The sequence below is a fragment of the Sardina pilchardus genome, chromosome 17, assembly GCF_963854185.1.
Source record: "Sardina pilchardus chromosome 17, fSarPil1.1, whole genome shotgun sequence".
Lineage (NCBI taxonomy): Eukaryota > Metazoa > Chordata > Actinopteri > Clupeiformes > Clupeidae > Sardina > Sardina pilchardus.
This window is the reverse complement of record NC_085010.1, coordinates 5,741,260-5,813,348: the sequence shown is the minus strand read 5'-3', so window position 1 is coordinate 5,813,348 and position 72,089 is coordinate 5,741,260. Positions and strand designations below refer to the sequence as shown.

The following is a 72,089-nucleotide window of genomic DNA, read 5'->3' as shown; positions in this document are numbered from 1 at the left end:
AATATAATGTGTTTTTATTTGCCTGTTCTCCGTGTAAGGAAAGTTGATGTAGTTTGGCGATTACAACACCTAACACGTCTGGCAAAATTCGGTTGAAGGTTGGCTATCCCAGTCCGGTCAGCCAGTTCTCGATTCAGCCAGTGGCAAGAAAGCCGATGCAAGTCAGCACTTGCAGCGAGATGGGATGGCATGATTCTGGCGGGTACCTCTCGGCAAATCCCTCTTACTGTATACCATTTGCAAGCTAACAACATGTTTGAGCCTTGATGTATTATTGGCAAATAACACAACATGTAGGCTATGAAAGCCATAGGTGGATAATTAACAAAACACAATGTGTAGGCTATAGCCTACATGTGTTTCTTGCCTCAAATATGGATTTTTTGACGGGCGCACGAAACAACAATCAACCACGTTTTAGATTTTAAACAGGATTAGGTTAAGTCAGTTATGTCTTTGATGCGCGTCATTGCGCGATGTTATGTTTGTGTTAAACTTAGATTATTTAATCAATTTCGGGTCGTTGTACCTGTTTCCTCCTGAGATCGCACTTTCTGCTATTCCCTTTTTTTGTGCGTACGCATGGGTCAGAGCTTGCGTGGAGGTGCGCACACACTTTTTATACCAAAGCTTGCGTAGAACGAGGCGTAGGCCTACGAATTATTTTGTGCGGACGCATCGTTTATGAATGAGGCCCCTGGTCCTTTGTTTGTCGTGTACCAAGGTTTGCAGGAAGGGGGAGCCATCACCATAAGGGAGCAATGCTGATCTGACTTTGGTCACATAAGCATGCAGTGACATTGATAGTTATCATAGGAACAAACAGTGTCATTTGAAGTAATCTTCCTAACTGATGCAAACAGTATTGTGATCAAAGCAGCAGAAGGTGTGTTTTCAACCTGCTCTGTGATCATGACCTCACATTGATTATGTTCAGGAGCTGCTTGCAAAGATGGTCCCATGAGGGAAATTTGGTCTCTTTGGCCATGTATCCCAATCTGTTAATCTATGAAACACACACACACAGGACACAGTGAGGTGAAGCAAACTAACCTGGAGCAGTGAGCTGCCTGCACAAGTAGCACTGGGAGCAGCAAGGAGCCTTGCTCAAGGGAACTTTGGCCCCGCCCACATTTTCCCTACTGGTCGAGGATTGAACCCATGGAGGTATTATAAGAACTGGAGAAAGTGAACAAGTCCCGTCCCCATTCATTTCAATGGGAATGCTAGGCCAGTGAAAATTGGCAAAATTGAACGATTTTTTCAGGCTTCAACATGGCGTTTCAAGGGGCTTGTTTCTGGTGCCGTTTTACGTAGCCAATTAAGTGGCAGGTTACTGATTGACGTAAGGTACAGAAGGAGCGCACGTGCCCACACTAAGCTCTTGCATGAGCTGAGAGTGGAACAGCCACCAATCAGCATGATATATTTCTGGAAAATGGCGACGAGGAAGTGCCTGGCTAATCGGCAAAGCTAATCAGTCAAATCCTGACCCCCTGATTGAACCAGCCACCCTTCAGTTACTAGCCTGAAGTCCTAACCAGTAGGACACAGCAGCCATGTTTTCATGTAGCAGACACTTTTATCCAAACTGACTTATATGTCAGTTATATTACAAGGGCCAGTCTCCTGAGCATCCCTGGGTAAACCACCTTGCTCAAGGGCACAATGGCAGAAGCCGGGAATTTAATCGACAATTTTCCAAGCTAGCCCAGCTACTTAGCCACTACACAACCGCCTGTATCGGTCTCTGAAGACAAAAGCAGATTTGTTTTTATGGTAAAAGAAATAGGCCAACATAATAAAATGTAGAATAATAATAATAAAAAATAAATAAATATAGAAACCAGGTAGGCAAGCACATTTTGTCCGCATGTTTCAGAGAGATGGGTTTGAGTTCTTTCTGCACTTTGAGCACAGCCTCCTACTCTTTAGGCCATCACTATTTTAACTTTGCAGTATATGTTCTTTTTTTTTAAATATTTATTGGATTTTTCAAAATTGGCATACCATAACACCACAAACATAGTCTACACAAAGCTCTTATCAGTATATCAGGATCTAAATATACAGTATGCACATGTACAGTACACACATACACCTATGCATATACACATACATCCAAGTTAAGAGAAAGAAAGACAAGCAACAAAACAACACAAAAGCAGAACAGAAAAGAAAAGAAAACCCTGTTTTAACTTGAAACATTACTGTAGCATGAAGCCGTTACTCAGTACTCGGTAGATTTCTAGGAAGATGATTTTCAAGGTATTCAGTAAATTGTCCCCATAGTTTGTAAAAGCTCTGAATTTTCCCCTTATTGGCGTATGTTAGCTTTTCCATAGCCATGCAGTTGGGAAGGTTCTACCATAATCCCACTGAAGGTGTCTCAGTGCTCTTCCATGTAGTAGCAATACAGTGTTTAGCCTGTAGTGAACATACATTGATTATCTTTTTATGAGCACCTGATAGTCTAATCTCAAGTGGAAAAAGGCCAAGGATTGAAAATCTACAGGTAGCGTCACAGAGGAATGTCAGACAAAGTCTGTACAACCTTTTCCCAAAATGCTCTAATTTTTGGACATTTCCTCAGACAATGAAATAATGTACCCTCTTCTAGGCCACATTTAATGTATACATCTGGATTATTCTTATTAAAACGATGCAGGAGGGAAGGAGTTAGTAAGTGTGCATAATCCATTTAAATTGTATCAGTTTAAATCTGGTGTTGATAGTCTGTGTCTGAGCTGTTTGGCAGATTGTCTTCCAGTCTACCTCTGATATTTCCCTGCCCAGGTCACTTGACCACTCCAGCCTTTTGCTATTTGAGGATTTTTCAGAAGAATCCACAAACAATTTATATAAGAGGGACACCTGGCCATTGACCATTGTCATTGTAGGCCTATATCCATAGTTTTACTAATCCCCAGATCCGCCCAAGATCTAAAATCTGTCTAAAACCTGTAGTCTACCAGGCTTTAGGATGTTGGTAATAAGTGCTCCAGAAAGAGGTGGTAAAGCGTTAGTCCTGAAAGCCTCTTTGATCATATCAAAAAAGGGAGGTATCAGCTGATCTCTAAACGTCTTGTATATCTCGATAGGGAGGCCATATGGGCCTGCTGCTTTCCCTGACTGCATACAAGCTGGCATTGTACTGTACATCTCATCCAGTTCCAGTTCTGCAGAGAGAGTAGGGAATTCCAGACCATCAAGAAAATGGTTCGATATTTTTTTGTCTGCTGTAATGTCTGAGCTGTACAATGATTGATAAAATGTTTGAAATGTTTCATTTATTTCCTTGGGGTCTGTTGTAATAATTCCATTTGAATCTTCTATCTCGTGAATTGTTTTCTCATTCTGTTCAGTTTTAAGAAGCCAGGCGAGCAATCTTCCAGCCTTTTCCCCCTGATCGTAGAATTGTTGTTTCAACAAGATGTACCGCAAAACGATACACAATATGACCGCCGCTCAGTCCTGCACATTCTCTCCGCAAATATCAATCACGCTTTTGTTTCCATCGCCTACTCCATCCCCTATTGCAACTTTTATGTATGTAAATGAGTGTGCATGTGTGCACTTGCTTTTGTGTATGAGTGCTTCTCTGTCTATGAGTGTGTGTGTGTGTGTGTGTGTGTGTGTGTGTGTGTTTTATGTGTCTCTATGTGTATATGTTCACTGTGTTCTCTGCCGTCACTGTCACTCCAATATCAGATCACACACACACACGCAGGCACACACTCACACACACACACACACATGCGCGTGAGTGCACACACACACACATACGCAGGCACACACACACACAGGCACACACAGGCACACACACAGATACACCCACAGAGAGAGAGAGAGAGAAAGAGAGAACACACACAGAATACACACAGATAACACAGAACACACACAGACACAGAGAGAGAGAGAGAAAGAAAGAGAACACACCCAGAATATACACAGAACATGCACATACACACATACACACATGCAAACACACACACGGGCACACAGAAACGCACCCATACACACACACACACACACACACACACACACACATACAGGCTATAGTACATCACACACACACTCACTTCTCAGCTCCGGTGGTCTCACAAAACGTGTGTGTGTGTGTGTGTGTGTGTGTGCGTGTGTGTGTGTGTGCACTGTGCATCTGTGTGTGTGTGTGTGAGGTGTGTCTGTGTGTACTGTGCATTTGTGTGTGTGTGTGTGTGTGTGTGTGTGTGTGCATGCGTGTGGGCATGTTTGTGCATGTGTTTGTGTAATTTGTTATGTACATGTGTGTGCTGGTGTGTGTGTGTGTGTGCAGATGTGTCTGTGTGTGTGTATTTATGTGTGTGTGTGTGTGTGTGTGTGTGCATGCGTGTGGGCGTGTTTGTGCATGTGTTTGTGTAATTTGTTATGTACATGTGTGTGCTGGTGTGTGTGTGTGTGTGTAGGTATGTGTCTGTGTGTGTGTATTTATGTGTGTGTGTGTGTGTGTGTGTGTGTGCCTGTGCTTGTCTGTGTTTGTGTGTGTGTGTGTGTGTGTATGACCGTAGCATCCAGCACCCAGAGCAACCATTCTCTTTTAAAACATACATATTTGGTAACTAGTTCATTAAAGTTTTCTAATGGTGTCAGTTATATGTTACTAGGACAAAAACTAGCAGAGATTGAGACCTGTGTTTTGAACAGTTTTTCAAATCCCCAACGGGGGATTTAGACTCCACACCACCATCTTCAGGCCGATGGGTATACAGTCCTGAATGCACACATAAATCCATTTATTTTATAGCCCCCCATGGATGAAATTCCACAAAACTTGGCATATTCCCAGGGGGTGTCAGGTTTATCATACACATGAAATTTGGTGCAGTTCATAACATCTCATCTGAAGATAGGGGCAATTTAAGCAATATTACATTGCATTTTCAATTTTTACCATGGGGGTGCAAATCACAAATGACTGGTTATAAGCTAAGTTTATGCAAGCTCTTGAGATCAACATACCATAAACATTTTGTCATCCTTGGCGCCACGGTTCAGGTAGTTATGTAGGAAAAACTGTAATTTTTGGGCTTCGGGCGGGGGCAGCACGGGGGTGGAGTGACCCCTGGGGACGAAACGAAATTTTTCCGCAGAAGTCTAATGGTCATAAAAATTGGAGATATTAAAATGGACAGGTTGGATCTACCACATTCACATGATCTACAAAGTGCCACACTATTGCAGAAACAAAAGAAATGTTGGATTTGCATTTCATCTTGTCCTTGGAAAAAGGCATTTTTAGGAAAAAACAGCCTTGAAATACGAAAACTAACATTCTCAATTTTTTGTCAACATGTTCTCTTACTCATGGACTATATATATGTAGAGTTTTAAAACTGTGAGTGCTAGCCATTCATGACCATAACAGAACAAAAACATTTTTTTTTTTCATTGCTTTCAAAACAAATATGGGTTTGTTTCGATGAATAAGTCTCCAATGGTGGGAAGGACTGTAATTCCTTTATGATTTTGGACAACAACACAGGGTACTGCCCCAGTGTTCAATTTTTTAGAGAATAATATGGTAGCCTTAAGAGAGGAGAGGGGTTTAAAAAAAAGTGGTGCTCATTAAATGCAGGAATTTTCAACCTTTTTTTAGGACGCGTCTAACCACATTTGAAGAGCCATATCTCAGAAACTAAACAAGATACCCAGCTAAAATTTTGGTTTTCTTCTAATGAGACATGGAGGAACATTTGGACCAAAAATCAGGAAAAACTGAGGACCATGGTGTCGGACCTGTTCCAACTGATATGGAATTGCCCTTATCTGAATGGGAATAGATTTGTGGATTAAAATAGCCACACCCCTTGCATGAGATGAAAAGTTAGCTGTATAGACCTGTCCCTGCCATCTTCTTCTCAGTCTAATAACCTCAGCTGACACCTAGTGTGTTTCCTGGAGGAACACAATTTTAGAACCCAAATATTTAAGTCTAGTCATGACTTGTTTTAGTTTAACCAATCCACCCAGGCCACGTACATTCCCTGATGATATTTTACATATCTGATTAATCATCATGAAATAATTTAGAGGACCTTCTATCAGGGGGGACCGAGTTGGACATGAGTTCCTGTGACATGTTTGTAATTTCAAAATAGCAAAAAAAGAGAGCAGGTAAAACAATAAAGAAATGCCGCGCATCTACTTCCGGCCCATTGGACCTAAATCGTGAGAATTTTCAATGCAGAGATAATAATTATTTTTTGGTCCCGTTCAAATTGTACTGTGCATTTCACATATGATGTGTGTGAATTTAAAAGATAATTTTTCACGTAAATAAAGTACTGTTATTCAATAGACTTTAAAAGTTATGTTAGTTTTGTGCGAATCCGCCCAGTGGACTACATGTCTCGTCTCAAACGAGAGTACTGTAGTTTATGTACAGTCTATAGACGAATACAACTTATTTGGAGTGTTTAATGCTCTGACTCATGGTATTTTCACCGGCAAGGGGGGAAGCTCAAATAAGACCTGCTGTTGCTGGTGCCAGTGGCTGTGCCTGTGAGGTGGGCTATGTCACTAACACGACTGATGTGTTTGTAGTCGATGGAATTATGATATTTCACAATGTTGTAATTCTCTAGTTACGAAATGAACTGCAAATGTATTTACATGAAAATTTGTCTTTAAAATTGACAAACATCATATGTGTAATTCATGGCACAAGACGATCGGGACCAGAAAATAATTTATATTTCTCCATAGACTATCATTCATTGTTTTTTTTTCCGATCTTAGGTCCAGTGGACCGACCGGAAGGGGCGGTCACTTAGGTTCCCTATAGTATAGTAAAACATTTTGCCAGAACATGCAAAACTTCTAAAATTTAACATCCAACCTACTGACTGCCTTCTATACAGTGCAAACTAGACAATTCCACCCTCTAGCTCCTATATAAGGAGCCAAATTAACAGTGCTAACTCACTTAATACCCTTCATCTCTGACTACTAGTTTCAAATGTTTAATAACCCTTAAATCTTCCTGTAAAAGTACATTGTTGTATGTTTGAACCAAAATCATTGAGCTCTGTTTCCACCCTCTCGAGTATGTCGGTAGGCCTATCACTGGTTAGCAAACTGTAGCTGTTTGCCTATTACTGTAGATTAAGTTTCAGGTTTTGTTCTTTGCTTCTGGGCTTTCTCCGTTCCCGGATTTTGTTTTAACGTCGAGCCTTTCCTAGCCTAATTTTTATTTTAAAGAAGAATCTGCACACTTCAAGTCTTTGTGCAAAAATAGCTTTACTGATACTGACTTGCTAGCTTTCGGTCGTTAGACCTTCATCAGGCAGAGTCTAGCCTAATTTTTTAACAATATTGTGGACTTTCTAAGGGTATATGGTTTCTGCTGTGTGTGTGTGTGTGTGTGTGTGTGTGTGTGTGTGTGTGTGTGTTTTGTAGATGAGAATGTGTCTGTGGTGTACTCCTTTGAGGTTTCCCATCTCTGAGCATACACACACTAAACAGGAAGCATTTGTGTGACCAATATGTGTGTGTGTTTGTGTGTTTGACCAGAGAATGTCTAATAGGGGGAGAACGACCACTCTCTAAATACTTCCGCATGGTACTGCCACAAGAGGGCGATCGCGAGCAAGTGGAGAATGGAGGTGAACGGAGTTTCTCCTAAAATCCACTTTTCTTTGAATATATTTTTTTTGTGTAGAAATCGGAATATTGCATGCGAAAGGGGGGTCAAAGAAAATACACACGGCTGAGTATTAGACAATTGATTGTTCTAAAAAGCCTTTCAAACGTGTCAATGATGTCATTCATTAGCAGGATGCTAGTGTGTTATGGGCAACAACGACCAAGCCTGTGAGAAACCAAAAGGCCATCAGTAATTGTTCATTCAACTTTCGACCTATAATCCATATTGAGCTTGCAGAAACTAAAATCCATCTTTGATTTTTCAAGGACAATCAGGTGAAACAGACCAATTTAGCCGTCTAGCCCCATAGACCCCCATTGTTTTTGCACTTGCTTGTGATCGCCCCTAGCGGAACTGCAGTAGGAACTGCAGGTACAATGGAGTTAATAGCGAGTGGACCGGCTCTCCCTTAATGGGCTCTAGTTTGACCATATGATATGTACTGTATGTGCATGCATGTTTTTGTTCTCACACACTCTTACACTTGCACTTTCCGTATGAACTACTATCTGTGCATTGTGCCTGTGTATTGATAATAATAATAGTAATAATAATAATAATAGTTAGTCTTGAACAGTAAAAGCCCTGCACTATGGAATGGTTTCTGTGGCCTTAAAACAAAGCTCTTAACGAGGAGAAGAACAGCTTTGTAACAGAGAGGAAGCAGGGTCAGGAAGCAGTAGTCTAGCAGGAGGTCACATCCATCAATGCCATATAATAAATATGACGTCAACAAACACACTCTCACTGTGCCTTTGGTTCTGCTCGGAATGTGGAACGTCAGAGACTCCACAAAGTTGGAGTTACCTGAACGGGACAACACCGGGGACATGTGACAAAACAGGGAAGTAGAGCATGATGAATAAAAAAAATTGTGATAAAACCAGTGGAAGTAGGCTACATACATGCAAAGACATGTACATACAGGATGTGTGAGTGTGTGCATGTGTGTATCTATGTATCCATATATGGGACACTGGTGTCCAAAGGTGCAAAAACGAACACAGCCTGCAAGAGGATGTTAAATCTAAGGATAATCAAAATCATGTTTTTTGTTTAAATCAGATCTACTACTTGATTGTTGTCAGGAAATGTTAGAAGTACAGACCATTGTGTGGTAGACTATTGGGCCCCATCTGAAACCAACACTAGTGGAGGATAGTGTGAGAGTGATTAGTTGTGCAGTGGACTCTCCCTGACCATCTGTGTAGCCGCACTAGCCACATTGGTTGTTCTAGCAAGAGCTTTCTGCATCACTTCAGCTGCATAGGATATACTATTTTAAGCTCTTCAACCCCACTGTTCAATTTGGCTCAACACTACCTCCAAAATGCAGTGTTTGTTTAAATTTTAAATTTTAACTTTCTGTGCCTTGACAGCATTTCTTGCTCCATCCACAGATCCGCCTGTCTGCCTGCATTATTTAGTTTGAGTGTCTGTTAATTTTGTTTTTATTCGTCATACAGCTGCAGCAATTACCACTAGGCTGGTGCAGCTGCTTCCAACACCAACAGCAGCATCTTAATAAGGTCTAGTCCCCCCTGGAAAGGTCATGCTGAAATGAACGTTTTGAGAGGAACAGAAGTCTTATAAGGCATGAGAATGTGCCTAACAGCAGAAATGTTATCACTAGCTGTTAGATAGAGGCTATATGTAAGGTTTAGAGGAGAAAAAAGAGTTTGCCTAAACGTAGATCTATAAATAGCATTAGAGCTGATGAAGTGTGCATGTTTTGCGTGCATACAAGCTAAGAGGAAATGTGGCTGAGGCCCCTCAAGACACGAGCTAACCACCACTGACTGAGGCCCAGTCATGACAAGAGCTAACCAACACTGGCTGTGACATACTACCGACTAGATCAGGGGCGGCGAGTCACATGCGTGCACGGTATTATTCTAGTTGTTAAGTTATAATTAGGGCTGTCAATCGAATAAAAAAAATAATCGAATTAATTACATACATGATTAATTAATCTAAATTAATTGCATATATAATTTTGGCTTTTAAGTATTTTAAATATTTCAATTCAAAGGAATCATTGAATAATCAACATTAGTGACACTTAAGTTCAAAAACTCCTTTATTATTATTTTCACTGTTCAAATAATGGCCATAACAATCTATAATATGCAGTGTTGGGGAGTAACACATTACATGTAATTGAGTTACGTAATTTAATTACAAAATAAATATAACAGTAATATATTACAGTTCCAGTACAGTAATATATTACAGTTACTGGAGAAAAATGTGTAATTCAATTGCAGGTACTTTTGAATTTTTAAAAAATTACAGTGCCTATAGAAAGTCATCATACCCTTTTGAAATAGTTACTTTTTTTGTCTTACAGCCTGAAATCAAAACCCATTTTAAAAAAAATCTTTTCCAGTTTCATTAACAAATTTAGCTGTACAACATCAAAATAATGGAAAAAAAAGTCAGCAGTTCTGAAAATTAATAAAAAATTAAAAAGTACATTGTAGAATAACAGGGTTGGAAAAGTCATCATACCCCTGACTTAATACTTTGTAAAGCTTCCTTTTGCTTTCATTACAGCCATCAATCTGTTTGGATATGTCTCTATTATAGCTTTGCACACCTAGATAGGCGAATATTTGCCCAATTTTCCGTGCAGAAATGTTCAAATTTAGTCAAATTCTGTAGGGAATGGCGATGGACTGCTCTCTTCAAGTCAATCCACAGATTTTCTATAGGATTTAAGTCAGGGCTCTGACTTTGCCACTCAAGGATATTCACCATCCTATCCTTAAGCCACTACTTTGTTCTTTTGGCAGTATGTTTAGGACCATTGCCGTGTTGGAAGGCGAATGACCTGCCCATAATCAGCTGTCTAGCATGGGGGCTGCAGGTTTTCCTCAATCATTTGGGTGTACTTGGCAGCATCCATTTTCCCTCCTATTCTGACCAATTGCCCAGTCCCCACTGAAGAGAAACATCCCCAAAACATAATGTTGCCCCCACCATGCTTCGCAGTAGGTATGGTGTGTTTTGGGTGTGTTTGGGTGTGTATACTGTGTTTGGTTAGCGCCTGGAGCTCAGTCCAAAAACTTCAATCTTAGTCTCCAAAAAGTTCGATCTTAGTCTCATCTGACCATAAAAGCTTTTTCCACATGGTAGCAGAATATTCCAGATGTGTTTTTGCACTGAACTCCAAGCGCAATGTTTGGCGAAAACCAACACAGTACACCACCCAAAACACACCATATCTAGTGTGAAGCATGGTGGGGGCAACATTATGTTGTGGGGATGTTTCTTTTCAGCGGGAACTGGGCAATTGGTCAGGATAGAAGGGAAAGTGGATGCTGCCAAGTACACCCAAATTCTTAAGGAAAACCTGCGTCCCTCTCCTAGACAGCTGAGGATGGGGAGGTCATTCGCCTTCCAACACGACAATAATCCTAAACATATACTTCCAAAAGAACAAAGCAGTGGCCTAAGGATAGGATGGTGAATATCCTTGAGTGGCAAAGTCAGAGCCCTGACTTAAATCCTATAGAAAATCTGTGGATTGACTTGAAGAGAGCAGTCCATCGCCATTCCCTACAGAATTTGACTAAATTTGAACATTTCTGCACGGAAAATTATAATAGAGACATATCCAAACAGATTTATGGCTGTAATGAAAGCAAAAGGAAGCTTTACAAAGTATTAAGTCAGGGTTATGATGACTTTTCCAACCCTGTTCTTCTAGTTTTTATTTTTTTATTAATTTTCAGAACTGTTTACTTTTTTTTCATTATTTTGATGTTGTACAGCTAAATTTGTTAATAAAACTGGAAAAGATTTTTTTTAAATGGGTTTTGATTTCAGGCTGTAAGACAAAAAAAGTAACTATTTCAAAAGGGTATGATGACTTTCTATAGGCACTGTACAATGAATTATGTCTCAATATTGTCAGCAAAACCTTGCAAAGAATATTGTATGTAAAAATAACTGTTTCCCTCCACAGCCATAGTTTGATACAGGACCTTCTGATAGGCTCTATCACGTCTACAGCGCCATCAGCATAGGCCTACATGCCTGCCTGTAAACATGTCACGATAAAGGGGGAAAAGGCTGTATGACCTATGTGTATGTCAACTCAGATTGATTTTACAGTAAAATGTGGCTTGAAGTCTGACCTTGTGATGATTGTCATGATATTATCCTCATAAAAAAAATTGATGCTAATTTATGTATTAAAAGGGGCTCAATATAGCCTGGGAATGCCCATGTTGCCTTGTGCGCTTGTACAGAACTGCTCGGCAGCCTGGAGACCAAGGCCGAATCCTTCGCATGGATTTGGGGACTATATATATCATTAAAGAATCAGAAAAGTAATCAAAAAGTAATTAGTTACGTTACTCAGATAAAGTAATTAAAATAGTTACACTACTATTACATTTTAAACAGGGTAACTTGTAACTGTAACACATTACATTTCTAAAGTAACCTTCCCAACACTGATAATATGACATAGCCTAATATGCTGAGGAAATCCATGTATGCACAAGCGAACAGGTAAAGTGCCTCTGGGTTGCTTGGTTTACATTTTAACTATTTACATTAACATGATGTAAGAAATTTGTATTTGAACTACAAGTCTCAACATACCTCTCAACATGCTAAGTAGCCATTTAGTGCTAAAGACCAGGCGCGTAGGAACCACGGGGGTCGGGGGGGTCGGGACACCCCCAATGTTGGACCCCCTCCCGAAAGAAAAACGCTGCAAAGTACAGATGTTGTTGATTACTTAGCTCAATTATATCCTCCTGAGTTACGGCCCCATAACTATAGCTATCGGTGCGCATCGGAGGTCTTTCACATTGTGTTTTAAGAATGTTTCCCGAAACGAAGCCCGTCTCAATAATGCAGCATGGGGCACTTCCTCACCTTGAGTGTCTGAAAGCTAATGTAGGCTACTCTCTCAGTCCAAATATTTAGTTTACGGCCTTCTTTCATTCTTTTCGAAATAGTTAAGAGGATAGCCTATTGTGGGCGAATACAGTAGTCTACGATAGCCTAAATAAGTTGCTTTTAAATGTAGGCTTATCACTTGACGTGGCACATAGCCTAATTATCTGGTTACCTGGATTTAGCAAGTCCATACACTTTGTTCATCCTATTATAGGCTATGCTTTTAATTAATTAAATGTTAACATTTAATTAAATGTGTAACAATTTGCCTCTTATTATAATCTACACACTGTCACGACGTATACTACATAGGTTACGGGCGGATATGAGCAACCGAAGGCCTCGGTTGACTTAAGATAAACGGGCAGAATGCCTGTTTACAAACTACGTCAAACATGCAATAATATAACAAATGAAAAAACACAAATGAAAGATGAATAGGCTACTCACTGTATTTTGTCACAAATTAAGCAATGAGTTCGTTCGTGGCCACCTAGCGCGCAACTTACGCGCTGAGGTGAAGGCCCGACACATACTAATTAACACAAAGCTTCATAATGCACAAACAAACACCCACTCAAAGTTCAGTGTCCATACGTCCAAACAATAAACATAAGAAGCCGACAGTCAAAAACGACAACGAGATCTCCCAGACACGAAAAACAAAGTTTATCTCACAGTTTGTTGAGTATCGTTCCAACACTGATGCGCAAGGCAATCTCAGCTTTCGCGTTCGTTGAACTAAGGGCAAACCCATTCATTGTGCCCAAAACGCGCATCCATCTATCAGCTGACATAGGCTACAATTTACTTAGATGGCATATGAAAAGTCAAGAAGAAGAAACATATTTTCATTTAAGCAACGTTTATGCAACCATGTAAAGGGAAGCATTGGGGGAGTCAGTTTAAGTTGTCAGACTAGCTGTGTGCGTTTTCAGGGAAGAAATGTGTTCTGAATAGCCTATGTGCAGATGTTCTTCCCAGTTCCAAAAATAGGTTAAGAAAAAGACTGAAATACAAGCGGCATCTTACAGAGGGCCATTAAAACTTCAGCAATAGGGGTTTTTTTTATCTCTTATGTTACTTATAATTCGCCCCCTTTATTTATTAATATAAAAACATTTCGGCGCGCGCATTGCGCGCGCAACGGACCTCATTCTTGTCCCCCCCAATGCTTACTACGTTCCTACGCGCCTGCTAAAGACTAACAAATAGGGTTAGGCTAGACATTTTAGGCTCTATGAAAGTTTGCATTGGCAAGGATAGACTTCCCCTGTTTAATTTGGTCCTTGGTTAAAATATAATGTTTGTTGTTTTGGATAAAAGTGTTATAAACATAATCATAAACAAACTTGACTGCGCAATCACTGACTGTACTAAAATACATCACATACATCAAACACATACATACTGTACACACATACATTATGGCGCTCCTGCTCAGAATATCAAAGTTACATAGTGTAATGCCAGACGTTGTGGTGACCTTAGCGATGACAAAGACTTTTATCTGTGGTAAAACACACAGGTTCATGAAGCTTACCAGTCAGCATAATAAAATGTAGAAGGAATGCAACTGGAGTCTGAGGTGTTATTTTCAATGAAGAATTTTGCAGTTTTAATTTTAATAGAATTGCAAAAAAGACTAAATACATTTTATAATGACACTACCAAACAATGAAATGAAGCAAAAGCAAGCTCCTAAACTAATATACAATAGATTGTATCAGAAAATCATCTTTCAGAGCAATTTGGCAATGTACAGTACAGGCGTAGGCTAAAGCTTGAATTCAAATGTGCTTTTCATTGCTTTTGAGAAATGTGACATTTACATTGTTTTTTACCAGGGAGTGCAGATGAAAATGAACTTCTATAATTACAGTACATGTGCATGGCTTATGGGAATTAGCATGTTAATTAATGTACACTGTCCATTTTAAACATGAGTAATGTTCCAGTGGGTTTGTCATCATTAATTAACATTAATTTGTCATTTAATTTCAAATACGTCCCATGGGTCCACACTGCGTTTTCAATTGCCAAATCGTATCTGAGACACAAACAACCCCTGACAAGTGGATCACATAGCCATTAATGCATTGTGAAACAGCAAGCAGCAAGGTTGGTAAAGTTTGTGTTTCAGTCTCCAAAGGTCAGTCAAAGTGAGTAAGAAACATCAGACTGACAAGGGCCAACGTTTCCCAGATTTGTTAAGAAGCTCTTAAGTGCTAAGAACTTCTTAGGTGCGTTCTTAGAGCACTCCAAAGAAGTTCTTAGCACTTAAGAACTTCTAAACAAATCTGGGAAACGCAGCCAAGGTCAAATCAGGAGGGGAACATGGGTCCGTGTAACGCTTATCAGTTAAACCTTCTAAACACAAATGGACATTTGGAAAAACAGAAAAGTAGATCCCAGCACCACCTTGATAAATGAAAAAAAATGGATCTTTTAATTGTTTTTTCCAATTTTCTTTTTTATTCAGAGGATCATAAATTAAGAAAATTACAAAAAAAAAAAAATACTGCATAATGTCCATTTGTGTTTAGAAAATTGAACTGATAAGCATTACATGGTCCAACATAGACTTCTACATCACCATTTTCAGATGTTTTCAGATTCCCCTGTCCACATGAAAACAAAAAGCCAACATATTCAAATGAATATGCGGCTCACAGTTCAGTTCCACAAGCTCAAGAGCGTGGAAGAGGCGAAAACAAAACAAAGTTTGTTTTCGGATTCAAACAACAAGAGAGGAGTGTGGATGTAACCTGAGAACTGCTAATGAGAACAGAAGGGTGAGTGAATGGGGATGATCTTCAATGTTGGCCTCTCAGGCAAAGCTCTGATGTCAGTAAGGTTACACAGAGCATTGCTAAAGTCTGGATCTTCATACTGCAAGCTGAACGCATATTCAAGTCGTAAGCTCTTCTCCAACTGATGTATCAGTTCCTGAACACTGACTGGTTTGTTAGAAAGTGTGACTTTTCGTATATCACCACTGTCGACCACCACACGAAGAATCATCTCCATGGTAACTACAGCAAGTAAAGACAACACAAAGCAAAAATGGTTAGGCTGTTGAGAAATAGTCATTCCACATGGCACTCGGGTATTTGCTGGGTATTTATAAAAATGTTTTTCCTCCTTCATAACTGTTGAAGGCTCTGAAGAACCCATGACTCAAACGGATGGCGATATTTTGTTCAATAGAGCTTTATTGGCCAAATGAAAAAAAGAGGATAAGCCGAAGTTTTAAAGGAAAATAGACTTCCCCCCAAGCCACACTTCCAGACTTCAGGAACGTGCAATGCTTGTTCACAAGCGGGAGGGAGGAGCAGATTGCAGTTTGATAGATGCATCAGAATCCAATCATCGTTAACAGTCCGTTCAGTATGATTGGATAGTGTTTTTCCTGGATTGTTTGTTCTAGGGGCCACTAAAACTTTTCATTTTTGTGTCAAAACTGACAATTAATTGATTGCAATGGGGGTGTGAAGAGTATTTCAAGCATTATGTTAAAAAATTCTCCAGAGAGCATGCTCCAAAGATCTCCTTCCCCACCTTTAACAGAGTTAAAAAGTACTAGTTTTATTTACACAGACATCTACAATGATAGTCTCACGTTATAATTTATTTGCCTCTAGGTGTACTGTGGAGTCGGTTAGTATTTTTAGTGGCAGGCTATACTGTTTACTTGCGTTAACCTAGCACTGGCAAACTCTAACTAGAACTAACTCGAAGGACTGGATAAATGTATTGAAAACAGTCTCCACAGAGCACCGTGGTTAAGTTGGAAATTAGGTCCTATGTCTCAAATTCAAAACTAGCCTACCCCATTAAGCTAAGGTAAATTAAGCTAAAACTGCATTGTTCTCCTTTAAGGCATTTAACAAATACATTTGTCTAAAAACATAAGATTTTTGACAAATTGAGTGACACAACAAACAGCTAATGCAGTTGAGATGCAGTGGCGGCTGGTCATCAACATTTTTGGTGAAGCAAACCCTGTCAAGCAAACCCCCGATCTTATAATGGTTTCACTGTCATATAAAAACCTGTTTTTTTATATGCCAGTGAAGCCATTATAAGATCCTTGCTAAATCTGTGTAGCCTGAAACATATAAAACATTGGAACCTGTAAGGACTACAGTATAAATGACGTTGTATGAGGAAAACGAGAAAGGGCCACTGCGCATACAAGTATGTACGTATGGATGTGTGTGTGTGTGTGTGTGTGTGTGTGTGTGTGTGTGTGTGTGTGTGTGTGTGTGTGTGTGTGTGTGTGTGTGTGCCAGTGGGCGCATGTGTTTGGGTTTGCTCCATTTCTCTGTTAAGTAAAACAAAAAGTAATATCCAGCTCGACGCTTTGGTCCTCCAGTGGAATAAATCATACAAGTTTTGTATATAAAAGACATTGCTGGCATATAAGTTTTTTCTATATCTTTGCCATATGGGCATGTACGATCTACAACTTATTTCAGCACATGGATTTGTTATGTTGTTGTTCATATCTAGTTATACCAACAAAGATTGCATGGTGTCGGGACCTTATTACCACTTCAAATGTTCATTATTTTCCTAAACGCACGGCGCATGATTATCCCTTACATAACGGTATCGATATCGTTCAGCCTTACTTCACGGTTCTTCCTCACATTCTACAATTGAAATGTCTCCTTACAGTAGCATCAACGAGCTGTGTAATTTCCACAGCCACAGGAGGTTTTGGTCTGCCCTCTGCTTTCACTTGTTATTTGTCCTCATATGAATATGACTGGAAACGAAGCTAGCTACCCTCCTAGCAAGCTACCCTCCCAGCTTGTAAGGGCTCTTGCTAAACAAATTATATTAAGAAACAAAAAAGATATTCACTAACCCTAAATAACAAAATCCTCATCTACACAGAAAAATAAAGACATGTCTTAAATGACTGTTCAACAAATGATGTGTTGTTATGCTGATTATGAAGCTCTCGTAAGTTGTCGCTGTCAAAGTCAATTAACGATAGCTGCCTTGTGAAGGCGTTGACTGGCCAGAGTGTTGTGTCAATCATATTCAAGTGACAGAAGTGCAAAATTCTACCCTATCGGTCACTGCTTCACGGGTGGGACTTATCTGCCATAAGGATCCATTGAAACGGAAAAAATCCAAGAGCCGCGGGGGGTTTCACTCGATTTACATTGAAGTCAATGGGAAAAGATATCGATGGTAGTGAAGCAAGAAAATTCACTGCAATTGTCTGTAAAGGAACCGTATGTAGGAAATGTATTTCAATTAATCATAAAATGGCCCTGATATGTCACTAGACATTTAGAAATCATGCTAATTTCAAATACTTATATCACTGACAACAGTAGTCCGGCCAAGATATTGTCAGTTAAAAGTGAAGTTGCAGCCCTCAACTGATGTTGATGTTGTTATGTTGTGTTTTGGTTTGATGCGCCGCCCTACACTTATCTACGAATCACAAAGTCAGTAGTATTTCGCCATCCGGGTTGCCAGCTATGCTAGTTACCAGATAGACAGCTGCAGCTACAAACGTGTTGGATAAAAAATGTCTAACGTGGAACCTAAAAGACCTTGTTATGAAACCGAAATACAAATAAAACAAGGATTTAGTTAATTGAGACGGCTGAAAACGGAGAAGAATTTGAAGACAGACATCAGTGTTGTTAATTTGCTCCTGGACAGGTGAAGATTCATCAGTTTGGCTAACTTACTTGTAGGCTACTGTAAATGGACATTTTAAATAGCCTATTCATGACAGTTGAACAAATTATGCATGTTCGTGCAAAGTAACGTTATGTTGGCCATATGGAGGAGGTGGGTCATTGAATTGAAAAGGTAGGCTAAGGAATTGTTTGGGAAATAAAAGCAGCTAGTAGTCATTGCTAACGTTAGCAATGCATTGTCAGAGTTCGTTTCTCTGTCATTATGCTGAGGAAAACAGCACTTGCCATTGAAAGCTAGCAGCCTACGTTCCTGCTGCAGCTAGCTGGCAACCGCGACTCAGAGGGGAGGGGGAGGCGATTCACCGCTCTACAGTATTTTGAAAGTAATTGCAGGACTCGTTTTGGCCATAATCCTACATACGGTTCCTTTAATGACTGTCTTTCTGTTTCAAAACAGTGAAAATGGGATTATTGTAAGATTTTTTTTAAAATTAGCACTGCTTCACCTGTAGTCTTATAGAAGCCTCCTCTGGTATTAAGCCACAAAAAACCAACAACAACAAAAATACATTTAACTGGACAATTAACCTGTGTGGCCTGTGGGGTTGCTAGGCGATGCCGTGGCGCTGCTCTTGTGGCGACCGGCTGTGCTGGCATAGTTTTTTAGTGTTTTTTTGTTATATTGTTTGTGTTATCAGTGTTATCGTTTTTATGTTCCTGCATCATCTTCCTCTAGTATAGTAACTGAACGTGAAAGGACGCCACTTTGTTTCCGTTGGATTCCATCAAGCTACCACAACTTAATGGTTACTTTTGATTCCATCCGCCATGGGATTTTCTGAATGGACAAGTGGAGGCAGTCTTCCAGATGACAACCGACCTGTCAGATACACAGGAGAATTTCTACAAAATCGGAGAAACCTGCACGATTGTTTGCGGGCATGTTCATGGATAGGCCTGTGTAGTAGCCTATTCCGGCGGAGCTATCTCGGGCTGACGGTTGCGGAGGACGAGGGAGGCTTCAGCTTCAGCGCTCCGTTGGGGCTGGATGGAGACGGATGCAGCGCTGGAAAGGCACACGGAGGACGAGTCTGTCTTTATGTCAACAACCGCTGGTGCTCTACAGCCGTCATTCGAGAGATGGACCCCCTCCTCCTCTCTCTCCTGGGACTAGGGGACTGGACCCACACACACACACACCCTTGTCTGTCCTGTTCTCCCCTTGTCTTGTCTTGTTTGTGTTATATGTTGTGCGTCTTATGTGTCGCTATGCCTGCATGGAGAAATTGCCCCTCGGGGATAAATAAAGTTTTTTGAATTGAATTGAATAACTACTACGTTACGGGGACGCTGGCGAGACTGACGCCGCTCCAGCTGGCATGTTTTTGTTTGACTTTTTAATAAGTTTTGTAATTTCATGTGAATATTTTTCCAATCGACATATAGTAATAGTTAGCGTATATATTTTGCATTCATTTTTGTTATTTTTTATTGAATTCTTCCGCCGTGGTAAACGCTATTTTCAGAAGTTTCCCAGAGACGGTCATCAGCAAGACCAGACTAGGCCTTACTGCTGTGCCACTTGCCTGCCTACCTGGTCTCTGTGTGGTGGATCCTGCACGCCCTGTCCTTAAAGGAATAACACCTGGCCTGGACTGACCGGCTACTCAGTTGCGCTGCATTTGAACTTGTGGCTGTTTTGAAACTTTGGCTAAGGCTACACGGTGTCTCTCTCCCTCTCCATCCTGTCGGCGGACCGCTGAGATTGCCGTGTTAGTCGGTTGACTAGCTTGTCCTGGGAGATCGAGGCTTTGTGCTGTGTCTGCCTGCGCTGCTGCGCGTCCATCTATACTCCACATCAGCTCCACAGTCTGTGTAGACTACATGGGTGGATTTCTTTACACCGCCGAGGAACTTCTACAGCACGCCTCCTCCATCGATGAAGATGTGCTCCACCTTTGCAAGGCTTTAGGGATCCTTAGGAGGAAGCGCTACAAGCAGAGAGTGTCACGCCGCTCCTTTAGGCTACGGACGGACTCAATGTTGCGTTCATGTTAGGCAAAGCGCTAACATTGCCTTTTGGACTTATTGAGAGTTTTGTTGTCTATGTTTCGTTTGTTCATCTGTATGTCAAATGTTTGTATACACTGGCTATGCCTACAGGAACGCTGTGCGATTACGCCGCTCTGTTTGGCACCTGGTTATTTTGCGTTTGAAGGCTAATTGCCTGTATTTTGAATTTTGTTTTGTGAGGCGACCTTGGGTGTCTTGAAAGGCGCTTTAAAAAATAAAATGTATTATTATTATTATTATTACTCACCAGTGATGACATCATCATACTCTTGAGCTTGGTCTGCTGTCATCATCCCTGCAATAGCTGATGTCATTTGAAGGTCATCTTCATTTGTGATGTCATCATAATACTCCTGTTCTTTTTCATTGGCATGCTTTGTCTCCTCCACTGCTTCATATGGATAAACATCCAAGTCAATTTACAAAGGCTGGGACAAACACAGTTCATTTTTCATGTGTGTATTTAATCGGTGAGTATGGTATGCCATGATACAGTAACTCAAAGCATGCTGATACATACACTCACCCTTGGTAACATTAGGGGCATTCTCATCAGTGGTGATGTCATCATAGTCCTCCTGCCTCTCCTCTCTCAAAGACTCTGTTGATAGAAATTCTCTCACTAAATCATCCAACTCAACTAGCCACTCTATAGCATCTCTTATTTGAACTGCATCTGTCACAAACAAACACCTTGACCCACAAGGGTAAGAGACATAAGGAGTCTGAGACTGTCGGCAACGATCAAACAAGTGTTAATTTATTTACAAATATACAGAAGTCAGTAAATGAAGAGCAAGGAAAGATAAAGTAAAGTGTCATGCACGTCAGTAATGTGTATGTCTAGTGCATAAAGATAAGGCAATAGCCATAGCCGCCAGCTCCCAGCAACGTCAGCAACGACAAGCCAGACCAAGACAGAGAGGAGGATCCAAAGATGCCATCTTTGCCCATATAAGGAGATCCGGGAGTTAGTTGAAGTAAAGCTAACTGTCAATGGCAAGTTGCATTGTAAGTTAGCTCTGGGGTAGCAAAGATCAAAGTGTGTCAAAAAGATCAAAGTGTCTTCACCTACCAGAGATCCCAGTATCCACTAGACGGCAGTGGACAAAACTGTGTAGTGAAAAACGTTTGCATTTCCAATGTCATCATCCCCGGGTGATTTTAACAGGTGCGATAATTGAAAATCCCCATGTTATTTTCCCATAGAAAAAATCTCAAGATACCGGATCTCCTTATTTGAGCAAAGATGGTAGCTTTTTTGTAGGCGAACTTCAGAGGTCTATTCTGGAGCCCGTCTACCCAGAGCCACGCCCCTCATTAGGGACAGAGCGCCAGAACTGCAGCTCCTCCTACAGGTCAAAAACAATACATAACACAACCATCTGGCTAGTGCTCAAGAGCACCATACAAGCAGTGGGAGGAAAAGGCGTAACACCAAAGCCGGGGCGTCAGACATCTTATACATGGCATAACACATGTCATTTTGTCCCGTATCTCAAGAACCAGTGATTTAATAAGCCCATCCGAGCAGCCACAAACCTGTCAACATATCATCGAGGCTGGTTTCATTGTCATCAGCAATGACATCTTCATAGTCCTCCACTATCGACTCTCTCAGTGACGCAACTGAAAAAGTAAAGAGAGATCAATATTAGCCATCCACAGGTGCCTGTCAAAAAGCCAGCAGCCCCCCTCTCTCCCCTACCTGAGATGGGTCTCTTTTCATCCTCGTGCACATACGAGGAATTCTGAGCATCAGATAGGACGCAAGCTGTGAGATGGAAAATGCTGTACTACATTCATCAATATTACATTATAAAACACAGATCAACATATTAAGTAATGCAGTCGGGTCAGTTTTCTCGTATAATTGCAAACGCCACACACATACTGTAGTTTGCCAGTTATGATTCTCCTCCCCTTTCCCATATACTCCTAGACTGTGATTTGATGCAGCTAAGAAAGCGGTGTGGTTTTTCTGCTAACACCAATGAGTTTCAATCTCATTTACCTAATTCAGGCATTCTGTCAATAGTGTGTTTGTTGAGTCACATAAGTTCAAATGCAAGTCAAGGCAGGTGACAGGTAAGGCCAACAATAATAATCCATTTGGATTATAATTCTCCCCATAACAGAGGTATGACAAGCTATACCAATGAAATTAACACAGGGCATTGCTGCAAGAGCTTGATGCTCAGTCAATCTCTCCCTGGATAAAAAAAAACAGTTGATGATGATGAACACATGTGACATGTCCAGAAAGAGTATGTAATGAGATTTCAGACTGTGAAATTTGAAGATGGTACTATGACAGTAACCCAGTAAAAGTTTGGGCATATGTGATGGTAAAAAATCGTTGGCACCCAGGCTAGTCTTTAAGAATGAATTGAGGTGGAATGACCCAATACTGTAGTGTAGTTCCAGAGCCATTAAGGGGGATTTGCCGGATAAGGGGCAGAGATCAAAAGTTATCTGGAACTGATCCGTTTAGTTAGCCTAGAAATCTAGACGCACCCTAGCGGCCAAAAATATTTTTGCCTGGCGGGATGGTCTAGGGTAGCCTGGTCCTAACCATCCCATAATACTACCATTTCATTTCGTATTATGGTCTGGAATTTCTTTGCTCTGAAGCGCTTGCAGGAAGCGGGAAGTAACGCCCAGTTCTGGTTTGAATTGATTGGACAGCTCTCACCCAATCGGCGATAGTTACTCATAACAACATAGCGCAGGCGTTTAACGTCATCGTCACGAGCGCCCTCCCCCTTTCGCCCCCACCAACCCGTCTCTTCGTTTATTGGCTGCTTTCTGGAGGGGGGGCGTTCTGTTACAATTCTACCGAGCAGAATGCTCCACAGAGGAGCACGGCCAGACTCGTAGTGGAGGCAATCCTTGGCCGGAAGTACGTGGATGGCTCGCGAGGCTAGGTCTAGGGTCGCACCGTTGAGGACAAGCCTGCGCCAGGCTCGAGTTCAGCCTTGCCAATCAGAACGCTCTATCTGTGTACGGAGTCCTTGAGCCCGCCTTAGCTCACCTTCGGCTTCCGATAAGACGCCAGGGGGCTGGACCATGCGTCCTCGTTCAACGAGTTGGGTTTGAGACCGTATCGCACAACCAGGGCTGCCAAGTCATTTATCACGCAAATATTTCCCCATTCAGTGCACTATATATTTTTTTTCATGATGATAAACTTTGGTCATTGCCTTGCCGTAGTTCGAGCTCTGATTGACTGACAGCAAAAACCAATCCATCAGTCCTTTGTGCCTGAATCTCACCAACCATAGAAGGCATCACGCAATATAAACAAATCAGAAGCAACGTAAGGCGGGTCTTGGCGCCTCTAACTTGTCTTTCAAACACAACAGCGCCGACTCCGATAATTAGATTTTAAAAGTTCTACCTGCTAGTTTTTTCACTGTTGATTCGCTGTTTCTCCTTGATTTTCCAAGTTAACGTTAAGGCTGCTAAGTCTATCATTGTCCTATACCTGTTGCAGAGCTGTGTAACATTTATTTGCCTCTTTTTTGATAAGTTCACACTTTGAGTGTGACAGTCAAAAAAATGTCGCCAAAAACAAAAGATGGATGAGGCTAACGAAGTGCGCTCGTTTGAATCGGCTTTGGAAGAGTTAGACTTGGGCTTTTCTCTGAAGTTTGAGCAGAAAGAAGCACTCAAGTCATTCGTTTTAAAGAAGGATGTACTGTATTTGCCGTTTTGCCGACCGGCTACGATTGGTCACAAATGCTGGCCTATTACGTGCAGAGGCAGCTTGAAAGACAACTGTTCATCCCACCCACAGGCTTCAACACTGTGAATGGTCCGACCCCAGACTATACATTTCTGTGTAGTTTGGCTTGCCAGGCTACCGTTTAGTGTATTTAGATCGGATTTCAACTGCACCTGGTACTAGTCCAGTTTGGACCTAATTGCTGTCAGGAATGTGGACATGGTCTCAGTATCACAAGCAAACACAAATACACTACGTCCACATTGTCTGTAGGCCTACATGACATTTCATGTTCAGAAACTGCAGTCGTGTGGTTAATGTAGTGGTGTGAGCGTGCTAATCATGTTGTGGTTTAAAAACTGAAAAATATGCATATGCCCTGTAAGACTGACCTGACTTGGTGGTTTCTCTGCTGTGAGGAGCAGCAGTCTCTGCAGCCTCATCTCCTCTCTTCTGTTTCATGAAGTAGTACATGAGAGCTAACAACAAACACGCAATTATACTCATGAAAACACACACACACACACACACACACACACACATACACAAATATCAAATCATTTTAAGGAGGTAGTTATAGGCTACTGTCTTGAAATGCCTACAGATGAAAATATCACACTGCACATAAAACATTTTTTTTTAATAAGGAACTCCTTCTGTGACATACATTTTGTCATAGAATATACAATGCTGGTCCTATTTCTTCATTATGTTCTGTATGTGTTAGAAATAAATATACTGCTAGTGTTCTGTATCTGTGGGGTATTTGGAGCATTGCATTCCACTGACACATCAGCTCTGTCCTTGTGCACCCCCATAGGACACACATTTGTAATTTGTTATCCATGTTGTACTATTGGTAGTTATGGGTATGTATGTGTTCTTCCAGGAAATGCTCATAAAACAAAAGTGCCATTATATGAGCATGATGAATCGGGGAATTATACATGACTTGGAAGATCCTAACAGCAAGAGAATGAGGGTATTACTGTTTTCATTTTTTTTCCCCCTGCACTATAATGTCACCGCTGAGTTTTCAAACTAAAATGGGGCCAACAGTGTGGGGTGAACAGTGGTTCAAAAACTCTGCAGCCGTGTGGTTAAGTGGCAGGAGTGTACTAAACGTATTGCGGTTTAAAAACGAGAGAAAAAAAAAAAAAATGGTGCACATGCCCAGTGAGACTGACCTGGTTTGGTGGTTTCTTGGTTGGATGTCTCTGCAGCCTCATCTTCTCTCTCCTTTTTCATGTGAAAGTAGCACATGAGAGCTGATAACAAACACAATTACAGGGCTCAACATTAACTTTCAAAAGTGGTAAAAAATGGTTGCCACCTCGGCAACCAAGCAAGAGGTTTTGGTTGCCACTTAACTATTTGGTAGCTAAGGGCAACTATTAATGTAGAACCCTGCACAATCATACACATGAAACACACACACACACACACACACACACACACACACACACACACACACACACACACACACACACACACACAAAGAAAAAATAATTCTAAGGAGGTACAGTACTGTAGCTATAGGCTGCTGTCTGAAATACCTCCAGATGAATATCTCATACTGCAAAACAAATTTCCTAAAAGGTACTCATTTAATGTAATGAGTTCCTTTTCAAGAAATGAATATGTACATTAATGTATGAATCACACGACAGCAACACTTTTTAACCAAAACAACAGTCCTCACCCAAAACACCAAGAATGGAATAGAGGGACATCGCAACATAAGGCAGGATTTTTGTTGAAGCTGCGTTACTGACGGCTAGTTTGGTGTTGTCGTAACTGTGGGCATCTGGTGGAAGCACACACACTCTCACTGGTCTGACGTCCGGCCTGTGTGTGTGAAAAGATGGAATAAAACACTCACACACCCACATACCCATTAAGAGCTGTGTAGTACTGTACTACACTGTGTTCACTTTAACAGACTGCAGCCCATTCCTCAAGCAGGCAGACAAACAGGTGTGAAAGGTGTGTGTGTGTGTGTGTGTGTGGGGGGGGGGGGGGGTATTAATATATAATACTACAAATAGGTATTACTTTTTAAAGAAACTAAGGAGGACACCCATACAAACATTTCTTGGTAACTTAGGTTGACCCCTCCTCTTCCACCACGTGAGTAGAAAAGAAGCCCTGGGAGTTGCAGTTCCAAGTAGCTCTGGTCAGTAGCTCTAAACTCTAAGCTCTAATTATCTTTATTTAATTAATCACAGTTCATATTTAAAGACCAATTTGTTACAACCTGAACAGGTTTCTGCCTCCCCTCACCACCATCATCCTTTATAAAATGTCTCTTTTGATTTGCATGAATCACAAAAGTGACCCATTTTGGCATTAAAAGTGAGTCTCACTTAAAAGTGAGCAGTTTGCATCTCTCCTCAAGGCTCATTCCAGTGGAGCCATAGAGTGAGGGGTTCTCTGCTTCCTGATGAAGTCAGACACAAACAAACACACACACAAGAGCATGTTTTATATAGTATTTACAGAATCCATTTTTTTTAGAAACAAAAATCTTTTCACAGGAAAACATGCTTCTGGCACAACTTACTCTCTGGTTCAGGTTCCAGCTCTTTTCAAGATTGAATGAAAACTTTCCAACAGTGATCTACAACAAAAAGGTACCATTCTAAATTCAACATTACAGTATCAAATTGTGTGCTTAATATGCTGATACTGCTTCATGTTTTTCCCGATTACTGTATCACACGGTAACCGGACTCTCGCCAGATCCTTGTAGTTCCGCCATGCTCCACCAGAGGCGTTTCGCTGAGCTCCACACACGGGTTTGGGCTCGAGCGTCATGCAAACTCCTTCAAGGGAGCAAAAAATAATGAACCAATTGGGATCGCCGGAGGGGATTTCACAGAGACGTAGCGCCGAAGCGACTGTTTGATTCAAACAACAATGGCGAATCTATCGAGTATTCATTCTTTAAAAGATGGACAGAGAATGATTTTGAAGGAATTTGTTGGTGGCAAGGATGTTATCACTCTTCTTCCGACCTGGTTTGGCAAGAGCTTGAAGTAGCCTAGCACGTCATTCAAGATAACGGACAAGTGGTTTATCCAATCACATACAAGGATTTTTTTACAAGGCCCTGCCTTATGAAATACATCTTCTATTGAGAAGTCCCAGATCCTTATGTGGAGCTCAGCGAACTACAAGGATCTGGCGAGAGTCAGTTTAGTCACACGGTGGTATATTTCCCAATATTACCTTATCCATGAAGCTTCATTGTTAAATAGTGAAAACCCCGTTATAATCACCCACTTTGGATATTGGATCTTAACGACTGTACATCTTCAGTTTTAACTTGATGTGAAGTCATAATCCCATAGCCTTCTTTGTTCAAATCTGTTTATTCTTCCCAATTTGACCGAAGTCATCCATACATTTGCAGAGACGTCTACACTATTGTCAAACAGCATTTTTTCTGTCTCTTGATTCGTTTGTATTGGAGGCTGGTGTTATGCCAGTCTCTCTACAACTGCAGGAGTCAGTCTACAGCTTTATTACCATAGATATATTGATATATGATGAGAAGCAGCTGCCATTGAAACATTCTTTGTCAACAGTGAGTTTTAAATGATGAATCTACACACCTCAACAGGTCTTCACCCTTTACAAACAAACCTCAATGCAAAAGTGGAATTCCGGTAAGTCAATTGTTTGTTATGCTATGTGATGACACCATTTTACTGTAGGCAATTTGTTATTCAGTTAACCATGCTTACATTGGTTTGTCTTATTTCTGGATTTAAATGGCAGTAGGTCAATGAGAAAGTCCACGTTCCACGCTTTTATTCAACTTAAATTAACGAGGTGGTGGATAAGCGTGGTTCTATTCTAAATAAATCACGCCTCTTTCATAGGCTGCCTTGATTTTGAATTTGTGCGCTGTGGGTTAGACGGAAACGTGAATGGGAGAATGCATGTAACTGAAAAGTGTGCAACTGAAACGGGCTTACGCGAAATTTACACACAATGGGAAGAATTCGCCCCAAAGCTCTTACAGATACTTTGAAATAAAAAGTAAAAAGTTTCTCACCTTCAGTGAGTCTATGCTGATGTTTGGCTGATTTTCGATATCACAGACAACAGAGGTGATGTCATTGCCTTCTTTGATTCGGTGTATTACACAATGATAGGGCACCTCTCCCTGCATGGCCTGGACCTGGATCTCCGAGTCTTTCAGCTCCAGGCAGTCTGCATTTTTCTGGAGGGAATAACCCAGGATAAAGAGACAGTTGGGAGAGGACTAGGGATCACATGAATAGCCCGTGGACCATTGAGCATGAAAATCTGTCACGTGACGTTGTGTTCAAGGCAGCAAGCAAGTTGTTGGCTGTGTGTTAGATATTGCCACACTTAGTGTAAAGGTACACATATTTGTACCAAACCGTTTATGTACAGAATGTTAGATTCAATAAAGATGTGTACCGACTATATGACTATGTGGCAGACTATCTCAGACCAAATATTAACCAAACTATGACTTCAACAATGTGATTTTTTGGGGTACCAAAGTGTTCTTTGAAGTGCTATACGATTTGTTTAGGTAGTAATAAGTTGAGAATAATTCACAAAGTTGCTAGCTAGTTCTCCAACGTCCGAGTTAAGTTAATGGCAACAGCCTTCCTTGGATCACCGCTCTTTAGCACCCCTTGTTATGCGGAGTATGTAATATAATGCACTAGTACATTGCAATGTACTATTTCATATGGATTAATTTGATATGTTTACGTAAATGGTAATGAGATTCATTTCATATGGTTGTTGCCTGCTAATGTTGTCATGAATGTGTTGCTAGCTAGCTAGCTTGCTAAAGTGCATTTGTCAAGGCATTATTTTTGTATCAGGCTAAACTGCCTTTGTTATTCTCCTTTTAAGTTTTCACGTGTTGGTGCTATGCACAATCGTCTGAAATAAAGTACACCCTTATGGAAACACTCCCAATCCTGTTTATTCTGAGTTGAGGGGCTGCTACAGTCAGCCTTTATGACAATGTTATGCAGAACCATTTACCGTATTATGTGGGCATAGGCTACGTTTTAGTTTCAGCACTAATGTGGGAGGTTACTTCTCCTATGATAGACGGCGATACATCTCTCCCGGGAAATTAACGTAAGCTATTACGTTTGTATAGTAAACATTCCAAGTTCACGTAAAACCCCAGTGTTTAACCCGGTAGTGGAAATACAGCACTGGGGCTAAGCACCGGTGTTTAAGACCGGTGTAAAGCCTGGGGCCGGCCCGGGGCCGCAGTGGAAATGCGCCATTGGTGTGTGTCATGTGAAGTACAGCAGGGCGCTACCTACCTCTATGATGACGAACATGCCATCGCCCATGCGTGTGGCGGTGAAGCTGGTGAATTGTGGGTCTGGGAGGTAGGTGAGCTCCTCTCTGCAGGTCACTGAGCTGTTCCCCACCAGCAGCTCCACAGACACCTGTCTGGACCCAGTAGAGTCCAACACACCAGCAGGGGTGAAGTAGACCAACATCTGGAGGAAACAGATGACCATGATAAATACACATACACACACACACACACACACACACACACACACACACACACACACACACACACACACACACACACACACACACACACACACACACATACACACACATCTATACACCAGTTGGGGTGGAGTAGACCAGTGTCTGGAGGGGGCAGATGGCCATTATAAATACACATACACACCAGATACACAGATACACACACACGCACGCACGCACGCAGACACGCACACACACACAGTCCTTAATTTGAGCCGGAACAAGCCGGAACAAGATCCGGAACCTCCGACGTTGGATCCGGCAGCTATTCGAAGCTTAATTTGAGATCTGGAACCTCCGAAATTGGATCAGCTATTAAATTAGATCCACCACCTCCATGACCATATCACAATGAAATAAAGCAAACAATAATTCATTCATTCATTAAAGAAAAGTTCGTTCGGACCTTTTGGCCGCGGTCAACACTGTCCCCATCTCAAGTGCAGAGTGAGCGGGGTTTTTCGCAGATTAACTTGATTTGCGCAGCAAATAGAGCATCTCTTTTCCCCTCTACCATCTCCTCACAACTCTTTATTGGCCTTGTCGGCCCACTGCTTAAAGGGATATTCCGCCATTTTTGGAAATACGCTCATTTTCCACCTTCCCTCGAGCAAAACAATCGATATTTACCTTGTTCCCGTTCATCCAGCCATTCTGTGAGTCTGGCGATACAACTTTTAGCTTCAGCCTAGCATAGATCATTGAATCGGATTAGACCATTAGCTTCTCGCCTGCTAACTTCATGTTTAAAAGTGACTAAGATTTCTGGTAATTTTCCCATTTAAAACGTGTCTCCTCTCAAGTTAGAAAGTGCAATAAGACCAACTGAAAATGAAACCTGGCGTTTTCCTAGGCTGATTTGACATGGAACTACACTCTCATCTGGCGTAATAATCAAGGCAACTTGCAGCTACTGGCACTACTACTGCTTGTTGTCTATGGGGACTATTTTCAGATGCTGCGTACGATATCACTGCGCCTATGGTACGTTTGCAAGTTGCCTTGATTATTACGCCAGATGAGAGTGTAGTTCCATGTCAAATCAGCCTAGAAAAACGCCAGGTTTCATTTTCAGTTGGTCTTATTGCACTTTCTAACTTGAGAGGAGACACGTTTTAAATGGGAAAATTACCAGAAATCTTAGTCACTTTTAAACATGAAGCTAGCAGGTGAGAAGCTAATGGTCTAATCCGATTCAATGATCTATGCTAGGCTGAAGCTAAAAGTTGTATCGCCAGACTCACAGAATGGCTGGATGAACGGGAACAAGGTAAATATCGATTGTTTTGCTCGAGGGGAGGTGGAAAATGAGTGTATTTCCAAAAATGGCGGAATATCCCTTTAAGCTACCCGGTTCAATCCCATTCCCTACGTGAAATCATGAATTGCCAAAGGACATGCACGGGATCTGAGGAGTAGGGAAATACAGGCAGGTGTCTATCTATGGATAGCCTACTGTATGGGTTGTTTTGGACAAATAAGATGTGTAAGTAAAATGAAGTCTTAATTATTCTCTGCTGGTACTCTCAATATATTGTAGTTTTATTTGTTAGCCTAATTATTGATTCATTGTGTTGCGTTAACGTGTGTTTGGAGAGTTAACGGGCGAACTTTGAGTGAGTAGCCTATTGTGTGCTTGTTTGGAGTTCATCCTTTTACTCTGAGCGTTGTCTGTTGTGGTTAAAATAACCTTGGCTAGCTTACTGTCTTGCAGTGTTGGCGAAATAAAGCCTTAAACATGCGAATCTGCACTCTGTCTCCGCACTCGGTAACTGGTTTAATTGTAGGCTAGTGCATACAGAATCGTTGTGCGTCGTCGTCCCGCCGACCATTTATTTATTTATTTATTTATTTATTAATGTATTAATTTATTTATTTTTGAGTCGCCGGATCCACCCATCCTCTGCGTTCCGGCACCTCCCACTTTACAAATTAAGCACTGCACACACACACACACACACACACACACACACACACACACACACACGTACATAGAGTATGTACTGTATGTCTCTAAACACCAGGAGGGATGGAATAGACAAATGTCTGGGAACACAAATTTCAAAGTATTGAGATTGGACTAAGTGCAGTTCTCACAGCTAAGCTACACTAAGCTGGTGGGCAGAGAGTTGTGGAAGGGCTGGGCTGGGCTGGGGTCCACATGACCACTGGGAACCACAGAAAACTTCTGCTATAAAACTGCTGCAATACTTCTGCAATACAAAGGTCATATTCTTACCTCTTTCTTTCTCTTGAGGGTGAACTCCTCAGGTTGATCTTTGTGCTTCATCTTTTCCACAAACTTCAGGTTAGAACCGTTAAACATGATCTCTCTGCCTCCACTGCAGAACACAGAACATAGAACCCAACGTCAGGTCACATCATTTGTCGGAACACATAAGGAAGCTTGTGTGATCTTCCTCTTGCCCCAACAGTAGTCAATATTAATCAGATGGTACAGAATAACAAAGACTTTTAAATAAACTAATAAATAAATAACATTAATGTCGACATAAAATAGTTCCTCTAGCTCACCAAACACAAGGCTCCTGAGCAGGACAAAAAAATGATAATAATAAAATAATAATAACCATCATCATACATGTTGTTATTACTATTAAATTATAGTATTATTTTAGACTAAGGTTCTTATAAATAGAACAATACATAGTACATGTGATGTAAATATACAGTATACTGTACTGTAAGATCCATCCATGCGAATACATGTGAAAGTTCAGAGAGGTTCAATAAGCAAATGAGGGAAATGTCATGATGCTGATGCTCACAGTAAACTAACTGTGCTGACAGCTGTGGTGAGATAGCAGTTTTTAACAGAGCCTGGTGAAAAACAATGAAATGAAAATGAGAATCCCCCTCATCAGTGACCAGCACTCAACACAGCCAGATAAAAATGACCAAACGAGAAGCAAAGTCTGTGACATAGACAGCCTCACCCAAATCAGAGCTACACAGACATCATGACATGCGCAATCCCAAACCCAGAGTTACACAGACACCATGCACAATCCCAAAACCAGAAGCAAAGTCTATGACAGAGACAGCCTAACCCAAACCCAGAACAACACAGGCAGAACGACAGACAGAGAAATGAAACGGTTGTGCTGCTAGCAAAGTTGTGAAATGTGAAACATGGGGTGCAATGTCTGCCACTTTAGTTTTACTCGAGGGAGAGAAGATGGTGGCACTGAGGTGTGAAACAGAACACAGACAGAGACTGGGAGGCAGACAGAAAGACAGATATGTAGACAGACTGACAGACAGAGAAACAGACAGAGAGCTGCAGGAATACAGGAAGACACAAACCATGATTTCAGAGTAAGAAGTAGATTTGCACATACAGTATGTCATGTCTGTTCGTGCGGTGCTCTGGAGATGCTTTTCGGGATAGATGTATGAGACTGTACCTGCCCTTTGTGATCTTTTGTTTTCAGGATAGACTCTACCTGGCCCATGTGGTCTTTGGTTCCAGATGGTTGCAGATTGGAGGGGAGTCGTAGGTCAGTTTGACGTTGCCATGACACTGGCCATCCGCCTTCAGCAAGCAGACTCCTACAGTGTCTTTCACGGCTCTGCTCGGAATGTGGAACGTCAGAGACTCATGGAAACTGGAGTTTCTAGAATGGGACAACACTGGGGACCTGGTCATGTGACAAAACAGGAAATTAGCTGATGATTTCACATACAGTAGTTCAAACATTTTCCATGGCATGGAAAGGCACCTACTCTTTCGGATTGCAGTCCATGTTTCCTTGGAAACGGACCTTTGTGACTGATTCCAGGTTTCTTCCTTTAATAACTGCACGGTTTCGGCCATGGATGGACACTTCATCAGGTGACATGGATAGAATCTCTGGTTTCTGAGATTACAAGCAAAACATAAGAAAAACAGAGAGAGAGAGAGAGAGAAGTGTGAAGAGAGTGAAGAAGAGATACAAAAAGATACACAGAGTAAAAGATACACAGAGTGTGTAAACATTATGAATATGTCTGTGGCCAAAAGAGGTTGATGCCATCAACAACAAAACCAAACATATTTGTTTACAGGTCACATGTCTAAGAAACAATGAGCGTCTTGAGGGAGACCAGGGACTCCTTAACTCAGCATAACAAAATACCTCTAGACTTAGCAATGACAGAATCCACACAATATAAATGAACACAGAACACATCATACTTTCAACTCCTTTTATTTTCTATACTGTATCTCTCTTTTTCCTTTTATCTTAGGCATGTAGCGTGACTACAGTATAAGGGAAATGCCTCTCACACGCAGTAAAGGATCAGTAAATAACGGTGTGGTTGTTCTTGTCTGTATTGTTGTCTGTGCTTTTTCTCTATTTAGAAGCACATACAGACAGAGCTACAGTACAGTATGGAGACTGTGCACGTCTGGGTGAAATACAGGTCTGGCAAAAAAAAACCTGCACTCTTTAGAGGGTTTCACTATCACAGCTGGGCTACACCACAAGCTTAATTGAAACCTTTTTAAAAATAGTTTTAGAAGACCGGTCTAATTTTTCAATTGTACACGCCACAATACCCTCTGTGTAGCAGTTCCATTGTTTATCGACAAAGCTAACTGTGGCAGCATACGCTATGTGAATGGAACACTTCAGTAAACGTGCCTGCTAGCCTGTCTGTTATGCGTGTAAAAACAGATTATCGTTAATATTCATATCACAGTACAACATCATTATGACGGACTGAATGATTCAAAGACAAACACAGTGAAAAAACTGGTATGGTACTGTTTATATTTATTGCTTTTCATAGCTATTGCCTAATATGTTTTATTTCAATATTAATTTATTCATGAAATAATCTCAAATGATCTGAAACAATCATAACATATACCGGTAGTTTAATTTTATTTTATCTTAATTTGATGCTACACAAATGACGACGTCTCTGCCAACATGTGCCTGGAGGCCTGATAATTGCATTACATAATGTCGTTGTTTTAGCTGATAGGACCATGATCAATTTTGTCACTTTTAGACTAAATGGGTACCCACTTAGTGCTAAATGGGTATACCCAGTACATCAAAATTGTACTAAAAAGGGAATTATTAACTTTACAGGACGTGAAAATGTACACAGAGCTAAGAGCTAAAATAGGCAAGGGATATTTCTCAGTGGTGAGCACTTTTCAGGCAGGTTATTAATACAACACCCTTAAGTAACCACATCCCTCAACACAGAGTTGAGCCACTTCTCTTCTTCTACCTCCTCCTTCCTTTTCCTGCTTTACTGGTCTGATTTTTTTTTAAAGGAAGCTGCAAACAGTTTGTATAACTTACTGTATAGTTTTGCCCCAGTGTGATGTTTTTACATATATCCTAGAGAGAGAAAGAGAGAGAGAGAAGATGAAGCAATTAAAAAGAGTCAGATATCCCTTCTAAACTATCCTAAAAACAAAAGGTTATAAGGCTTTTTCTGTTGCTGCCCCTCGACTCTAGAATAATCTCCTTATAGAAATGAAGTCCTGTGCCACTATCAGTAAATCAAATTTAAAGACCCACCTATTTTCTTTGGCCTTTAATGTCCATTGATTCTCCCCTTGTTTGTTTATTTATCGTATTTCTACTTCTTTTCAGCAGTATATTAACTGCCACAGTACATTTTGCTCTAGGCCTATAGTAACAGTTTTAGTAACCATATCTTTGTCTCACTCATATTTTTGTTTTTATTGCTGTATTTATTTTATTTCTGTGAGCACCTTTGGTCAATTGCATAGAGTTTAAGGTTCAGACCACAGATCGCGATGGGATGAGTTACAACATTCAAACACCTTGCAACTGTGACTAAATATGTTGAATGCTTCATGATGGCTTGCGACGACTTGCAACAACGTGCAACATTTACTTCACATCACTGCAACTCCTGAAACGGTTTCGTATCATCGTGGATCTTTGGTGTGAACTGCAATTTTTTCTGCAGTGGTTTTATCTCGTTGCAGGTCTTTGGTGTGAATTAGCCTTAGGGTGCTATATAAATGTGATATGACTTGACTAGTTCTATTGAAAAACATTAGGAAGGCCCCAGCTGTGACACAACTGGCTGGGGCACCTGCACCATATGCCGGCGACCCGTTCGATTCCCGCCCTGTGGTGCCGAATCCCAACCCTACTCTCTCTCCCATTCACTTCTTGTCACTCTTGACTGTCTCTATCAACCTTATTCCTTAACCCGGAAATATGTATCGATGTGCGATGGTTACGATACTGTTCACCTTCCGTTCATTCTGTTAACATGTGCGTTTTCCGTAGCAAACTAGATTATGCCTCAACTTAAATTTCTTTCGAAATGTTGACAATTCTGCCCTCAGCATGTACTACATCATATAAAACCGATATCAGTGTTTCCCACAGATGAGAAGGCAATGTGTGGTGGTCGCCCCATGTGTGACGGGGGGGGGGGGGGGGCAATTTTTTCATTGCATCGCCTTTTTATCGCTCTCCTTTCATATAATGTTTTTGTTTTTTTTTACCAAGATGTGAAGCTTGTCTTTATTTGAAACACACACACATTATGTAATTATTTACATTATATAGGCCTATACTGACTTTTCTGATATTCATAACAGCAAACTTCATGCAGATTATAGCCTACTATTCATATTACAACTCCACTTCTTAAATTCAGCTGTCTGGTTGAAGCCTCAAAATATTGTAAACATAGCAGGCTAAGCTTATCATACTCTACTGGTTGGACTGTTCAGTTTCCCCACATGTGTTTAAGTTTCAAGGTAAGCTAATACTTTTTCTCCTTGGGACAGGCCCTCCAAGTCTTGGAGTAGAAAAACATGAATGCAACTTGGTCAGTCAACTTGAATGCAAGAGTTTTCAAATGTCTGCAGCATAGCCTACTAATGATGCTAACCGAATATAACAGTAATTTAGCTAGTCGTCTTCTGTGCGTCAATGCGTCCACGATTGTGAATGTTTCATTTTGATTAAATGTGCATGTGGAGGGCGGCTGTCCATTGAGCGCGCACGAGAGCGGGCCAAGGAGAATGAGTTTACTTCTACTGTTTGGTAACTAAGTTGCACGCATAAACTGCAAAAGTTGAGGGAGAACTTTATGTTTCTACCCGAGCAGCGTCAGGTGCATCAGTGCGACCACCGATGATCTCGTTGGTTTTCATGGAGACACAGCCGCGGTGTGCACGGAGGGTAGGGGCTGTGTGCGTGTTTGTGTGTATGAGAGACAGACGCGCGAGTGACAGAGAGGGAGCGCAGGGAAAGGACATTTTTCAATAGCGTTTCAAAATAGGAATAAATAAATAAATAAAAGAATAACGAAATGCAATGTGTGGCGGCCGGTGCTGAATCTGTGGCGCACCGCCACAAATTTGTCTATGTGTGGGAAACACTGGATATAAAGAAGAAAAGTGTACTTTTATATGCGTTATGATATGTTAAGCACCGTCAACTGTCACGTTAAAATAAATACAATGCAGCTTCGCCGGAAATAGAAAACCGTTTTCGGTGTCATGGCGACCCCCATTGTTGGCTGCGGAATATCGTGGCAGCTGTATAATTCTCTAGAACGTTCTAGTGTTTTTTGGGGGGGCTTTATGTAAGGGATAACGGCCGACGAGGTGACCGGTTCGATGGAAATAATGGCTAGGTGGAGGTCTAGTTACCTCCGCCGTGCCATTATTTCCATCGAACCGGTCTACCTCGAAGGCCGTTATCCCGCTTATCTCCCGTTTGTATTCATAACCTGTATATTTAGAACATAGTTTTATTCCACCGTTGCGTCCGTTAACATCGCTAAAACTGTCTTGACTGTGGGACTACTTTCCGCCACATATCAACTTTCTACTTGCAGGACAAAACTGCCGTTACTAGTTCTAAATGGATGGTTGCTATGGCCAAAAGCCAGTCGTTAGTTCTAAATGGCTGGTTGCTACGGCCAAAAGCCAGTCGTTAGTTCTATCTCTGCCGTTGTCAAGCGGGCATTTCCCAGGATTCTGATTAACTTTAACTTTCAAAGATCGCTACTTTTATAGCCTACATGGCATCCAACTAGCTACAATCCACCTCCGTCATATGCTACAATGTTACTATAGTTCTGCACGTCTGTATTTCAGCTTGGATGCAACGTGACAGTTCATTTAAACTTCGCAACGAGTTTGGCGAATTAATATTCAAGTGTGATACGGGAACTACTTCGAAGGTAGCAGGTTATACGAAGTTAATGGCCACCCCATTAGCCAATCAGAGAAGAGAATTCCATTGTTGAGGGAGATAATAGGCTATATTCTGCTTGACAACGGGAGAGATAGAACTAACGACTGGCTTTTGGCCATAGCAACCATCCATTTAGAACTAGTAACGGCAGTTTGTCCTGCAAGTAATAGAACTTTGTGGCGGAGAGAAGTTAGGGGGGGATGGTGGATTTTAAAAATGTACATCTAGTCTTGCGGGGGGTATAGGGGTCCTCCCCCAGAAAATGTTTAATTTCTAAGATGCAATTTCCTGTATTCTAGTCCATTTAGCGTGACCTGCTGGACATCGGCAAATCCTAAATTTCTTCCAATTCATGTACATTTTATGTGTCATTAACATTTTAGATCATGTCTGAGTCGAGTTGCTAAAATTGATCCCAGTTCAGAGTAGCCTAACATTATCACTTAAATATACTAAATAACTTGGAAGTTTATAATTTATCAGATCTGAAATAGTGAACCAGACATCAATTAAATAATGCATTCAACAATGGCTTGTTATAATTACCAATCTAGCCAAGTTAAATGTAACCAACAAAAAAGTTGAGACTTTTTGCTTTCACTCTGGAATTCTACCACCATAGAGTAGAATAGAAACTTTAATTGCCACACAATGTTGGTAGGATTTTTTGTAGCTCAGTCTCAGTCTTACGTTCTCCCTTAACAATACAAAAAAAAGCATATTATTTTTGTCTATAGGCTACCTTTAAAGAAAGATAAACGCACTCTCGAATATATTCTCGTTCTTTTATTTATCTTGAATGCACAAGACGGACGCGTTTCGGCAAACACCCTTCCTCGGCGTCTTGCCTAGGCTACCTGCACAGCGGAATAATAATTCTAAAGATGAACAGATGTTCAGACGTTTGTCTCTTCAGCCACCTCGTGACATTGTCTATTTGCAGAACCGCACATTACAAAATATTCTTTCGTGTGAGTGAGGACTACAGCATGACATTCGCCTTTTTAGTAGTGAGTCATACGTGACCCATGCATTTAGCTACCTCTTGAACAAACATATACTGTATAGCCTACATGCATTCAATACAACACTCTCAACAGATGACCTAAAGTTGGACAACATTGCGTTAGCTCGCCATGAGCCGCTACGGTAGCCTATCCTTTCCAATGTCATAATGGCAAGTTGAAACAGCTGGAGTGAACACCTAGCTCTCGCTAGCGGGCTATAAGTACCTTCACTTAGCAAACAAGGGAGACAGGGCGTTTCAGGTTTGAGTATAAATGTACTCTTTCTAATTCATCTACTTTTTGTCCTCTTAATAAAGCCGACATCCCTAGATTCAACTTTGCTTGTCGCTTGGCCATGATGCTGCTGAATGAAATCACCTGCTGTGCGCATACAGTAAAAGAAGGCTGCATGCATATGTCGCTGATTGCCGTGGCAATAGGAGGAACATGTCCCTCGTCCATAGTAGGCTATTTTAGCCTCGATGTGCGCAAAAGCGAAATGTTGAAAATTAAATAGTGGTGATATTTCCACATTCATTGAAAAAAATTACAGGGGATGGGGAGGGGGATGGCCGTTTCAGAGGTGGGATGATTTTGACCATATCAATTCCAAAGGGGGATGCCATCCCCCCTCATCCCCCCTCAACTCGACTACTGGCGATACTGTTATACTTATCCTTCTAGACCTCACAGCAGCATTTGACACAGTTGATCATTCCATCCTTCTCTCTCGCCTTGAGCAATGTGTTGGTATTAAAGGTACGGCCTTAGAGTGGTTCAGATCATACCTCTGATAGAAGCTTCTCTGTCAGCTTAGGCAAATTTGTTTCCTCCTCAGCACCCCTATCCTGTGGCGTCCCCCAAGGATCTATTCTTGCGCCCATCCTCTTTGCCCTCTATATGCTCCCTTTAGGTACCATTTTCAGAAAATATGGAATTTCTTTTCACTGCTATGCAGATGACACCCAAATTTACATTCCCCTAAAAAGTCAAGACTCCTTAAAAAATCTTCTAGGCTGTCTTGATGATATCAAAGCCTGGATGGCCTTAAAGGGATATTCCGCCATTTTTGGAAATACGCTCATTTTCCACCTCCCCTCGAGCAAAACAATCGATATTTACCTTGTTCCCGTACATCCAGCCATTCTGTGAGTCTGGCGATACAACTTTTAGCTTCAGCCTAGCATAGATCATTGAATCGGATTAGACCATTAGCTTCTCGCCTGCTAGCTTCATGTTTAAAAGTGACTAAGATTTCTGGTAATTTTCCCATTTAAAACGTGTCTCCTCTCAAGTTAGAAAGTGCAATAAGACCAACTGAAAATGAAACCTGGCGTTTTTCTAGGCTGATTTGACATGGAACTACACTCTCATCTGGCGTAATAATCAAGGCAACTTGCAGGCGCAGTGATATCGTACGCAGCATCTGAAAATAGTCCCCATAGAGAACAAGCAGTAGTAGTGCCAGTAGCTGCAAGTTGCCTTGATTATTACGCCAGATGAGAGTGTAGTTCCATGTCAAATCAGCCCAGAAAAACGCCAGGTTTCATTTTCAGTTGGTCTTATTACACTTTCTAACTTGAGAGGAGACACGTTTTAAATGGGAAAATTACCAGAAATCTTAGTCACTTTTAAACATGAAGCTAGCAGGCGAGAAGCTAATGGTCTAATCCGATTCAATGATCTATGCTAGGCTGAAGCTAAAAGTTGTATCGCCAGACTCACAGAATGGCTGGATGAACGGGAACAAGGTAAATATCGATTGTTTTGCTCGAGGGGAGGTGGAAAATGAGCGTATTTCCAAAAATGGCGGAATATCCCTTTAAACTTTTTGAACCTAAACAACAGAATCCTCCTACAAGGACCCAATGGGAACTCCAACCAAAATATGTGTAACGGGCATCCAGTAGAGGGTTATTTTTGTGTGGTTGATGTGATTTGGATACTGTCTGTTTGTTATTTGACATAGTGCCTTTCGTTTTGGGTGTGTGTTGTGTCCTGCGTGTGTGATTGGATCTCATCCTGTGCTGCGCTCTGGTTGAGTCAATGAACTTGCGTCATGACGTCACAGAGGTGTGAGGGAGGTGTGTGGATGAACGTATGTTTTTAAAATGTTTGAGACTCAGGTGAGAGGCGGCCGCTTTGTCTGGGAAATGCGGGAGTCGGGAGAGCACGCCACGAAAATCGCCATTAACGTTGAGTTGGTGAGATATGGAAGTTTGAATTACTTTGTTGTAGAGTGCAAATCAGTTCATGTTTAGTGCTGCTGTAATCGTAGCGGCAGACAACGCATTCTCCCGACCGTCGCACTTCCCGCCTGGGTAAATGTAAATGTTTGTTATTTATTCTTTATATGCGTGTCTATTTTAACTATGTTGTATGCCCTATCGTGAGGTTGCATTGCCCCCAGCTTGCCTTGTTTCACGGTTGCAGTGCTGTGTGTATATATTGTTTGCAGTAAGATTTATACCCGTGTGAGAGACTGGTGTGATTTTGATATTGCCTTATAGCGTGATCCTTGCAGTGTTACTTTTACACGTTTGTTTGCAGGGTTGGGGGTACTTGAACCTTTGTGTCTGTGGTAGTACAAGCCATTATCTTATCTATGAATTAACAAAATAAATAAGTTTTGCTACAACCTTTGGTCTGCCTCTTGGAGCCACTGATATCCCAGTTCCAGGTATAGGCCTAATTGCCTTATAGTTTACCTGTGTTACAACTGGCGCTGCTAAGCAGGGCCAGGGGCCTCATGTACAAAGACTTGCGTGGAATTCCTACTAAAACATTGCGTACGCGAAAATCTGGAAAGAAGCGTACGCACAAAAAAAATCAGATGTATGAAACCATGCGTACGCAGCAATCCACGCAGCTTTCCTTTGTACATCCCAATTTACGTGAAATTAAACGCACATGCACGAGCACTATACTCCACCCTCTCTCCTCCCTCAATCACACTCATTTTAATATGCAAACTAGAAGGCCACTCGAAAACTCAGACCTCCGCGAAGGCAAAATGGCTTATCCCACAATATTAATAAGAGTTAAAACGCATTTGTAGATCCATCCGTTCTCGAACCTGCTACAAAATGTAATACAATTTAAATAATCAAATCAAATGAAGAAGTGCTCTTATCAGACAAAATGGTAAAGATACAGTAGCCTACAGTACGTCTTTATCATCTGTAATTAATATCGAAAAACAAAAAAACGGTAGTGGCAGAGCGTGGCAGTGGCTACAAGGGTCAGAGACCGTGGCAGATTCAGTGGTCAGTCTGCAAGTGACAAGGTTCACATAACGCGGTTTGGTGGGCATTTCAAGCATTACAAAATAACTGCATTAATCACTCGTGTCCGAGTAAGAGACCACGCATCGCGCACCCATCGCGCACCCATAGTAGAAGTTTATCCAGGCTTTGCCATGACGATTTCTGAATCATATTCCTATATTTTGCACAAATGTGGCGACAATAATGTGAATGCTTACTCGAGGAAAGTAGCCTATGCATTCAGTCAGGGAAATTGCTTCAATTCACGCGTATCATCTTGTCCCATTTGTATTTTGTTTTACTGAAAACTATCGGAAATATGTGAAAACACCCGGGAAATGTTTAAGGCATGGACATATTCGTGAAGCCGACCCCATTTATCGCAGATTTCGAGGAAGGAAAGCTCTTCGAAATCTGAAATGTTTGATAAGCCAGTGAACAATCATGGAACTAAATATAGGCACTATATTTATACGTTTCACATTAGGCTACCTAATTCTTGATATCCTCTGATAAGACTACAGTTTTAATTGCAGATAGGCTGTTGCATAGTTTGGTAGTATTAACGCACATTGCATGCCCATTTATCTAGAAACATATGCCGACTTCGAAGTGCTATTTTTAATAGCCCACATTTCACAATATGCTGTGCAAATAAAGGCCTTGATTCGTGATCAACTAATGTTGTTGCGCTGCATTGCCTCTACGTGTCGCCAACTGACGATACACACTGGAAATGTGCGTACGCCAGGCATGAAGCTTGCGTGGAGGACCGCACATTCTCACGTTCAAGTCAGTCTTTGTACATCCGGACGTGAGCGTGAGAGTTAGCGTACGCAGCATTTTTGTGCGTACGCAAGCTTTGTACATGAGGCCCCTGGACTGGTTTTCAGTGGCCTCAATTAAGACCATTGTGCTAAAATGTCTCTTTCAGGGGAGGGTACATCATCTGCTGAGTCAAATTTTACACCAATGCTAATGTCACCTTTTTTTTCAGGCAATATGTGGGGGCAAAGATTTAAGGGGAGGGACTCAGAAATAAGCCTGACTGAATGGGTTGAAAATTTAAACGCAATGTTTCGAATGTATAAAATCCCAGACAGTGTACAAGTTGATTTTATTTTAAATCAATTAGAGGGGGATGCCAAACGGCAAATATTGGTCAGTGCTGTAGAGAACAGAAACACTGCTAAGAAAGTCTTTGATAGGCTTCAAGATCTTTATGGGGATAAAATGTCTGCCTCAGTCCTCCGCTCTCTATGTTTCAGCTGCCGACAGCAACCATCTGAGACAGTGTCTGACTTCTCTCTCAGACTACAGGAGCTCTTTAAAAAGCTGCAGCAAAAAGATTCAGTCAGTATGCGTAACTGCGATTCCCTAATGCGTGATCAGTTTGTGGATGGAATGCAAGATAAACTGTTGAAACGAGAATTGCGTACTCTCATTCGGTCTACTCCAGATCTGTCTTTTGCAGCTACTTATCGAGAGGCCTCCATACGCCTGGAAGCGAACGGAGAGGTTGGCCTAGCTGCATGTGATGCTGTGGGACAGGTAACAAGACTTCCTTCCACCCAGGTTGACCTCCAACAGTTGAAGAAAGAACTAAGAGAGGAAATGGCTGCTGAGATCAAGGACCAGATGGTGACACTTTCAAAAGGTATTGCGAGTGAGCTTAGAGAGGAGTTTAGCTTAACCTCTAGAAGCATGACTGGACAGAACTATGAGTCATACGACTACCATAGGGGGCGGCAATCTAGTCTACCAACCCCCTCTTATGCAAATAGGCAGTCTTTTAGGCCCCATGCACCCCGCTTACATCAATATACTTCTGACGGGAAACCCATTTGTAGCCAATGCCATCAGCCAGGTCACATCCAGAGGCATTGTCAGCTAACCTGACTTTCGCCAGATCCTGTAGTTCGCTGTCTGCTTCACACAAGGATCTGGGACTTCTCGATAGGAGATGTATTTATGAAGGCGGGTCCTTGTAAAACATCCTCGCATGTGATTTGATAAACCACTTGCCTGTTATCTTGAATGACGTGCTAGGCTTCTTCAAGCTCTTGCCAAACCTGGTCGGAAGAAGAGTAAAAACATCCTTGCCACCAATAAATGTCTTCAAAACTATTCTCTGTTAATCTTTTAAAGAATGAATACTCGATAGATTCGACAAAACGGTTGAAATAGCAGAATCAATGTCAGCACAAGACTCCTCGCTGCGTGCCGCCATTGTTATTTGAATCAAACACTCGCTTCGGCGCTCCTGATTGGTTGCTCATTTTTTGATCACTGGAACGAGCTTGGATTGCCCTCGCGTCCAGACCCTTGTGTGGAGCTCAGCGAAACGCCTCTGGTGGAGCATGGCGGAACTACAAGGGTCTGGCGAGAGTCAGGCTAATTGTCAGCAGCGGGAGCGCTCAAATTCTGTGGGCTCGCGCCCTTTAAACTAGTAAACCCCACTGACGCGGGGTTGTCAGTGGGGGAAACCGGGGTGAGAGGAAGAGCTCTTAACAACTTGGTAGGACAAAGCCCCATTGTTATGGCACGGTTGGCCGAACAGGAAGTGCCATGTGTGATCGATACTGGCTCTCAAGTTAGTCTTTTAAAAGAAAGTACATTTAAAGAACTGTTTGGAGACTGTGGTGCTCAGTTACAAGACCCCTCTGCATGGCTCTCGCTTACAGCTGCTAATGGGAGGTCAATCCCGTATGTTGGGTGCCTAGAAACAACTGTTGGTATCGGCGGTCTGACACTCCCCAGCTGTGGCATTATTGTAGTGCGAGATCAATGTCTAACCCGTAGCCCATGCTTGTTAGGAATGAATATTCTCCGTCACTGTTGGTCCATTTTGTTTAAAGATAAGATCCCATCAAGAGAGCATGCTAACCTGGATCTGGTGCTCGAAGTGACCCCATCTGGCCGTCAGGCGTGGACGTCCGCAATGCGACTTTGTAGTGAAGAAGCCAAATTCAATGATGGTCATGGTGAAGTGAGTTTTGTGAGAGTACTGACCAACACTGAAGTACCACCGGGAAAAGAGATGGTTCTTCCAGGACGTGTGCGTGGTGGACCAGGAGGTCGGCCATACTTGGGGTTGGTTGAGGCACCACCAGAGACAGAGGCCTATTGGGTAGCTCGGGCTGTTGTGTCTGCTAAAGGAAACACTGTCCCAGTAAGACTGAAAAACCTGTGTAACCGCCCCCTTTTTCTCAAAAAGTACCAGAAATTAGCTCAAATGTCCTTGATTAAACCAACAGATGTTGTCTCGGGTGCAGTGCAACTATCGATGGAGACGGCTGGCGTGATGGAAGTCCACCTTGAACCAGAAGTTTCCCTCCCTAGTTCTGACCCAAGCAACATCCCAGTAGAGCTGGAGAATTCCGGACTGTCCCCCAAAGAGACCCAAGAGGTGAGATGTTTACTGGCTCAATACAGACATGTTTTTGCCTTGAGTGATGATGACTACGGGTACACCCATACTGTTTCTCACGAGATTCCCACAGGTGATTCGGCTCCAGTTCGACAGCGTCATCGTCAAATTGCCCCTAGCCTCTATCAAGAGGTGCGTGTTCTCCTACAAGACCTGTTGGAAGCTGGCATACACAAGAGCACAAGTCCATGGGCTTCGCCAATTGTGTTGGTGAAAAAGAAGGACGGGTCCACACGTTTTTGTGTGGATTTTCCGTAAATTAAACACCCTTACACGTAAAGACGCCTTCCCCCTCCCACGTGTTGAGGAGTCTATGACCATGCTTTCCCAGGCAAAGTTCTTCTCTACTCTGGATCTTGCCAGTGGATACTGGCAGGTCCCTGTTCACCCAGAGGACAGGGAAAAAACAGCTTTTATAACACCCATGGGCTTGTATGAATGGGATCGCATGCCTTTCGGGTTATGTAACGGGCCAGCTACATTTCAAAGATTAATGGAGGCTTGTTTAGGGGATTTAAACTTTCAAAGTTTATTAATTTATTTGGATGATATTATTATTTTTTCATCTGACTTCTCATCCCATCTACAGCGACTTGAGCTGGTGTTCCAGCGCTTGGCAGACCAAGGTCTTAAATTGAAGCCCAGTAAGTGCTTTCTCTTCCAAAAAGAGGTAAAATACCTGGGTCATGTGGTGTCTGAGCAAGGCATTGCACCTTTACATGAGCGGGTAGAAGCTATACAGGAATGGCCACAACCAACTACAGTTCGGGAACTTAGAGCATTTCTAGGGCTGACTGGCTACTACCGCCGCTTTATAAAAGATTTTTCTAAAGTTGCCTGTGTTGGCATATGCCGATTTCACACTTCCTTTTGTGCTTTACACTGATGCCAGTCACAGGGGTTTGGGAGCTATTTTAGCCCAAGTCCAGCAGGGGAAGGAGCGAGTTATAGCCTACGCGAGCCGTAGTTTACATCCATCAGAAAAGAATGACTCAAACTATAGCTCCTTTAAATTGGAATTTCTGGCCCTTAAGTGGGCCATTACACAGAAATTCCATGAGTATCTGCTAGGTGCAAAATTTCTTGTTTTTACTGACAACAATCCCCTTGCTCATTTACAAACTGCAAATTTAGGGAGTGTAGAACAGAGATGGGCTGCTCAACTAGCAAATTATAACTTTGAGATTAAATTCCGAGCAGGGAAAACAAATGCTAATGCAGATGCTCTGTCTCGAGTGCCCCTACAGACCAACGACCCTGGAGAGGAAAACGCTGACCCGATGGAAACGGTATGCTCTGAGGTGGTGCATGCTTGCTGTGACACAATAGGCCTGGGATCCCCAGCTGTCAAACCTCTTGATGCCGCCCAACAGTGCCCTGAGATGACCTCTGTGGACTGGAAACGGGCCCAAGGGAATGATCCGGTAATCCGTGCAGTCATAGAGGCCCTAGGACGACGACACTTTCCACCTGCAGCGAGAGCAGCACTCCCTGTAGAGGCGAAACGTCTGTGGAAACATCGCTCCAGACTCTTCTTAAAGAATGACATCTTGTACCGTAGCTTGAGGGACCCTAAAAGTTTGGCAGAGTGGCACCAACTGGTGTTGCCAGCTACATGGAGAAAACAAGCCTGGAAGCTATGCCATGAGCACGCAGGCCACTTTGGGGGAGAGAAGACACTCCATCTGATGCGGAGTCGCTTCTTCTGGGTGGGACAGGGTCGTGATGTGTTGGATTGGAGTACATCTTGTTCTCGCTGCTTCTTGCAAAAAGCTCCCACAACTCGAACGAAAGCCCCATTGGTCCCAATCATTACGTCATTTCCTCTGGAAATACTACAAATGGACTTTCTTAAACTACCTCCATCCTCAGAGGGACTCCAGTATGTGTTGGTGATGATAGATGCCTTTACTAAGTATGCGTGGGCTGTCCCAACGCGGGATCAGACAGCAGCAACAACAGCAAAGGCATTATGGGAAAATGTTATCCGTTTCTTTGGATGCCCAAAACAATTACATGCTGACCAAGGTCCAAATTTTGAATCGCATGTGATGCAGCAGTTGTGCGCCCTATATAAGATCAAGAAAACTCATACTACCCCATATCACCCTCAGGGGAATGAGGGTTGTGAGCGAATGAACCGCACTCTTCTGCAGTTGTTAGGCACACTGGAGAATGATAAAAAGTCACACTGGCCATCATATCTCCCAGAGTTGATTTTCTTATATAACAATGCCGTGCATAGTTCCACCAACCACACACCCTCCTATCTTCTTTTGGGATGGCACCCACGCCTCCCAGTCGATGTGGCCTTAGGGACATCTCCTCCAGATGTGTCAGATCCTCTACCTGAGTGGGTACATGCGCACCACCGCAGGCTGTCTTATGCCCATAGTGCGGCAAGGGAGCAGACAGTAAAGGTCAAGATGCATCAAAAGACACATTATGATAATTGTCCCCTTAACTTGCCTTTACTTCCCGGGGAGAGGGTTCTCTTAAAGAAACGGGGTGTTAGGCCTTATGGAAAATTGAGAGATTATTGGGAAAATGAACCATATGTGATTGTGAAACAACCTAATGTTGATCTACCTGTTTATGTGGTAAAGCCAGAAACCAGGGAGGGGAGAGAAATGGTATTACACAGAAATTTAATGAAACCATGTCCTGTTTCTGTTGTGCCATCTAACATTCCACCTATTGTTTCTCCACAAGGTAATGTGGGGCCTTCTGCCTCCCTGTGGAATGGTCTGTCTTTTGCAGGTCCCTTACTGATTGGCCAACCCAGCACTACTGCTCTGCGGGACGATGACCGCTCCAGCGGGGGCAGCATACAGTCCATCCCAGGGGACGACGAACTATCCATCTGTCTGGTTCCAGTTTCCTCCACAGATGGTCAATCCAACACTGCTCCATTGCCAGACAATGACTGTTCTGGTATGACGATTCGGCAACACACCCCAGCGTGCGATGATCAGCCAACCTCGACTGTCTAGGATCAGTCTGGTCCACAGCCTGCTGTAAGAACATTTGCGCTCCAACAGGAACCTGAACAGGACAATGGTCAGCCTCTCAGCCAGCAACCGCCAGGTGCTGGAACTACCCCAACCCCATCACAATGTGTGAGACGATCCATTCGCTCTAACTTGGGGGCGCCCCCACTCGTCTCATTGAAGAAGCGTAACGGACAAGCTGCCATGAGGACATGGCTATTGCAAAGTGGGGAGGGATGTAACGGGCGTCCAGTAGAGGGTTATTTTTGTGTGGTTGATGTGATTTGGATACTGTCTGTTTGTTATTTGACATAGTGCCTTTCGTTTTGGGTGTATGTTGTGTCCTGCGTGTGTGATTGGATCTCATCCTGTGCTGCGCTCTGGTTGAGTGAATGAACTTGCGTCATGACGTCACAGAGGTGTGAGGGAGGTGTGTGGATGAACGTATGTTTTTAAAATGTTTGAGACTCATGTGAGAGGCGGCCGCTTTGTCTGGGAAATGCGGGAGTCGGGAGAGCACGCCACGAAAATCGCCATTATCGTTGAGTTGGTGAGATATGGAAGTTTGAATTACTTTGTTGTAGAGTGCAAATCAGTTCATGTTTAGTGCTGCTGTAATCGTAGCGGCAGGCAACGCATTCTCCCGACCGTCGCACTTCCCGCCTGGGTAAATGTAAATGTTTGTTATTTATTCTTTATATGCGTGTCTATCTTAACTATGTTGTATGCCCTATCGTGAGGTTGCATTGCCCCCAGCTTGCCTTGTTTCACGGTTGCAGTGCTGTGTGTATATATTGTTTGCAGTAAGATTTATACCCGTGTGAGAGACTGGTGTGATTTTGATATTGCCTTATGATCCTTGCAGTGTTACTTTTACACGTTTGTTTGCAGGGTTGGGGGTACTTGAACCTTTGTGTCTGTGGTAGTACAAGCCATTATCTTATCTATGAATTAACAAAATAAATAAGTTTTGCTACAACCTTTGGTCTGCCTCTTGGAGCCACTGATATCCCAGTTCCAGGTATAGGCCTAATTGCCTTATAGTTTACCTGTGTTACATATGGACATAGACGCCCTGAGACCCTATGTAAAGTCCTCTGTAAAGAGCCTGGGTGTGATCTTGGACGGAGATCTTACATTTGACAAACAGGTCAAATCAGTAACCAAAATGAGTTTCTTCCAATTAAGAAACGTATCCAAAATCAAGCCTTTCCTGTCTTTTTTAGACTTTGAAAAAGTAATCCATGCCTTCATAACAACTAGACTGGATTATGTAACTCCCTATATGTTGGTATCAACCAGGCCTCACTATCCCGCCTACAACTGGTTCAGAATGCAGCAGCTCGCCTTTTAACTGGTACACGTAAACGAGAGCACATCACTCCCATCTTAAGGCTGGCTTACATTGCACGATTTTGGTCTGTTTTAACAGTCGGCGACTACATTTCCAAAATCGTTTTACTAGAATCTCGGCGCGCTCCCGTCATCTAAATCGTTTAGTGTAAGGTGCCAATCTTAGCGGTTTTAAGTCCGTCGGAGTCAGTCTTTTTCTAGTTTTGCCGTTACGACAATATCAAACATGTTTGATATTATCGTAAGTCTTTTCAGTCGTGGCTCATGCAAATAGTGACGTGAACATTAAAAACCAATAGTGACCTCGGTCGACGAACACGAAAACGGAAGGGGTAAAATAGGCGACAGCTGTAGCCTATATGATTATTTGTTATTTCATTTCTTATATATTTATTAGTCGGCTACTCTACGTGACAGAACAACTCTATATCTGTTAGTGATGTCACACTATCAAACAATGCTGCAGAAACGCGAAAAAATTACTTTGATATGAGTAGCCTATCATGTGAGTTCCTGTTGATGATGACGTGTAGCCTAGTGCACGATGGAAATAATTTGAAGGAATCTAGCAGCAGTCTTGTAAATAGTGACCACAGTCTTTGCAAAATCCTAATCTGATACTGGCCTGTGACTAGACTGTGACTAAAAACTCAATGAATTGTCTTTAGATGTGAGAGGGTCTGAGACTGTAGTCTTTCAAAAATCTTTTCCAAATCTTTGCAAAGTCTGGCAATGTAAGGTAGGCTTTAGCCTCCCTTCACTGGCTCCCTGTTCACCATAGGATTCATTTTAAAATTTTGCTAACTACTTTCAAATGTTTGAATGGCAAAGCCCCCAACTATCTCTCTGAACTACTACATAAATACTCCCCTGCCAGAAGTCTTATCTTCTGAATAGGGATGTCACGATTCTCCAAATCCTCGATTCGATTTAATTTTCGATTTTAAAGCCACGATTCGATTCTATTTTCGATCTTTTTTTATTAATGCATTCCTTGTGTCATTATTATTATTATTATATTCATTTTTATTTTTTGCCCTCTTCCTATTCTGTTTCAGGGGGCTTTTTATTTTGAAAGCAATTTTTATTTTGAAACCGTTCCATCCGTGAGGTTGTAAACAAATAAAAAACGTCAAACATAGACATGTGAACATAGTGAAATGAAGCAACACAGAATGATACTTTGAATGTTTGTGCACACTCTGAAGACACTCTGAAGAGACCCAAGGTTAGTGTTAATGGAATAAGGACTTATCAATGTGCATTTTAAGCCTTAAAGTCATTTTGAACTGTAGGCTAACTAAATCGTTTTTTTACTTGCTAAGTTGAGAAGGCTAAATTGGTGTTAGGCTAACTGACGTGAATGAACGCAAAAATGCTTCCACACCCGTGATTTTAGAGTAACAAGAGGTTGATGCGCATTTTTTAACTGGCTGCAGCCTAAAATTAGAGGAGTGTTGATGCTGCACGTGTGTGGTTTTGCGTTTTGGGCATAGATGCTGGACGTCACGTTGGGGGTGTGGCTGCATCGTCGATTCTACTTTTCAGTTCGAAGTTTGAGATTGAGATGTAATTTCGATCGATTTCGATTTAAAATCGAGATCGTGACACCCTTACTTCTGATCTATTTTTGCTGACTGTTCCCAAAACTAAATTCAAATGTAGAGGAGACCGTGCCTTTGCTGCTATTGCCCCCAAACTCTGGAACAATCTCCCCCACCACATTAGACTAGCACCTTCTCTAAACACTTTCAAATCCCATCTCCTTAGCTTTTAACTCAGTTTAAGACCCCCCCCCCCCCCCCACCACCTCACCCTAGATTTTAGATGCTTAACTTCTTTACTCTGTTTATCTATCTTTATTGCTTTGTTTTTATGGGTTTTTTTCTCTACTTTATTTTACTATTAATATTTACTTACATATTATTCTCACTGTATCTACTCTACCACCATTTTGCATTGCTTTTTTGGTTTCATTATTATTATTATTATTATTATTATTATTACTTACTAATCTTTACTATTTTTCTTGAAAGTTATTTCATAATTATTTTACTTTATTTTTATTTTATTTTATTTTACAGCACTTTGGTCAACTGTGGTTGTTTTTTAAATGTGCTATATAAATAAATTGGCATTGACATTGACATTGACATTGATGATCGAAACCAACGTCGATGCCACCGTCCTCAGAAGTGGCCAGGGGACGATGACCCAGCATTTCATCTATGGCCTTTAAGTATTTCAACTTAGCAGGGTCGGAGTCACTGGTTCGATTTTGGCTTTTGGCCATATAGTATTGCTTTTTCAAAGTTTTCCACCTAGAGCGGACTTGTTCTACTGTCCTGAGGGGGAAACCGGCGTCCTTTAATCGGTTCACCACAAGACGAAACAAATCAGCATTGCGGTGCTTCTTCCCATCTAAACTCCTTACTATATTTAGCTCAGACATCACTGAGAGGCAGAAGTCTGTCTCCTCATCTGTCCAGAAATGCGATGACTTTGCCGCTGCCATTGAAATTGTACCGCTTGTGTTTACGTAGGTCTTATCGTTGAGTTACGTTTGAGACCGTGCCTGCGCATATAGTCGGCTGCTGTCAGAAACCGGGATAAGGTGTATACATGGAACAGTATTCCGGTTTCTCTGGGAGTACACCACCTAGCATAACCGGAATACTCGTAACCGGGATAAGGGCTTATCCAGGGTTCCGAAATCGGTGTATGATGTTTACATGTACAAATACGTAACCGGGATACTTCAAAACCCTGATCGTAACCGGGATACTAAAGTGCATGTAAACACAGTCATTGATGTACCTAAGGGTTGTCTCACCTGTGAGGTTTCTGAAGCTTTTGTGGATGCTGTCCTCCAGGTACAAGTATCACCTGAGATAGACCATGCACATCCTGCTGACATGCACTCCATACACCTGTAGAACACACACACATGCACGCACGCACGCACGCACGGACACACACACACACACACACACACACACACACACACACACACACACAAATAGCAATACCGAATCTGTATAACAATCTATTATCATAAAAACAAGATTAGCACTTAATAAGAAAGTGGTGCTCTGCGGTGAACATCTGCATTTGAAATATCACTGAAATATCCCTTTTATGTGTTGAACACTTGTGAGTCAGTGTTCATTATCTTACACAGTAGAATGGCATTCATCTCTTGATAAGTGTGTTACAAACAATATAAATATAAATGTAAAAAGATCAAGAAAAAAACAGTTTTCTCACAAAGTAGAAGTTGGCATTCCTCTGATGCTGGAGCAGTTTTTCAAAAGCACGTTCTTAGTGAGCGTCTCCGTCTGGACTGTGATCGTAACTCTTAGGCTGAGTCCTGCACACATGAACACACACAGAGGCTCTCTGGGTCAGACACACTCCAGCTGTCCACTGTGGTGTACTGGAGCAGTAATAAGCAGACATGTGTCCATCCACACACCTTCAGCAGGGAAGCTCTCACTAGAGAAGCTGCAGGAACAGTTGGAGGGGCCCGGACTGTCACACTTCTCTAAAGCACATGAGAAACGGATGCCTCTGTTCAGGTTGGGTGCAGCGGTCACTGTGATGTCCTAGCAGGGGAGAGAACCAGAGACTCAAACCAGGATCTGATAGGAAATGAACAACAACAACAACAACAACAATAACAACACAAATAACAACAAAATTGTAAATCTGCGTGCCTTTGTAGTTCTGCTCCTGACCATGTGGACAGACATAATGTCCCTCTGCTGGGACGTCCCAGGAACCGAGACCCAGTCAGAGCTGGAACAGTCATGCTGAAACCTACATCTGGAGCGGAACAGAGTACTGAAGCACCAGTGTGTGGAGAGACATGGTCCTAACCATAATAGCTTTCTTTAGGTTTCGATGTCTATGCTATAGGTTTTCATTTCTATGCTAACCACTAGAGCCATAGTGTGACTATACTGCCAACCAATGAGTGTGAAGAGGGCAAGAAGTGACAAGAGGTCTGATATACAGTACACAGTAAAGGTGATATACACAGTAAAGGTGTGAACAACAAGCAATGTGTGTGTGTGTGTGTGTGTGTGTGTGTGTGTGTGTGTGTGTGTGTGTGTGTGTGTGTGTGTGTGTGTGTGTGTGTGTGTGTGTGTGTGTGTGTGTATGTGTGTGTGTGTGGTCCAGTCTATAGTGGTGACAATAGCACAATAAAATTGTGTTGTACTGTAAGTGCATTGCTATGTGTGAATGACAGATGTGTAATACTGTCTGTGAGATCTTTAAGACCGTTAACACAAGACCACAGTGGTGCAGCTTCAAGTGTTCTTACCTGCTCTGAGACACACACCATCCACAGAAGGGGTCCAGGGCCGACCAGCACTCCCCCAGAGTCTGATACAAACCACACCTGGCCACAGGTACCTTTATCATCTACACACACATATGTAGTTATTCTTGTTATATTAACATACACACTTCACAAACTGTGTTGTATCCCAGCTGTCTGATGTACTGTTTTTTCAGATAACACACCTGGTTTCCCTGAGCCACGAAAACGTCTGTGGGATTCACTGGAGCAAAGAGCATCTTGGGTAAAAACCTCCGATCCTCCTCTGAGCTGTACAACACAGTAGGGCAGCCAAGTTTGAGGGACTCGTCTAAAGCAACCTGGAATACAAATAACCAAATGATGATGATCAAATGATTGAGGCCATTTCTCCAGTCAAAATAAATCTGAGAGTAAATTACTGTAGTATAAGTTTGATTAGCGACCAAAACACATGATGGTGATTTTCATATTTCATGTTTAACTAGATGTACCGCAAAGCGATACACAATATGACCGCCGCTCAGTCCTGCACATTCTCTCCGCAAATATCAATCACGCTTGTGTTTCCATCGCCTACTCCATCCCTACTGCAACTTTTATGTATGTAAATGAGTGTGTGCATGTGTGCGCTTGCTTTTGTGTATGAGTGCTTCTCTGTCTAGTGTGAGTGTGTGTCTGCTTGTGTGTGTGTTTAATGTGTCTCTGAGTATATGTTCACTGTGTTCTCTGCCGTCACTGTCACTCCAATATCAGATAACACACACACACACACACACACACACACACTCACATGCGCGTGTGTGCACACACACACACACACAAACACACATACACAGGCACACACTCACACACGCACACAAACACACACTCGCACACACACACACACACACACACACACACACACACACACACACACACACACACACACACACACACACACAAACACACACACACAGGCACACCCAGAGAGAGAGAGAGAGAAAGAGAGAACACACACAGAATACACACAGATAACACAGACACAGAGAGAGAGAGAGAAAGAGAGAGAGAGAGAGAGAGAGAGAGAGAGAGAGAGAGAGAAAGAAAGAGAACACACACAGAACATGCACATACACACATATACACACATGCAAACACACAGATGGGCACACAGAAACGCACCCACACACACAGGCTATAGTACATCACACACACACTCACTTCTCAGCTCCGGTGGTCTCACAAAATGCACTCAAAGATGTGTGTGTGCATGTGTGTGTGTGTGTAAGGGTGTATGTGTGCATGCGTGTGGGCGTGTTTGTGCATGTGTTTGTATAATGTTTTATGTACATGTGTGTATGTAGTGGTGTGTGTGTGTGTAGGTATGCGTGTGTGTGTGTGTATTTATGTGTGTGTGTGTGTGTGTGTGTGTGTGTGTGTGTGTTCCTGCATGTTTGTTGCACCCAGAGCAACCATTCTCTTTTAAAACGTATTTGGAAACTAGTTGATTAAAGGTTTCTAATGGTGTCACTTATATGTTTCTAGGACAAAAACTAGCAGAGATTGAGATGTTTGGAATAGTTTTTGAAATCCCCAGGGGGGGATTTAGACTCCAGATAATACCACCATCTACTGGCCGATGGGTATACAGTCCTGAATGTACACATAAATCCATTTATTTTATAGCCCCCCATGGATGAAATTCCACAAAACTTGGCATACTCCCAGAGGGTGTCAGGTTAATCATACACATGAAATTTGGTGCAGTTCATAACATCTCATCTGAAGATAGGGGCAATTAAAGCAATATTACATTGCATTTTCAATTTTTACGATGGGGGGGCAAATCACAAATGACTGGTTATAAGCTAAGTTGATGCAAGCTCTAGAGAACAACATACCATAAACATTTTGTCATCCTCGGTGCCACGGTTCAGGTAGTTATGTAGGAAAAACTGTCATTTTTGGGCTTCGGGCGGGGGCAGCGCGGGGGTGGAGTGACCCCCGGGGACGAAACGAAAATTTTCCATAGAACTCTACTGGGGCTACATGCCCACCAAGTTTCATGCGCTCCGGTGTTACGGTGTCCCGGGAATCGTTGACGAAAAATGACGGGAAAAAAGAATAAAAAATAAAAAATAAAAAAAAACTTTGACAACAACTATATGACCGCTTCGCTAGCTACGCTAGCGGCGGTCATAATAAACAGATAAGATGAGCTGCCAAGAAACAGCAAGCTCTCTGAAGCATTGATACACAAAATATACTTGTTAAACTATTACCAACCTTGATCAACAGTCCAGCTTTAGTGCCAAAGAAAAGAACAGTCCAGGAGTTGCTCTTCAAGGCAGCAACAGATGTTATGGAACTGTTCCTGAACACAACAGCAGCTGGCCTGATAACTTTATCTGTGATTTGATTTGACTACAATAAAGACAAACATGCATATTACATGTGGGTCATAGCTAATCCACACTGGACATTGCTAATGCACTTATTACCAGCAACATTACATTTAGCTCTTTGCTGTCATCATGAAGGACATTGATAATAACTACTTTTAACTAGAAAATGTAATTTCGAGGAAATTACCAGTGCATGCAAAAGCAAGACATACATTAAGATAAAATGTGAAACAAACTGTTTTGAGTGTTGTGGAGGTGTGTGTGTGTGTGTGTGTGTGTGTGTGGATGAGTGAATGGTTTGAAGAAGAGTGGATAGAAAGTTGGAAGGAATGTGCCATATATCCTTGTAGAATAGAGAGGCAGAGAGAGCTGACCTAGAGGAGTTGATGCAGGTGCACAGTGCAATGCAAAGTCAATGGGGAAAAATAAGCTTGATTATTTCAAATATCTCAGAAAGTATAAAGTTTACAGAACTGAAATATACATTCGTTCAAGTCTCATTTTCAAGACATAATAAAGTTTGAACCAAGTTTCTACGTTAAACGGTTGAAGCTGAATTAGACGCAGAAATGTTGGTTAGGAGAACAATAATAATACAAAGATGATGCCTTCGGATGTCAGAACAGTGCATTTGCATGCACTGTAATTATTTGATAACCTGGACATGTGTCGTCTATGTTTTTTTTTTTTTATTATTATTAAACTAGCCTACAATAAACATGCATAGGCCTATTACATGAAGGTCATAATTTAAACATAGGCTATACATTTCACTTTTACAACGATAAAATGACATGTGGGTGACTGCGGGTGATCGATGGCTAATATAAATTCTGCGCTGACCTTTACTTCATCACTTGGATCACATGCGTCGCCTTTGTTGATGCAGAATCCTGAAACAGGCGCTGTGCGTGCTCGGCTGATGTCAAAAACAGCAACTACAGTTTCTCCGGGATTCGTCTCAACCTGAAAAACACCTGCCCAAAGGATGGGCAACTCTCCTGGAATAAGAGCGGAGGACAGAAGGTTCCATTGTCTGCCCACGTCGCTTTCACAACACTGCAGGACGGCACCTTGGAGGGTCGTAAATGTGCCCGCTTTGGTGTATTTTCCGTCCTTTATGTATTTACTGTCCAGACTCAAAACTTTCACGGTCGACTTGGAGCCCCTCTTTTCATTGAAAAATAGACAAACATGTGAGGACGCATTATGCTGGAAGCCATCAACAAACTCAACCTCTGTGGCACGAATATTTTGGATGCCTGAAGTTAGAATAGGCCTAGCACTTCCATCTGTTTTGGAGAAAATCCCCCCGTGAAGCTCTTTATCTCTTGTGTCCCGCAACGTTACCAAGGCATTGTCACTAGACTTAAACTTTCTGCCCACCAGTAAATATTTGTTATCTCCATGGCCAATAATTACTGCTATGTTTGGATATGTTCCAATATTGATGCCTTCCTTGTGTATCGTCTTAGATATATTATTGATGTCAAGAACTTCACAATATCCGTTGTTGTATGTTCCACATGTTATCACAGTGCTGTTAGAGATGAAGGGCAGTAGAATCTCTATTTGGTTTGAAGTTGTTGCATTTGATATTACTTTCCGCGTCTCAGGATTGAGGTCGAGCCTCGTCTGGTGAAGCTGAGTATCCGTCAGGACGAACAGTTTATCGACCCCAACAGCGAAATTAACAATATTCCCAACAAAGGTGTGCGATTCTTTGCAGTGAGCACACCTGCAAACAGTCAGAAGAATTGCGAGAAAAGTAACTTCCATTTTGTGCCAAACTTGGGCTACATCTGTCTGAACGTGCTGCTTGTCTGAGCGTGATGACCATGACTGTGTAACGCGGCCACTTGACGTACTGTAGAGGGCTTGTAGTTCCACAATTTCGCAAAGAGAAACTGTAACTTCCTCATGCACTGGTTTCCTTTCACAGTGCAGTAACCACTGTGCCTCAGCTTCTGGTGCTCTCCAGACGGCCTGCCTGCGCTCTGCCTAGCGAATTCCGCCGGGTTGGTCTGATCAGCTACGGGACTGTGCAACATCTATTGCCCTGGGACCTTTCTCGGCCGTCTACTGATGCAGTCAATTTGGACTAAGTTGGCGTGGACTTCTCTCATTTTGTTTGCTTTTATTATTTATTTATTTATTTGATTTGTGTTTGTTTGTCTGTCTTATATGTCTTGGTGTCACGGGTACGCTGGCGATTACGCCACTCCGTCCGGCATCTTGTGTCTTGTTATTTTGTGAATTTGTTTGTTGTGTTGTCATGGGTACGCTGGCGACTACGCCACTCCGTTTCGGCACTGTCTCTGTGTGTAAAGCGCTTTGGGTTGCACTCAGTGCACATTAAATGCGCTATATAAATAAAAGTACCTACCTACCTACCACTGTGTGAATCACTAAGCTGACATGCTGAAAATGATTTTGTCGTAACTCCATAAATCCATAAACTCCATCGGAGAAGTAGCCTATGTGACGTGACAGCGCAGGTAAACGTAATGTGTGCGTAAATGTGTTGTACGTTGAGTGTGTCTAAGTAGAGAGAGAGAGAGAGAGAGAGAGAGAGAGAGAGAGAGAGAGAGAGAAAGATGTCACAGGAATCGCACAACAAACTTGGGCATATTCGAAAGACTAAATAAAGATTGTGTAATATTGCATAGGCATATACACACTGGGGTGTCTTAAAAAAATGATTTCATTGGAAGTGTTACGTTCCGGAATGTTCATAGTTTTCCAGTGACAACGTTGCTCTTACACCACTTAAACGTTGCTCTTGACTTCCACCACTCAAAAGCTTCAAGACACATGCACCAGAGCTGTGCAATTAATCAATAATGATTATGACTTATTAAGAAATCAACATAAATATCAATAGTAACATTTTTTTCTACATTCACTTTCATAAAATGAGTCGTTTTACATGGGTTATATTCTGTTGGGAAAAAACGGCAGTATATTTGGCAGACTACTGCCATCTATTGACTAACATGTGAAATACGCACATGTAGATTTTAAACTCAAATAACAAATGTGCAGAAATATAGCCGCAAGCGGCGATGGCAGGCCCGAGCACCTGTTGTGGGGACCCGTGACATTTCGGAATCTTACAAAGCAACACATACTTGTTGGTTGGCATGTGCATGAGCAACACACATGCCCACCAAATTTGGTTAATTTTCATCAATGTATGTGTCAACCACAACAGACAACAGGCTACGTGGCGCTATAGAGTCCCTAAGCCACACTCTAGGCCAGAGCTCTGTCTCTGACTAGCGGCAGCAATAACACACAAGCCTACCTAATTGTCGTGAATGTATGTCACTGATTGAGAATTTGCCTAAAACAGGTTTTAATTTTGAAAAAAAAAAGTTAGTTAAATTACAAAATCTGAAGGTATGTCATTATAGACCAAGGTCTTAGCTGTTCAGCAATGTACCGGTGCAACCTCCCCTTTTTGTATTTTTTTCATAAAATAGGCATTTTTCCAGTACTTATACAACGTTTTTGTAGGCCTAAATAGAAAAAGTATGCTTTTTTAATCCAACAACCATATTTTTGAATTAAAACAGACTATTACTTTAATAACTACACCACTGGAGAAACATATTGTAAGCATATTTATTTAAAACAAACAAAAAAAAGTGGTTTCATTACAACATAAAATTCCAAAATAAATACCACTCAAGTCTTGCTTGACAACTTTATTTAACTATTTGGTCCAAAAAGCCTCCGTTGAGGACCATTTGGAGGCTTTTTTCACCACCGTTAAGCAGAAAACCTGACGGAGGGTGACATCTGACGGTGGTGACAAAAATCTACTATTTCACATGATATGCATGAATTGTACACATTATCCACCCTGTTTGCATCCTATTGCTGGCTACTTCAAACCTCTTCTTAAAAAGTATACATTTATTTTATAATCTAATCTAATATTTTGTATACAAAAGAGACGGTGTTGACATGTTATGGTTGTGACAGTAGCAGTGTCCAAAAATATGAACAACTTCAAGAGAAAATAGCTAACTAATGGGAGCTTGAGTGATCTTAAAGCATGCAGTACGGCTGAAGGTTTGAAAATGAGGTCCTCAAGAATGTAGTTGACCTTGTAGTTGCCTGATTTTATTGCCTTTTATCAGGGCCGGCCCAAGCCTTTATGGGGCCCTAAGCAAAATTTCATTTGGGGCCCCCCACACCACTATCAGCACCAGATGCTTCATCATCCCATAGGCTACACTGTGTGTGTAACATACCCACTATCATTACCATCATTTGTAATTTACTTACATCATACCGGTGTCATTCTGGCTGTTTTTAACATTACCAGAGTAGCAAACTCACAAAAATGTTCTAATTGTTTTGCATTTTTAAATAGAGTGGGGTGTAAATGTGTGCAAAATTAATTACACTATTTGAAAGTAACATCAGCAGACAAGACACTGCATTTACAGTAACAAGTTAACCAGTTTAATTTCTTTAGTTTTTCAAATTCAGAACAGATGTTCAAAGTTGTGCAAAGTGTGCAACGTGGTGGTGTGGTGTGGTGTGGTGGCTGCTCCTCACATTCAGGTTCTGGCAGCCCTACCGAGGATGAACCTGTAGTGAGAAAACAAATAGGCCTAAAATAAGCTCACCATGTTAAATGTGTCATGTTATAATTAAAAATAAAACTATATGTTTTACAACCATACAACTACCAAAATCCCCCCCCCCCCCCCTTCAACAATTCAACAATTTAACTTCAACAATTCCCCTGCAAATTTTTACACAAGCACAGAGACTTGATTACTTTAATTGACTATCTTTACTCATACAGACAGGGAGCTGCACACCTTTCTGGTGACCAAAAGTCAAATTTAATAAGCCTAATATGACTAAAGAGGGCATTTCTTTGCACAATACTACTGATTACAATGAACATCTGTCAGAAGCCTATTTGGTGTGATGGAATCATTTATGAATTGTCTGTCATACACAGTTATTTTTAATAAATTTTTCTTTGTCTTTATTATTCTGAACCTGACTGCGAGACACGTTCACCTTTGTCAAGATAATCAAGATAAAGTGGGAAAAACGGAACATAGCCTTAACAACCTAGTACTAGTAATAAAACGTTAGCAACCTAACTAACTAGTAAAACATAAAACATTATTTCTAACTTCCATGCTACATTACACCTTGCAAGGCTACAGTACAATCCTGTCGATAGGTTAGGCTAGATCATAGACCTAAAAGAAAGGGCTAGATCCGCTTCAACCCTCTGGCTCTGGCTACATCCTAGCCTCGATTTTTTCAGTCACCAACTTTAATCAACCTCGCCCATTATTATTACTTACCTCAACGGCCTCGTTTGCCTAGCACATAGGGAAGCTGCATGAATAAACACTGTATAGTCCAGATATATCTTACTGTAAATACACATTAGTATATATTTCAACAGATTACATTTCGTTTCTATTTGGTAGCCTACCTGATGTTAACTAAAGGGTGCATTTTCTTCTAGCTAGCCAGCTAACCTATCCAGAACATAAACTGAAGGCTAGGTTATTCACAAATATTGTCATATTGAACATGCAAACCTACCTTTATCTTGCCATTTTTCTCGTCTTCCAGCTTCTTTTTCCTTTTCTCGGCTCCAGAGGGATAGCTTCTGTTTAGAGACTAACTTCCACTTCACGTTTCACATGATGACCGACAACCACGCCAGCGGTGTATGATATCTGCATGCCCAACGGTGGCAGCAACCAACAGAGGGAATCAATTTTGAGAATAGGCCTACAGTATTTTGCGAATTGTGAAAATAAAATGCATTTATACACATTTATCACATTTATATGTGTAATACCATCTCGTTTCTATTATTCAATGATATTTTTCATTTTTATTTTTAAAAAGATATATATTATCGTGATCTTTTGGTGCTCTTGGGGGCCCTCTGGTGGCGTGGGGGCCCTAAGCGACCGCATAGTTCGCTTATCCCTTGGGCCGGCCCTGCCTTTTATAAATATCTGACGGTGGTGACGAAAATGTGGGACACATTTTGAGCAGCCACGAAATAATAGTAAATATTGCTCAACACGTACTGTTTGGAGTTTCTAATACATAATACAATGTACTCTTTCATGTGGTAAAGATATCATTAAATTAAATGATTGCTTTTAGTGTTTTTAATCAAGTCAAAATGATTATCTCCTATTCGAGGACAACTGATTTTGTAGGGTATGGGCCAGCATATAATCATTAAATTAATACAAAAATAAAATAAACCTTTAAAAGAGCCTCACATTTGTGCAAAGGACCCCCTGCTTATAACCTTGATTCTTTTTGTTCATGGAAATGGTATTAATTCCCAACAGAATCAGCACTTTTCTTAGTGAGACATGTTTTAGGCAAATTCTCAAGAATCAGTGATGTGTCAACAATAATAGACAATGTGCTAGGTGGCGCTATAGAGTCCCTAAGCCACACCCTAGGCCAGAGCTCTATCCCTGACTAGAGGTAGCAATAACACACATGCCCACCAAATGTGGTTCATTTCCGTGAATGTATTTACCACAACAGACAATGTGCTAGGTGGCGCTATGGAGTAAGCCACACCCTAGGCCAGAGCTCTGTTTCTGACTAGCGGCACTAATAACACACACGCTCATCAAATTTGATTCATTTTCGTGAATGAATATATCTGTCAACCACAACAGGTAACACACTAGGTGGTGCTGTAGAGTCCCTAAGCCATACACTCGGGCTGAGCTCTGTCTCTGAATAGCTACAGCAAAACACATACCCACCAAATTTGGTTCATTTTTGTGAATGTACGTGTCAACCACAACAGACAATGTGCTAGGTGGCGCTATAGAGTCCCTAAGCCACACCCTAGGCTAGAGCTCTGTCTCTGACTAGCGATAGCAATAACACACAAGCCCATCAAATTTGGTTCATTTTCGTGAATGTTTGTGTCAACCACAACAGATAACGTGCTGCTAGGTGGCACTATAGAGTCCCGAAGCCACACCTTAGGCCAGAGCTCTGTCTCTGACTAGCAGAAGCAATTCCACTGGCAAATAGCTGGCAAATTACATCCAATTTATAGCCTTTTTTCTGCCTATTACATGAACTTCCTGTTTCTTAACTCATTCACTGCCATTGATGTCTTTAAACGTCAATTTAGACACATGCGTTGACTGCCATTGACGTCTATAGGGGAGGGCTCATGGGTGGGCTTGGGAACGATCTGGCAAAGTTTCAGGCTTGTAAACAGACTGTACTAGCGATCCGAACCGCTAGATGGAAGCAGTGCCATTTGGATGATTAGTATCTGCCTGCAAAGTGCACATACAGAGACATGCAACCAGCATGCAACAAGCTAACACTGAAGATCGACCACAGTGGATCTAGTTTGCACGCGGTGCAGGGAATAAATATGCTTACTCCTTACATCAAGGATGGAAAACATGTGAACGGTATGATCCATTTACATTGGATATTACTATTCAACTTCAGTACCAAGAGGGCCGAATGGAAAAATCACTGGGTTTTCAGGGGCCGCATAAAATAAGATAAAATCAGAGTAAAATTCAGTTCAATTCAATTGAATTTTATACACTGGCATAGAAACTAATACCATAGCCTATTATCCATATCCATAAAAAAATCTTCTCAGACAGGTGATAGGCTGCCACACGAACTATACAAGTATTTGAAAACACCCAGGCTAACCATAGTATTTCATACCTGATGTCTGATAGCTGCCATATCATGCATCAGTGGGAAAAATTGCAGTGTTGATTTAACTAGCCTACTTCAAGATAATTAGGCTCATAAGTGTTTCAAACACACACAGTAGCCTACAGCGCCAATCTCTCAAATATACTTAGCATTGAATTTAAAGAAAAAGTAATGCCAGCTCTGCCTCTGTTTATCTATTTCACGATTTCTTACCGCCAAAGATTCTAAACTTCGAGCCTGCGCAAATCACAAACAATAACATTCCCACGAGTGGAGTTAAGATGGCTCTGTCTAAAGAAACGTCTAATTGACAACGAAAATCGTTCATTTTACCCTCTGCAACAAGTACGAGACTTTCATGTATATTGTGCAACGAATCCATCGCTGTAAAGAAGGAATATAAAGTCAAGAGGCAATTCTCTACAAACCACAGCTCCTTCACTAACTTTCCTGAGGGCTCGGAGGAACGGAGACCGGGTATGATTGTAACACTTTTGATTTGCGCACGCTCGAGGTTTAGAATCTTCGGCGGTAAGAAATCGTAATTTAATCAACATTTAATGATAACTAGAGGTGGGCCGTTATCGGCGTTAATGTGCTGCGTTAACGTGAGACTCTTGTCGGGCGATAAAAAAAATATCTGCGTTAATCTATTCTAATCTAGCTGGGTTGGGAGCTGGGTCTATACTATGCAAGCTATAGACCTCTGAAGTTCGCCTACAAAAAAGCCACCATCTTTGCCCAAATAAGGAGATCCGGTATCTTGAGATTTTTTCTATGGGAAAATAACATGGGGTTTTTCAATTATCGCACCTGTTAAACTCTCACGGGGATGATGACATTGGAAATGCAGACGTTTTTCGCTACACAGTTTTGTCCACTGCCGTCTAGTGGATACTGTGATCTTCGGTAGGTGAAGACGGCACACTTTGATCTTTGCTACCCCAGAGCTAACTTACAATGCAACTTGCCATAAGCAGTTAGCTTCAATTAACTCCCGGATCTCCTTATATGGGCAAATAAGGCAGCTTTGGATCCTTTTTGTAGGCGAACTTCAGAGGTCTATGATGACTTTCACTTTCATGTTTTTGCGCGGATGTATACCTAGCCTAATTGGACTGCAGGGGGCGAGAACGAGTTTTCGAACCTGTGTGCCAACCTGTGTGCCTGCTGTGAAATTAGTATCACACATAAAACGTGACATGCTAACATAGATGCAGCTAAAAAAACACCGGGTTTGCTTCAGGGGAAATTTAGTTTTAAGAAGCTTCCCAATGGAAGCTTCGATAAGACCAAGGTTGTTTGCACCTTGTGCAATGCGGAGTTAGTTTACTGTAGGAGTTCTTCCAGCCTAAAGTACCACATAAACGCAAAACATCCCTTAGCTAACGCGGAACATGCCGGGCCCAGCAATGATGTAGCGCAGGGGAAGAGTCGTCGCCAAACTACTATTTTGGAGTGCAACCGAGGCAAGCCCGTTAGCACAGCTTTATCAGAGAAGATAACCAATCTCCTCGCTCAGTGGATTGCCACCAGCTGCCGGCCCATCAGCGTGGTCGAGGATGATAGACCTCTGAAGTTCGCCTACAAAAAAGCAACCATATTTGCCCATATAAGGAGATCCGGTATCTTGAGATTTTTTCTATGGGAAAATAACATGGGATTTTGAATTTTCGCACCTGTTCAACTCTCATGGGGACGAAGAAATTGGAAATGCAGACGTTTTTCACTACACAGTTTTGTCCACTGCCGTCTAGTAGACAGGGAAAAATCTAGAACGATCTAATAAAGGTCACTACCAAACTTTTCTCAATTGATTCTATAGTACTTTTCCGCGTAGAATCCATTTCTGCTTGGGACATTTTCATATCACGCATAGTTAATGAGATAATTTGCATATTTGAATACATTAGGGCAATTCCATATCAGTTGGAACAGGTCCGACACCATGGTCCTCAGTTTTTCCTGATTTTTGGTCCAAATGTTCCTCCATGTCTCATTAGAAGAAAACCAACATTTTAGCTGGGTATCTTGTTTAGTTTCTGAGATATGGCTCTTCAAATGTGGTTAGACGTGTCCTAAAAAAAAGGCTGAAAATTCCTGTATTTAATGAGCACCACTTTTTTTAAACCCCTCTCCTCTCTTAAGGCTACCATATTATTTTCTAAAAATTTGAACACTGGGGCAGTACCCTGTGTTGTTGTCCAAAATCACAAAGGAATTACAGTCCTTCCCACCATTGGAGACTTATTCATCGAAGCAAACCCATATTTTTTTTGAAAGCAATGAAAAAAAAGCCTGTTTTTGTTCTCTTATGGTCATGAATGCCTAGCACTCACATTTTTAAAACTCTGCATATATATAGTCCATGAGTAAGAGAACATGTTGACAAAAAATTGAGATGTTTTTGTTTCTTATTTCGAGGCTATGAGCCTTCAAAGTTGGCCAAAATGGCGTTTTTCCTAAAAATGCCACTTTTATTGCCTTTTTCCAAGGACGAGATGAAATGCAAATCCAACATTTCTTTTTTTCTGCAATAGTGTGGCACTTTGCAGATCATGTGAATGTGGTAGATCCGACCTGTCCATTTTAATATCCCCACAGCACATGTCTGAAGCTAGAAAAAATGAAAAAATGTCTTGGCTGAAGGAGGTGTTGGTTTGATTTGTATGAACCTCTTAGAAGGACAATTTGGGATGTAAATCCATTTTATCTTTTTGAGGGATCAGAATGCCATCCTGTAAACAGGATAAAAATGTTATATCCCATTTTTACTCTTTAGTGATCCCTTAAAATATGTCCAAAAGTTGTCATAAATGGGGGAAAAAAGGCGACTAAATTGAGGGGCTTAAATGGCCAAGTGGATCAAGTCACAAGGCTAAAAATGAAATATAAATCAGAAGAGATACTGAGGGAGAACACTGTTAAATGTATAATCCCTGCTATGATGGCCTTTGAACCCACTGTGTCCCTAACTGAGGTTCATTCTCATTAAACAAATTTCTTCTGCATGAAGCATATTGTCTCCTGGTTGCTGTTGGAGTTACCGTTGGATGCAGCATGCATTGTGATTTGTTCTAATGGTATCCCTAGACAGTTAACCTGAGATCCACTTAGATAAACATAACCCTAGGACCAGTGAAAATCCTACACTTTTTGGTCATCCATATCCATCCATAAGTTAAATTAATAATATTTTTTTTATGTCACACAAAGTGGGTACCGATCAACTCCAAATGGTCTGAAACATACTCCTACACAATATCTCAAACCATGATTTTGGCCTCAACACTTACAGTTTTTTGTTTTTTTTTTCCCATTCATTTCAATGGGAAATAGTTTTTTGCGAACAACTATTGAACGGAAGGTCGTAGACTCAATCTGATTTGCTCCATCAGACATAATTCGCCCATGAGGATCAAGCAAGAAGTGAATGTTTATTTCTATGACCTTCCGTTCTCTAGATATAGCCTTTTTAAAGTTTATTTCCTGTTTTAAACCAACTTCCGGTTATCACAGGATATTAGGGACACAGTGGGTTCAAAGGCCATCATAACAGGGTTAAACATTTCACAGTGTTCTCCCTCAGTTTCTCATCTGTCTTATATTACATTTTTAACCTTGTGTGACTTGATCCACTTGGCCATTTAAGCCCCTCAATTTAGTTGCCTTTTTCATTTTTGACAACTTTTGGACATATTTTAAGGGATCACTAAAGAGTAGAAATGGGATACAACATTTTTATCCTATTTACAAGATGGCATTCTGATCCCTCAAACAGAAAAAATGGGTTTACTCCCCATATTGTCCTTCTAACAGGTTCATACAAATCAAACCAACACCTCCTTCAGCCAAGACTATTTTTCATTTTTTCTAACTTCAGACATGTGCTGTGGGGATATTAGAATGGACAGGTCGGATCTACCACATTCACATGGTCTACGAAGTGCCACACTATTGCAGAAAAAAAGAAATGTTGGATTTGCATTTCATCTTGTCCTTGGAAAAAGGCAATAAAAGTGGCATTTTTAGGAAAAAACGCCATTTTGGCCAACTTTGAAGGCTCATAGCCTCGAAATAAGAAAAACCAACATCTCAATTTTTTATCAACATGTTCTCTTACTCATGGACTATAAATATATAGAGTTTTAAAAATGTGAGTGCTAGGCATTCATGACCATAAGAGAACAAAAACAGTTTTTTTTTCATTGCTTTCAAAAAAAATATGGGTTTGTTTCGATGGATAAGTCTCCAATGGTGGGAAGGACTGTAATTCCTTTGTGATTTTGGACAACAACACAGGGTACTGCCCCAGTGTTCAAATTTTTAGAAAATAATATGTTAGCCTTAAGAGAGGAGAGGGGTTTAAAAAAAGTGGTGCTCATTAAATACAGGAATTTTCAGCCTTTTTTTAGGACACGTCTAACCACATTTGAAGAGCCATATCTCAGAAACTAAACAAGATACCCAGCTAAAATTTTGGTTTTCTTCCAATGAGACATGGAGGAACATTTGGACCAAAAATCAGGAAAAACTGAGGACCATGGTGTCGGACCTGTTCCAACTGATATGGAATTGCCCTAATGTATTCAAATATGCAAATTATCTCATTAACTATGCGTGATATAAAAATGTCCCAAGCAGAAATGGATTCTACGCGGAAAAGTACTATAGAATCAATTGAGAAAAGTTTGGTAGTGACCTTTATTAGATCGTTCTGGATTTTTCCCTGTCTATAGTGGATACTGTGATCTTCGATAGGTGAAGATGGCACACTTTGATCTTTGCTACCCCTGAGCTAACTTACAATGCAACTTGCCATAGGCAGTTAGCTTCAATTAACTCCCGGATCTCCTTATATGGGCAAAGATGGCAGCTTTGGATCCTTTTTGTAGGCGAACTTCAGAGGTCTATGGGCTCGAGCTTGTCCTTCAGGCAGCCACAGGTGACCCATCATGCAAACTGCCTGCGAGGCGAACTGTTATGAGGAGAATTTATGACCAGTTCGCCACAGAGAAAGCTGCAAAACACGAGAAGCTGGTAGAGGCGAGCTGTGTAGCGTTGACCGGGGACCATTGGACATCGGTCAACAATGACAACTATCTCGGCGTTACTATACATCTCATCGATGCCAGCTGGGAACTTCACTCCTTCGCTTTAGGTAGGCTATGTTATCCACTCTATGTGTATGATGTTGTGTAATTTTAAATGACATCATTTAATTGAATTACTTGGTTTATTAAAGGAGCCGTATGTAGGATTTTGGCCAAAACGAGTACTGCAATTACTTTCAAAATACTGTAGAGCGGTGAATCGCCTCCCCCTCCCCTCTGAGTCACGGTTGCCAGCTAGCTGCAGCAGGAACGTAGGCTGCTAGCTTTCAATGGCAAGTTTTCCTCAGCATAATGACAGAGAAACAAACTCACTCTGATAATGCATTGCTAACGTTAGCAATGACTATAACTGCTTTTATTTCCCAAACAATTCCTTAGCCTACCTTTTCAATTCAATGACCCACCTCCTCCATATGGTCAACATAACGTTACTTTGCACGAACTTGCATAATTTGTTCAACTGTCATGAATAGGCTATTTAAAATGTCCATTTACAGTAGCCTACAAGTAAGTTAGCCAAACTGATGAATCTTTACCTGTCCAGGAGCAAATTAACAACACTGACGTCTGTCTTCAAATTCTTCTCCGTTTTCAGCCGTCTCAATCTCCTAAATCCTTGTTTTATTTAGACGTATTTCGGATTCATAACAAGGTCTTTTAGGTTCCATAACGGTAGACATATTTTATCCAACACGTTTGTAGCTGCAGCTGTCTATGGTGGTAACTAGCATAGCTGGCAACCCGGATGGCGAAATACTACTGACTTTGTGATTCGTAGATAAGTGTAGGGCGGCGCATCAAACCAAAACACAACATAACAACATCAACATCAGTTGAGGGCTGCAACTTCATTTTTAAATGAAAATATCTTGGCCGGACTACTGTTGTCAGTGATATAAGTATTTGAAATTAGCATGATTTCTAAATGTCTAGTGACATATCAGGGCCATTTTATGATTAATTGAAATACATTTCCTACATACGGCTCCTTTAATTATCACGACAACACGAATTACCACTACATTATGTTTGTTCTTTGATGATTGCTAGTTGTTTACAACTAGTAGTGACCTTATTCTGATCTAGGCCTACTTTGTCTGTCCGTTAACGTTAGGTGTGATGAAAACAGAGGAGCGTCACTTTGCTGAAGCATGCGCCAGGCAATTTCTCGACGTAGCTAATCAGTGGGGGATAGCCGACAAAATCAGCAGTATTGGAACAAACAGCGCTCCTAATATGGTGGCAGCAGGGAGGATACTGCCATTCGAGCATTTGCCCTGTGTTGCGCATGTTGTACAGAGAGCTATTGTAATGTCACTTCGGGAAGGTGGTTTTGATGGTGCACTGGCCAAGTGCCGTAAAATGGTCGGCCATTTCAAACACAGCCCGGCCAACACAGGCGAGCTAAATGTCCAGCAAGCTTCCCTTGGACAAGCTGAGGAACCACTCGTGCAAGATGTTCCAACACGGTGGAATTCCACCCTTGAGATGGTCAAGCGCGTCAGGCGCAAAAGAGACGCACTGGACACAACGCTGTCCCAGCAGAAGCACAATCTGGCCCTCCCAACAAATGCTGAATATGACAAGTTGGCAAAGCTAGAGGAACTGCTGGAGCCATGCAGGTATGGTCTACATTACAAAGGTAGTGTGTTCATGAATTGGCATAAAGTCATTTAAAATGTCACTTTGTAGTTAAAAAAACAAGTTCCCTTCAATGTGATTAAGAACTTTAAAAATGTGTAATCTGAGTTAAATGAATCAGTCATTAATTATTTGTTGCTCTGTTTGTGTCTGTGTATTTGTGTCTGTCTGTGTGTCTCTCTCTCTCTCTGTGTGTGTGTGTGTGTGTGTGTGTGTGTGTGTGTGTGTGTGTGTGTGTCTGTGTCTGTGTCTGTGTCTGTGTCTGTGTCTGTGTCTGTGTCGGTACATCACTGAGCTTCTTGGTGGGGATAAGTATGTATCCTGCTCTGTGGTTCTACCTGCCCTGTGCCATCTCCAGCACGCAATGAAGATCTCAGATGATGATCCTGCATATACTGTGCGATTCAAGGCTGCCTTCACTAAGGACCTCAACCAGCGGAGGGAGAAAATGGACCTGGAATGGCTTAAGGTATGTCAGACTGACCAGAGGATAACTGCATTGTTTGACGATTATTATAATAATACTGTTAAGCCATAGGTCAATCAGTAGATTAATGAGCCATGAAGAAATATGGAGGTTGGATTTGGAAGATTTTAATAATTATGTTGTATTCATTTAAGATGGCGACTGCTCTAGATCCACGATTTAAGGACCTCAAGTGCTTGCCTAGAGCAGAGAAGGAGTCAGTGTGGGCAAAGCTAAGTGAGTTGGTGAAGGGAGAAGAACCTACTCTGCAGCCACTCAGGGAGGAGAACTCTGAGCCACCCAAGAAGAAAACAGCCCTGCTACTCATGGGATCAGACTCAGAATCAGATGAGGAGACACCAGTGGGGTATTTCACAAAACCAAGATAGGGGATTTAGACAGGCTTGCTGGGTTATCCTGGATGAACATAGCCTTGACTTGGTTTCACAGAAGAGATCGCATATAAGTTACCATGGGAGTTTATACTTGGAAACTAGCCTGCTCC

The 72,089-nt window shown here is 41.6% G+C and overlaps 1 protein-coding gene across 1 annotated transcript; it reads right to left on the bottom strand.

The window, feature by feature from the left end:
• Window positions 1–15,071: 15,071 nt before the first annotated feature.
• LOC134062701 (plexin-C1-like) lies at window positions 15,072–60,930 on the bottom strand. The gene is made up of 25 exons (XM_062518811.1): window positions 60,926–60,930; window positions 57,473–58,367; window positions 56,511–56,648; window positions 54,449–54,583; window positions 54,246–54,346; window positions 53,635–53,743; window positions 53,394–53,523; window positions 53,186–53,288; window positions 52,752–52,848; window positions 34,975–35,013; window positions 33,398–33,531; window positions 33,118–33,312; window positions 31,890–31,992; window positions 29,410–29,592; window positions 28,140–28,307; window positions 26,640–26,696; window positions 26,443–26,516; window positions 25,779–25,924; window positions 25,264–25,344; window positions 24,469–24,555; window positions 22,058–22,123; window positions 21,892–21,978; window positions 20,876–20,950; window positions 20,597–20,737; window positions 15,072–15,639 (listed from the first exon to the last, which is right to left on the bottom strand). Exons 1-25 carry the CDS (start codon window positions 60,928–60,930, stop codon window positions 15,383–15,385), a joined length of 3,606 nt encoding a protein of 1,201 aa, XP_062374795.1. The 3' UTR covers window positions 15,072–15,382.
• Window positions 60,931–72,089: the final 11,159 nt, after the last annotated feature.

Coding starts and splice junctions, on each gene's coding strand:
- LOC134062701 (XM_062518811.1), bottom strand. Junction 54,347..54,448: donor TCGTGGCTCAGGGAAACCAG/GTGTGTTATCTG, acceptor ATGTGTGTGTAG/ATGATAAAGGTACCTGTGGC. Junction 22,124..24,468: donor CAGAGAAACCACCAAGTCAG/GTCAGTCTTACA, acceptor TCCATCTCACAG/CTTGCGTCCTATCTGATGCT.